The sequence below is a fragment of the Parus major genome, chromosome 1 (genome assembly GCF_001522545.3).
Source record: "Parus major isolate Abel chromosome 1, Parus_major1.1, whole genome shotgun sequence".
Classification (NCBI taxonomy): domain Eukaryota; kingdom Metazoa; phylum Chordata; class Aves; order Passeriformes; family Paridae; genus Parus; species Parus major.
This window is the reverse complement of record NC_031768.1, coordinates 80,824,249-80,895,862: the sequence shown is the minus strand read 5'-3', so window position 1 is coordinate 80,895,862 and position 71,614 is coordinate 80,824,249. Positions and strand designations below refer to the sequence as shown.

Genomic DNA, 71,614 nt, shown 5'->3' with positions numbered 1-71,614 from the left:
TAACTCTTACTTAACACAGCTGTGGTTCCAGCAACATTTAACACCCACAGAACCTTGAGTAGGAGACAAAACAGGCACCCTCCCTCTCTTTTCCAACTCCCATGCTGGATAGCTTGCAATGTTATGCATCTCCCTATTAACCTATCTCTTCCCTTTCAGCCTGGACAAGAAAACCCATGCATGGATCGGAAAACAGATTATTCTTGCAGCGCCCCCGAGTTCATTAAAATACAATTGTTGCTCGCTTAACTGCAGAAACACTTCCTAGAACCTCTTCTCTCCTTTTCCCACCCTGGACAGACCCTGAAAAATATCAAACCACGGTGGGCTGGACTCCACTACGGGGATAACCACATAGAGGGTGGGGGGACTGCAGCATTATCAGCATATTATCTCTTGTTATCCAGAAAAGGCTCTTCCCTGATTCTTCAAACAGGATTTTCCTGTTACTGTGTGTGGGCTGGGAGGTTTAACTACATTCTGACTCTTCCTTTGCTATGCGTGCAATTGTTTCCCAGAAATCTTTATGGAAACCTTTATGCAAGAAGGCATAAACCTGCTCGGGAGAGTAGTCTCAGTGCTCGACAAGCCAAATCCTTCTAGGGGACAGCTGTCATCATCACAACACAGCCAAGCAAGCAACCACCCCCTTCAACCCTTTACATTAAGGAACAGTTTTGACTTAAGCCTATTTTGTATCTTGTAAGAAGATTAAAAGAATTAAAGAGAAACCTGTTCAGTCCATTTAATATTAAGCATATGACACATAGCTTCATCTTGTACAGGGTCAGAATAAACAGAAGGACATAATGACTGTAGACATTTTACGCTGCTCTTAAGGACTTCTATGCTGGGATACCCTGCCTGCATCCATCTCCAGAGGATCCCCAGAGCTTTGTAGTTGCATACAGATGCCACCAGCCATGGTTCTTGGAAAAAACATCCTGAGTGAGCAATCACTTCAGTATACTGAAAAGGAAAGCTTCCTTGGCCTTGCTGCAGAGGTTTTGGGGAGGTGGAAAGTGGCTGGCAGTGGGTGGGATGAGGCTAAAGTCACAGCATCCCTGCAGACCCTGCCCAAGGGGTCCCAAACAAGGTCTAAATGAATTTCTTTCATCAAAGGTGTAGGTAGACCCTGCTCATCAAATCACATCAGTACAATGGTGGCACACTGGTGTGGGGGACGTGGAGAGGACAGAAATTACAGCCTTGAAGGACAGGTCCTGCTGCAGATCTGTGCCTGCCAGCCCATTCCCCAAGACTCTGAGACAAAGCGATATGAGCATGATGACTTCTTGGCATACTGGCCATGCCTAAAGTCCTTGCCTGTCCCTCAGTAAATGCCAAACTAAGTGCAGCCATTTTGAGGACTCCGTAGACTCTATGGCAGAACAATTCACTGGCTGACCTAAATGGAGTGATTACAGAAGTACTCACAATGTACTTCCTCACAACCATCATAAAAGTCCTGGGCTAATTCCCAACTGCTTTTACAATCTGTTTGCCCAACTTGCTAGTAGGAAAAACCTCCAGCTACAGTTTATTTGCATAGTGTAGGAACATACAGCTGCCTAATATCCCTATTTATTTACAGCACTGTGTTCAAAATCTACAAACAGTAAATACTGTCGATCATAAACAATCCATAATGAACTTAGAAAATTTGTACTGGGAGCAGCTGGATGTATATTGGATGTACATTGGGATGTACCATGAGAATCAACATTTGGAGATGTGCCAAGTGAGATAGAATTGGGACAGGTTACTGGCCTCGTCACAGTCAATTATTGCTTTGAGTTATTGCTTTGAGCTGGGTTTATATGTGACAAAACAGTGTTAGGGCACCTTAGCATATTTTTAAACACATGGAGACAAAGGTAAAAGTTATGTGTTTCTGTGTGTAATTAACCACTTCAGTGCTGTGAAAAGAGACACACTCTAGCCCCATAATAAAACCAACCCACAATAATCCTTATATGTATTTACCCCACATTTTATATGATTTAGGTTGCAATTTCAGTGAAGCCAATAAATTTGCAGAATTATCCAGTCACCCAGTAAATACAGTGAATAAGCAGAATATATACATGCTGATGAGCTGGTGATATACAGTAGCAAGCAGACACATTAGTAGGTTGCTCAAATAAAATCTTAGATTTTCTCTATCTCCATTTTCTTCCTGATAGCAGAAATTATGGCTTCTCCTTTTGCCCTTTCCCCTTGCCGCTTCCATCAGGAATAAATTTGTTTCACTCACACCATGTGAAACCCTGAAAAGTGTACACACCAGCTTATAAATAGGTAGAGGAGCTGCAAATATGCCTTGTTCAAGCTCTGCATCTTTTATAAAGGGCCCATGGTGCAAAGTGTGCAAAAGCACAAGCATTTAAAAGGGCAAAACTCAGACTCATTGATACAGGCCAACAGGGTAGCTCTACTGAGGTGCTTTATGAGTCCTTTTCTTTTGCCTTGCCCTTTTATTACTCTTTACCTCTGTACTCACCTGTACTTGAGAATGATCAGAAGAACAACTTGATGCTTCCAGGCCAAAGTTTAGCAGTGGGTTTACATTCAAATCTTCATGTTTGGCATTTTGCTCTCATCATGTAAGCTTTCAAATCTACTAAGTGCAAATCCACTAAGCACAGGGCAGAGGAACAGCATCTCCAGCAATTAACTACATTATAATCCTGCAATATACCTTAAAGCAGGCACCTCCTCATTTCGGAGGTAATAAACATATATATAATTATATTAGCACTCTAGTGGAGTCAGCAGATCTTTGAGGCAGACTTACCTCCAATTTTCCCATGAAGTAGACATCCCAAAACACAAAGCTCTCCAGCAATCAGATTTTTTTAAACATAAAGGAATACTTTTTAAAAACCCCAACAATAACAACAGAGAACTGTTGAAGTTATTCAGAACAGAAAGTTTCTAAATTAACTTGTTGTTAATTTAGGTTCTTTATCCCAAACCCTTCTCGCTGTCCATCCTGTCCTTAAAGTGGTTCACTCAACTGATCATGCTTAACTGCACCAAAGAAAAGCAAAGAACCCATTCCAGGGTTCCCACCACAGCTGGAGCATCCAAGACAGAGGCAGCATCTTCCCTGGTGCCAAAACAACAGCCTGTATGTTTTGTTACACACCATGTTCCAGGGAACACAGTAGATAGTGCACATGAGGAGAGCGGGTACTCCCCCTGCAAGCTGCAGAAGGAGGCCCATGGCTGGGGATGCTTTGCCCTGTGGCAGTCGGTTTAGAGGCTCTCTAAGTGCCTGCTTTGTCCTGTTCCAAAGCAGCTGTGTGTCCACGTAGGTGTTCATTAGAGGTGAAGACATCTGGCAATTTTGTGTCTTGTGTTGACTTATGCGGGTAAATGAAGGCATGTTAATGCATCCAGAGTGCACAAGCATGTTTATACACTATATAAACAACTGCATTGTCAGTATTGCAAGATAGCAATCTCTTGTGGTCACTTTATTGGGGATGTAGAGCCTGTGTAATGCAAGGGATGTAGGTAGTCACTGTGGAGATGGGTGCGAGAGGCTGGTGATTCCACCCCAGAGCTGTTTTCTCTCACATACTGTGACCCAGCTTGTGAGCTGATGAAGTAAGCACATCTCATGCCCCATGTATGCATGAATCTCACAAAGCACATTTACCTAATTTACTTAAAATTTCAACAGACTGATGAAAAACAAAGCTGTGATCTACGTTTTAGATGATTTAGGCTGTGTTTTCAGTTAAGTCAATAAATTAGCAGATCTAAATTATTCAGTTACCGAGTAACCACAGCAGAGAACCAGGTCACATAATGAAAAAAGTAATTTTTTTTAAGCTTATCTTGTAATTTAATGAAGGTCTAGTTTTCTTTTGACCAGAAAAACACCCAGCTATTATTTAGCTAACATTTTAACATAGTTCACATGTCACTGGAGGACCCTGTCATTACTAGGCATAGGTGTCTGTGGAATACTAAGAGTACATTTTGATCTTTGGCCAGTTAAATGATCCAAGCAGATAAGAACTGTACAAGCTCAGTTCAATAAGTGCAGTTATACGAATGCTTGTAACACATCCTTACATCTCCCTGCTTTTACATGTTAGCAGTTTCACACTGTTTTTCCCATCTCTATGCAGTTACAGAGTATTTTGAAGATTTAACATGCATACAGATGATGGTTAAATCATCTCCAACAGCAGTTTTCACACAGCACTGGCTTTTTCACTGAGAAGAACATACCAGTGGCAGTGTTTTCCTTTTTTAGCAACTGTAAGAGAAACAGTTCAGCCTCCTCCTCCCCCTCTCTGGCCATGGCTTAATGACACAATAAATCCAATATTAGGGCCCTTGGCATCGGACCAGTTATACCATAACCTGCTACCCAAGGTGCAGATCCAGCTTTCATTCATGCTGTCAGTTAAAATTTCTCTAATATTTTATTGATTTCTTACTGACACACTTAATGTGATTACAACTACTGTACTCTGTCCCATTGTCACTTCATGTCAGATTAGGTATCAGCTACCAACTGTTAAAAAACGCATATGAACTCCATACCAGACACAATTCAATGGCAAGGTGGTCATATGCCCACAGTGAACTGGAACCAAATCCATATGCTTGGAGATCCATCACTGCACACATCCAGTAATAAAAATGATGGAAAGAGCCTCACACACGCACTGCGCACACTGAAATTAAGACATGCTTTCACTGAGGAAAAGTTAAAACATGAATGGTTCAAGCAACTGTTTAATTTCTTAGGATCTTCCTCCCTAAAGTTACTCTGGGATTTTACCAAATTAGGTGATCCTATATAAGGGTGCAAGGCAGTGTGTAAGGGTCATGGTTGAGAAAACAGCCGTGGTTCCTGGTTCAAATTGCAAATGCAGGACCTCCATCACTATCAGTTTTGTTTTACAAAAATAATTAAAATTTTAAAAAGCACAGTACGTCCTTACATTCCTTATTTTCTTGTCAATCACTGTCATGCTCTCAGCATTTTTAAAGCACTCCAGATCCTTACTGTGGAGGAACAGAAGTAGTAATAGGAGCTCATAGCTCAACTTGTTAGCTTTTGGCCTAAAAAACACAAGGCTATAAGAGGACATTCCACTCATAGCTAAACAGTTTTCTTTGTACCAGTTGTCAAGGGGATTTTAAAAAGCTTCACTTCTTTATGTGTGAGTGAATATTGAGGCTTGGGAAGACATGGTGTGCTGTTGGTTTTGGTTGTAGTGTTTCACAGAAGGGTGAGGAGAAGAATGGGAAGAGAAGTGATATCATCTGTTTTAAGTTAGTTCTTGAACCTCTGGCTACTTGTGTTCAGTTACATTTCTGAAAGATAGAACTTCTCTGGGCACTGTCTCACATCTTCCACTGTTTGATCTTTCAGTATTAAAAAAAATGGCAGTTTTCAACCACCTAAGATTTGCACTGTTGATTTCTCTCAGGAGATTGACATGTCTGCCCCATGTCACCCATGACCAGGCAGCAGGGTGATATTTTTCTGTACTGTTGTACCAATATGTATTTCTTTCCTTTGTCATAGAAGCTGCAGCATGTCAGTAGAAAAACAGACCCTGTAATAATTGCAGAGACTTCTGATCCTTACAGTCTCAACTTGCTTTAATACTTGCCTTAGCTCAACTCAATAGAATGACTGAAGTTGCAATAGCATGTGCAAGGCTGTTCTTCAGTAAATCTCTTTCCCTTGCCTTCTCACAAGATGAAGCATCTCTGTGGCACTGCTGCAAGGCAGAGACAAGATACATGCAGGAAAGAGCAGAGCTTGTTTTGCTATTTGAAAGGGAAGTAGACCCTCCTCTGAGCATGTGTTCTCTTCAAACATGTCACAACTCCCCTGTTTCCAAAGTCCATCCTGTCAATTCCTTCCTTGTTGATTTTGGCAGAAAGTTAAGACAAATCAATTAACTGGTGACAAATCTCTGCTCTATGAAAGTAAGACCTCACTGGGAAAACCAAGAATAGCCATTAAAATGTTCCACAAGAAAATGCCTCATGTTGCATCTGTATTTAACTTGTCAAAGACTGCAAAATTTTGTGCCTTGATGTCGCAACTGTCAGTTGTCAATATTTAAAGACATTGCATTTCAAACCTGGAAAACTGTTGGCTGTTTTATCTGGCTTGTTCCACCTTCTCTCCTCCCTCTTTGTAGGATAACAGCTAAAATGAGCAGCTTCTAGGAAGGCACGGTGGCAGTAAACTGGCATATACATTATGCTTGAGTTCCCACTGGGTCCAGCGATGGGCAGGACCAGTAAGTGATTTATGACGCTGTCTCAGAGATGAACAGGAATGTCTCTCTGGCAGAAGCATATTAACAACAACACCATTCTGCAATCTCCAGCTATTTGGCAGCACACCCAGCAGTCCGCACAGCCACTAGAAATGAAGCTCTTCAGCCAAGACATTATGTAAAAATTAAACTAAAATTAACCACTGTGAGGGCCATCCAACCTGCTCTACCTAAGCCTAGATATATTCTGTAAAGAAAGGATAAAATACCCAATGAAATACCGCACAAAAGATTTCGTGTTATGTTTTCAGGCACCTACTCTATTTCTTCCCTTGAAGGGTCAGATGTCATATTGCTGAGATTTCACTGGCATTAGGGCAGTGAAATATAATCTGGTGGAGCATTACAGTATGTACTTTCCATGTGAATCCAGTACTTTGTGGAATCCTGGACTCATTACTCTGTGGGAGGACAGTTAGCTACACACAGTAAATGCAGTCATCCCCTAAATCAAGAATTCATTAATTTAAACCTAACTATACACAGGTAATCTTTCAGTAAATTATTACAATTCAAATCATCAGTGATGTGGATCAACCTTTTCCCTAGGAAAGAGCAATAATTAATCCAAAACTGGTAAAACTGAGACCAGTTCAAGTGAAAACAGTTGTCCACTAGCATCAATCCATATCCCAGAGGACAGGTCACAAACAACAAAGAGTTTGTACAGGGAAGGCTCAAGGATCAGAGATGACTCAATATTTCATTGCATTATTGCAAACAGGAAGAGGCTATTTCATAAGTCACAGGTCATTTCCATAACTTGAAAGCCCATCTGTATACAAACAGGTCATTACAACAAGGAATACACACAGGATTTTCCATCTTACTAACCTCAAGCAGAGAACAAGTGCTGGGCACACTTAAATCCTGCAGAAAGCTCTGTATAGTCTGGTGTAGACTGGAAACTTCCAGAAGAACCACAGTGTATGCTGGTGTCATGAATACACCCTTATGCTTGTAATAACCTTCTCTTATCCTCCTGACCCTTTTCCTCTAATCCCTTAATCATTGCTGTGGCATGTCTCTGTGTTTACATACATCAAACACACTTCTTGCACTACGGACAGTTTTGGAAACAGGTTCAAAAGGCTTTATACCTGCCAATGACGAGGAAGTGAATCCTGTTCATGTTCATTACTGCCTGCCTTTTATGGAAGAGAAAGCCAGATGTCATCTGCTGTTTGTAGCCTTTGTGAAGATGCCTCTTCAATTTTTTGCTTGAGTTGGCCCCTAAGTTGCTCTATTTAGGCAAACAAAGAGGAATTTTACCTACTCTAGTAAATACTAAGGCTGCCTCTCTGCTATACTTCTGCAATAGTTCAATACTGCTGGTACTCGGGTGTTTGGGTTTTTTAATTAAAGAGCTTGAGATAAAAATTCCATTTTAAAAATAATTTCTGAGTGGTAAACTGAAATCAAGAACAGAAATGTTTAAATTTTAGTTCAAACCTTTCAAAACTACTTAAAGATATGTAGGAAAGTTCTGAACACAACATCTAATTCAGAATATAAATCACTATATATTAGAACATGAAACATTTTTCATCATCATTCATTACTACCTTTAATTTTGTAAAGCTTCTCAAGAGGTCTCCAGTCAACAACAGCCTGAACTACTTATTCATGCACACATGGTCCTATGTAGAATTCCACTGATTTCAGAAAAGCTAATGACTGTCTACTAATTATATGAGTTTAACTGTTACAGTTTATTCCCTTAGATGTGAACTTGGATCCATAAAATCTAAGTGTGTGCAGACCTTCAAAGATGAAGCAGAGGATTACCTGATAGCAGCAGCAGCCTGCAGGCACAGCAGCTAAGCTGTATCTCAGCTAGATGTGGAGGTCAGATATGTTAAGTCTGAACTAGTCTACCCTCTACTTCCTCTGTGGTCAACAGAAAGGAACGAACATCTCAAGAGACAAATTAATTAGTCTTCCTGCAACACAGACACAAGAATTGAGCCCATTCCTACACAAACTGCTCACATAATTAACTATCTAGTCATTACCTGTCACACATAGTGGGACCCCAAGTGAGAATAATTATGCACGCACAAGTGCTGTTTGGGCTCAAGCTCCCGCTAGCTTGTGTTCTCTAAACTGAGATTCTGAATTAGGGTAAGAGGTACTAAAATCAAACCTGGGATGCGTGCAGTGCTCTCCACAGAGTGCAAGGAAAGCCCAAGCACACACTAGGCATCTAGTGTCTGAAGTTCAAGGAAATTGCTTCCATTCACTACTAGTGTCTTATGTTTCAATCTCTAATAAATGACAACTTAGACAATTATTTATTTTAAATACCTTGGTCCTAGGCAGAAGTAGTTCCCAATCAACACCAACATTATTTCAAACCTGTCTTCCTAAATTTAACTATATTTGATTATTACCTGGTAGAATAATGCCAGAGGAGAAAAAAAAAAAATCAGCGAGGGAAAGCTGAAACAAAAATCTCTGCTAGATACTTCTTTCTTGTAATTACTAACTAAAGATGAAGTGTTAGGCACTAAAGGATGCACTGAGGCCGTCATGCTCAATATTCGCGCTGTAGAGTGTTTAAACATTACAGCAATACATAAACGGTCTTAGAGCCACCCTCTGCTAGCCGACACCCACCTGCACGGTGGGCCAGCAGCTAAGGCAGCTACAGCACCTCTCCAGTTTCAGAGCCAGCAGAGATCAACGCCCCCAAGGCGCATTTTGCAGCACCACGTAGTATTCAGCTACCCTAAAGGCTTGAGCAGCGTGACCCAAGGGCAACTGGGAGGGACCGAGTGAGGCCCTCTGTATGCCCGCTTCGGGTTCTGCAAGGGCAAGCTCTGCCGCTCCATCCCTCCCCTTACAGCTGCATCCAGCCCGGGTTTCACCCTACAGCTGTGTCCCTAGGAGTCTGCCAGGAGATGAACGGGATTTATGATTGCTAACACAGCTGTGCTCTTTGCTGCTCTGCAGGCAAAACAGGTGGGCTAGGAAACCACAAACCCTGCCTGAACAAACCCTGTACTGAATTGCACAACCACCTGCATGCATTCATTTTATGTAAAATAAAATACAAATCTAATGTTTTGAAAATTAGGGTTTCTTTTATGACTTTTACTTTTTTTCTAAAGAAACACAAAACTACGTTGCATTTTGGACTCAGAAATGTGAACATACCTGCTGATGTCAAATCTGGGCCATTTGAAAATGGGTGAATAGTTAAAACTGTATCAAGTTATTTACCTACAGATGGCTTCCAATATTATCTTTACTAAAGAGAGAGCAGCAATTGACTATGATTATGAATGCACTAAAATTAGGGGAACCCTACAGAGATACTGTTCAGTCTTTGATTCTCCTTGTTAAAATGTGTCAACAAGTTTTCCAAGGGATAATAGCTTTCACACAGAACACTGTAGACATAACGTGTATGAAGGGCTGGGTTTGCTAAGCCTGCTGATGGGTTTTTGCACTATTGTATTTTAGCTGTGACAGGCTGGTTTTTAGTAATACTGCTGGGACTGCATCTTCGCTGGGCATCTGCAAAACACCACTTCTTGTACTGGAGGTATCTGAAGCAACTGGCTACAGAGATCCATTTTTCCTCAGGTGTCATAAGTTTAGGAAATAGAAAGTACAGCTTAAGAGTTTTAAAATGCAAAGGGTAAATACATGAAACTTGGCACATGAAGAACAATTTTTGTCTACTTTTTAAGTGTTATTACACATCTTTCCCCACCCAGATTCAAGGAGGGTTCTTCCCTCCAAGCTTACTTTTTTCTTTATAATGATGGGATGCTATAGGCAGAACTCTGCAGCCACCAGAATCACCACCTCCCCACAGCTATATTACTATTCCCATTAATATTCCCAGCTATATTAATATTCCCATTATTACTACAGGGAATTATCCTAGGGTTTCTCACACACTAAACACTGAATGCAATGTACTACATATGGGTAAGAAGGAAATAGGAAGAAAAAAAAAAAAAGGAGTCTGGAAAACCTGTGTATTGCGGACACATGAACTAGAAACAAAATGGTGATTAAAACCAAATATCATTTGTGGATGGTGGGCATGAGCAAAATAATGCCTTGTTTTTCCTGCTATGTCACTGACTGTTAAGCAGTAAATTCAAGAAAGACTGGGACAGCTATTCCCTTACACCCATGGAAGCAAACATTACCTGGAGGCTGCACACATAATGCACTGCCAGAGCACAGGGAAAAAAATAAATCATAAGCAGGATCTTGGCTGATGTGATTTGTACCTAAATTTAACTTCAGGTAATAGAGAACTGACTATAGCAAAAGGCTGAGATATCTGAGGTACCATCAAACCCGAGTGAATGAGGCTGCAGTGCCACTCAGAATAAATGGCAGCAATGCCACCCATCCCAGAGGGCTGCATCACTTAAGTGTTGACAGCAACTTGTGAAACTCCTCACATCCTTGCTTTCATGGCCAAGCATGTCACATGCCTCAGTACTCATGACAAGGTTAATCTACCCACTCAAGGGTAAGAGTTTGAAAGACAGATGTAAGCACAGGTTTTAACAAAACAATTCATGCCAACTATATTTGTTGTGGACCAGACATTTGTTTCCATTTGTTCTCAAGAGGGAATAGCTTCTCCATCTCATGAGTTTGTCAACAACACAAAGCTCATCTCCTTTCCATTATTCTCCCAGTTTACTAATATGCATTTTAAAAAATGTTAAATTATATTGTTAATATGTATATAAATGTATTTCAATACATACATTTTATATACATATATGCATAGATTTCCAAATATGTACTTATAAACAATTTACACTGTAAGAATTATTGTATAAATATTTATAATGAATAACTTTAATTTATTCTCATTGGACCTACTAAAATAAACTCCATTTCATCATCTCCTTGTTTCCAGGAGGTAGCACTGGGACAGCAGTTAATCCAGTTACAATCTACTCTGGAGATGAGAACTTTCAGTAGGCAGGAATTTTCAGGAGGGCAAATGGGCCTCACCACTGTGAGTTAGTAAAGTGTGACTGCCTGGTGACACACAGCACCCACTTGGCTGCCAACTCATGTGAGGATTGCACCTGCCTCTACTTCATGTTTGTTTCCCCAGAAAGGTTAACAGCAGCAACAATCTCACTCTTGGGGGATGCAATTACTCTCTTCGCTGATGTCCACTGGGGCACAGCATCTACAGTGAAGGCACTGCAGGTCTCTCTGAAACAGCTGCCACCTCATTGTCCTCATCAGAGGGCAACATTCACCATTATCAGAAACGAGAAAGGAAATCTGAATTGCATAGTAAGAGTTCACAGCAGAGCAGCCTTCACTGGAAGCAGGAGCACTGCCAAAATGACAGTAGTGATTAGCTTTTCACCTACCATATGTGAAACATTTTAGTACCTAGTTCTCTCTTTTGCCAATCTACTCTGCCACTAAATATAAAATTGTATTTGAATATGTGTGCAGGGGTAATATACAACTTCCTATATGTAAGAACTAGCTCCATCAAAGGAAAATATATTGGTAGTCTCAGTAATTAAAAAAACCCCCAAACTTAGGAGAAAACTGTTCCACATCTTACTCCAGCTCTGTTTGCACAAGGATTTGTCTGGAGTACATTGGACAATCTCTAGAGCTCCTTACAGACAGCAGGATCGCTTGAGCTGCTGCTGCCTGGTCAGAAGGTTACACACAGCAAAACCCCAAAAAGCCGTATCATGAGACCTAACACAGAAGAACATGGTTCTTCAGAACACCACCCATGTGCACAAGGGTCACTGCTGCTCCTCCCCCACAAAATTAACAGCATCCTTAGATGCATGATTTAATGAGTCAAGAGACTTCAGCAACAAGGCAACAGCTTTGTTCTGGCATGGGCCTGGCCAGCTGGTTTTTGTGCTATGGTGAAAATGCTCTAAACCAGTTCACAAATCTAACTGAAGTTCTAGAAACCCACAGAACTACAAACCTCCTCCTCCAAACATCTACAATGACCCACAGAAAAGCATACCCAGGGCAGAGAGTGTGTGTCAACACCCTGATGAAGACACCAATACCTCCGTATGCTGCTCCAGATAGTTGCATTGGCATGAAAAGGAATGGTGGGTGTACTGCAGCATGGGAAGGCAAGGGCAGAAGGTAACACCAAACTCCTCAAACTACCAATGCCACTGCTGCCTCTGCTTGATGCAACTGCATTTTTCCAAGAGCTAAAATGCAGGGAATTCAAGTAATTACACCACCTGGGAATGCATGCCCAAAGAGGCTCTACTAGAAACAAAACAATGCTGATATGTATGAAACCAGAACGTGAGAGTTAAGACTACTTTGACCAAGATTGCCTAAGTCATCAACTACATATCTCTATGCTAGTTTTCCTATATTGTGGCACATCAGACCTATTAAGACATGAAGAACATATCCTCACCTTGTGAATCCTATGTGTTGTGCACACAGAACAAAGTTCAGAAATCATTCTGGATCCTGCAACTAAGCAGGTAAAGTGAGCAATGCTAGTGTAACCATCTTTAAATCTTTGCAAGAGCAGTGTAACATTATCTTTTTTCATTAAGTTGTCCATCAGGAAACCAAAGGCTGCAAGAATAGCCACTGCATTAATGAGGTAGCAGGTTTGTGTAACCTATGTGGATTGCAGCCAAGACATGAAGGTCAGCTCCTCACTAGCAATCCATTAAATTGCATCCTTAGGACACCACATGTAAATAATTTGACAGAATGAGCAAGTGAAACCATGTGACTGGAAACTTGGCCAAGAACCTGAGATACTTATTGTCGCTGCCAGTTTTCCAGGAAGAAGCATTTGCAAAGAAACAGCAAAAATAAAACAGTCAACCAGTGGTAACATACAGGAATACTGCAAGTTTGAGTCCAAGAAGAGTCCAGGGTAATGAAGAGAGCAAACCCAGGGAATCGTGGCACAGACAACACAATCACATGATGCTGTCCTAGGAGCTGCATGCTTTTTCACAGTGCAGCATTACTTACCCAAAAGGAAATGGTTTGTGTATGCTGAGGAATGCTCTGACTGCAGTACTGTTGTTTAGGTACTCACACTGCCCAAGCTTGTATTTTAAGCTGAATCATATAGGAAGTAATGTGTAATTTTGCACCACTACACTCAAGTAGCTGAAGAACCCAAAGACACCTTCCACACATGATTAGGGATTCCAGTGTATCAATTTAGGTGTGGGACTTCCTTTGAAAATTAGTAATGGTGCATCACTTCACATAATAATTTTTGCTAAAATTAAGTGTTAACCTCTGGTTGTGGCTTGCACTCTCGCTTCATCCAACACTCTTCCCCTGCAACCTCACAAAGAAAGGGTCAAGAAACAGTATTGGACGCTTGCCACAACCAAAGGCTCATATTGCCCTTGTCAAAGGAAGCAATTTCCCAAAATGCATTCTTTCAGTGAAGATATTCTTAGTGAGCTTTTAATTTCAATAGAATTTACGTGGCCCTTAAAAATCCTCTGTTCCCTCCCTCCCACCTTTACATGTTTTACATTTTTTCTTTTTAAGTAGTAAAAGCTAGTACTATGCTTGAATATTTGTCAGTTCACGGACTGCTCTCCCAGCACAGACAAGCCCATCAGCTGAACAGTATCAGTTATCAACTCAGGTTTACTACACCACAACAAAAATAGACCTTCTTGAGACTAGTGGCAACTGAGTCAGGTGCATACCAAATGTAACCTACGTGATACCTCCACCTGGTTTATGGAATACGGGGTTTTATCAAGCTTTGTGCTGAAGAGGGCAGTGCACACACAAAGGACATCTAATCGTGCACTCCAAGTGTTTCTTGTTCCACATGGAAGTGCTCAGGACATCCATTGTGTATATTAAAGCCAGAACAGTGGCAGCCAAAGGATTTATGTTCAGCCCTGGACTCCATCGGAGCCATGTTTGTGTGTCATTATCCAGCAATCCAGGCATGGGGAAGACTTATCTTCAGTGCACAACTGCAATCAGCCAGCTGCCTCTGCAGGAGTTAGGTGGACCAAGAAAAGCTATTGTTCCAGGAACTAGGAGTATTAGACAAAAGCTTAAGTTGTTTGGGTGATTCTGAACTGGGTAGTGGCATACATCCTTTTCAGAGAAATGCAGTCTGCCTACAGCCTTATGGTCTTCAGTGGTCATGTCAGGCTACCCCACCCTAAGAGATATATCCATGTGTAGCTAACAGCTGCAAAAATTTTGACTGTCTTTGTGTTTAGTAAGTTCTCCCCACTGCTAGTGTGCCTTCCAAAAGGGAGGTTCCCACAACTGGAGTCCCAGAGTCTCCTGTACTTGAGCTATTTGCAGTTTTTCAGTGTCCTGACTAGCACCTTTAAGTTCTGTATATTGTGATTATCCTCCCCAGTATTTTAAAAAAAAAAATCAATTTCCTGTTTCAGTATTAGATGAGCTCCCTTTTCAACTTGTGAGTTTGAAGCTGTGGAAGCAACCACCTTTTTCTCTCTGCTGGGTTCAGATACCAGATCTTAAGAACACAGGGACTTGCAGCTGCCTGCACACCCTTTCCTACTGTGTAACTGCTATTGAACCACTGCCATACTTCAGTTGAAGAACACATCCACCCTAACTTGACTCTTGACTGCTCTTAGAGAACTCTTCTTTTTGCTGAAAGACAAAAAAAAGGATAACCCTTTATAATTAAATATATTATTTAGAATTATTCGAAGATTATTATTATTATTAGAATTATTATTAGAATTATTCTTATTATTAGAATTATTTCCAGTCACTTTACACTCTTTCAGCTACGCACAAATACTAGCCTCTTCCAGATATTGGTTTAATAGCTGCCTCCCCACAATTTCATTTAGAGCACTTTAAAAAGGCATGGAAGCCTTCCACTCTGTCCAGTTTTTCCAAACTCACAATGTATTCTTAGCATTAAGATTCTTGGAAACAGTAACATGATATACAAGTACTTACCTGTTCTTCCCAGCTGAACTCACCTTTCCCCTTGCAGCTCCAGAAACTTTTTGGCAAACAGCTCCATAGGAAACAATTAAAATAAACCAACCTTCATCACAACTTCTTCATCCACTATCATCTGAGAAGTAACTTTAATGTGAAAGAGTTTACACCCTTCCCCATAGGCTCTGGAACAAGCAGTTGATCAGTGACACTTCCACTCTTTCCTCCATAGGGACTGCAGAAAACCAAGTCTTACAGCTGGGGTAATTAAGAAAAGAGGATCTTAAAACAAAATTTACGTGCCAAGACTAGCATAGATAGTATCACTTAGAAACCATATTCCACTTTCTGCTTGAGTGCACACGCAAGTCTTTTCATCCCGTTAATTTGCATAACAGGAATGACATTATGCCTGACCATCACTTCCAAGAACTGAGACACCCCCAAAAGTTCTCTGTGCTGCACTGACATGGATGTTGACAGTGACAGCAGACCTAGACTACCATGACACACCTGATAAATTATGACATGATGTATCTGTACACTTCAGCTTGAAATATGTTTTGCATGCAGCCTGGCTTTGTATACTACCCAGTGAACTCAATTTAAGCACCCAAATGTTTGGTTTCTTTAAGAGCAAACTTGCCAGAATGAATGCTGAGACATGAAGACAGGTTTCTACGTATGAACTTGGCTTAAACTTACACTGAGCATTTTCTTCTTTGAGCAAAGTTATCACACGTTCCTAATTATCTTCCTTCCTTCAGGATCTTCCAACTGATTCTCCAGGTCAGGAAACAGGGTGGTTACTTACTGGAGTCCACAGTGACAAAAATCAGTAAAAAAGACAACCTATAGGTTTTGCAGTGCAGGATGTCAGCATAGTAAAGTACACACAAACCTCTCAGCTTCATAGGCTGAGGACCACACAGACACTGGAGTAAGTTTTCATTAATAGCATTAAAACAGAGCATATCGATGTTTAAGAAATGCCAAAGCCAGGTTTTCAGTTCTATAATCACCTTCGATCTTTTCATATAAGATGCAGCCACACTACTTATTTCTACAATAGGACTGTAAGCTTCTTACATTGCAATTAAGGCCTGTTGGGTCAGGGTAGATTTGGACTTTAGCATGTTCAGGTGAACAAATTATCCAAGTCTGAGACATGCTAACACAAGTTTCATCATTAACATCCCTGACAAGCTGTGACCTGCAAGTCAGATCCAAACACTGGCAGGTATCAAATCCCCCAAAACTGACCAAAGCGAACAACGCACGCAGAGAAAACTTGTTTTACTTCTGTCTTGCATCAGGTGTTCATTTGGGTAGTTTTCCAAAGTCATTTCCTTCTTCCTACCTTAGCTGAGACATCAGTGGCATCTACAGATAAAGAAGACATAAGTAATAAAAAACAATTATCTGTGAAGTGGGGTTCACAGCATCCTCCTCAGAGCAGCAGCACTGACTGCAGGGGGATGGGGAGGGACTGTAGGAAACCACTGCAGGTAAAACCAATTGTTTCTAAACCAGTTTAACAAAACATACTGTCACTCAGTCAGCAGACCATCATGGATGAAAATTTCACATGCACTTTCTCTGATAGTTATATAAGATAACCAAGCTTGACCCAACCATTCCATTGCAATACTTACCAACCCTACCAGGTATCAGCTGCAGAGATAAATGCATAGGCCTAAAGTCTACAGTAGACAACAGCTGTGACAGAAGTCATTGTGCTAGTGCCTTTTATTTCACCCACTGTTCACCTAATCTAAAGGTATCTGCATAGAGAAGAAACAGATTAGGAAATAAATAAAAGGGGCTGCACATGTAATTCAGAATTATCCAGATATATGGAACTATTGATGCTATGAATTTTATTAACAGAACATTATACCCCCCATCACTCATTTTCTTCACCGAGGAATATGATAAACCAGGAGAATCTGGCTGTGAAGAGAAGAGTCCTTGGAACACTGGACTTTTTGCAGGATGGCATGCAACTGGTTCAGCTTCTCTAACTAGAGGAAGCTGCATTTAAAGTGACAAAAAAATAGCATACATTGCTGTAGTACTAGCAAATCTTGAAAGGCTGAAATGTTCAGGTGAAGTATCTGTACCACAGAACATGTCACAACATCCTTCCTCCAGCACTCACGTACCCTGTGGAAAACACACCACCTGTGCAGTTACTGTGCAGCAATACCCTCATCAAATGCCTTGTACTTACCTGCAGGAGGAGCCAAAGTATGAAATAAATGCTTGCAACTCCATTTTACCTGAGCTGTACCACTACTGGATTTTAGCCAAGACTTCAAGCAAGCCTGCAAAACTCTTCACAGTTCCTTCCAATAAAGTATCTTCTTGGCATAATAAAGCACTTTATTTCACAGGAATCAGCTGTAACTAGAAATGGTATTATTTCACAAGCCATGCAACATTTTGACCATCCTTCCTTCTAGTTTCGGCCACAGGCCCTCCACGCATGGTTTCAGGGAACTCCAGTCCCCTTAAGCCTCACAGAGCTTTGATTACTCTCTCATTTGGTGAACACGCATTTCCTATTCCCCAGCACAAAAGACTAGCACAAGCAGGGATAATGTTCATTACAAGAAAGCCTAAAACCACTGCTTAAAATTCCAGCCTACCTCCTGTATGCCAGCCAGAGGGCTGAAACTAAGACAGCACCTAGTCAGCTGGCTAAGCCATGCCAACATGAGACAGCAGGCACAGGCAAAATAGTGAGGAAGCAAGTCAGCTTGGCCACTCCCATAGCATGCTGAGATGTCTTACACCATCTCATCTACTCTCTCTCAGCTTTTTCAAACTTGACTTACATGTCTATGAACATAGAATTATACATTTGGGTTGCAAGTAACCTTAAAGACCATCTTGTTCCAACCCTCCCCTGCCATGGGCAGGGACACCTTCCAGTAGACCAGGCTGCCCAGTGCCCCATTCAGCCTGGCCCTGAACACTTCCAGGGACAGGGTATCAACAGCTTCTCTGAGCAACCTGTGATGGTGCCTCACAACCCTCACAGTAAATTTCTGCCTCGTATCTAATCTGAATCTACCCTACTCCAGACATACTAAGGACTTTAAAAGGAAGCAAAGCTCCTCCTGCTGGTGACACCAAGCCGTATGTCTGTGACAACCAGACACCATTAGTGCAATTATCAGGCATCAAACAGAGCCAGAGCCCTTAAAGAACCCGTCAAACCAGTGAAGCGTAAGCTGTCACCTGGCACGTGACAAGGGCATGTCCCAATCTGCTCCCTGCTGACAGCCACCCCACCAAGCAAGGCCAGCCCTGCTCTTTAACCCACAGTCCGTACTTCATCCAAGGGCCAAGCACCGTGGCTGGTATAGCCCCGCACGGGCCCCTCTGCCCGGAAGGCGCGGGGGACACAGCCCCAAGAGCCACCGGACCCGCCCCGGCTCCTGCGCCACACAGAGCGGCCTCCCCGTTCACGACCAGCACCGCCCAGCGCCCACACGCCCCGGCCGCCGCATCACCGCCACCCCGCCTGCTCCTGTCACACACCCACCGCAGCCGTGCGGGCCCCTCAAGTCCCGGGACAGATTCCCATCCCACGGTCCCACTCCCACCACAGCGAGGCGCTGCCCCACCCAGAGCCACAGAGCGGCAGTCACCGAGTGACGATCGGCCGTGTCCTTCAGGGCCCCCTTCCCCTACCCGCCGCGCCCCTCCGGCTATTCCTCAGTCTCCCCTTTCTTTCTCAACCGCTCGCACAAGCTCTTTCTTGCCCCTAAAACCAAGACAGGACTCCCACCCTTCCCCCTTTTCCGACATCTTAACCCGGCTCCCCGACCGCTCCTCCAGAGCTAAGCGTCCCACGCCATCAACATGGCGGCGGCCACCGCCTCCTTCCCCACCCCGTTCCCCACCGCGGCCGCGCGGCGCGGGATCTGCCGGGAAATGGAGTCCACGCCCCGCATGCTGCCGTGCTGGGGCTGCCGTAAAGAAACTACAAACCTCAGAAGCCCCCGCTGCTAAGGGGCCCCAGCCAATGGCGAGGCGGCGGCGCGGGCAGTGGCCCCGCCCCGGCGGGCGAGAGGGGTGATGTCATTGCCCAGCGGGGGCCGCGGGGGCGCGCCGCGCGCCGCCGCTCATTGTGCTCGGCCGGTGCCGCCTCCGCTGCCGGACACGGCGGGGGGGGCCGCGCTCCCGCTCCTGTGCTGCCTGGGGCGGGCGGCCCTGCACGCATCCCCGCAGACGGCTGCCTTGCGCCGAGCCCTGCAGCCCCTGTCCCGGGCGTCCTGGCCCCAGGGTGGCTCGATACCATTCCGGAGAGCTGCGCCGCGCTGCACGGGCGGTGGGGACTGAACATCCATCCCCGAGCGGGACCGCCTTGCGCCCAGCCCCGCTGCACCCATCCCGGGGAGCTGCCTTGCGCCGGGAGGGTGGCTAGCACCCATCCCGGTGGAAGTGGGCTGCCGCGAGCTCGTCTCCGGGGTCAGCTCCTACCCCGGCGTGCGGGGGCTGGAGCGCCCAGCCCCGCTATCCCCAGCGTGCGGCGGCCCGCGGCCGCCGCTTCTTCCAACGCCGCTGACCGGCTCCTGGCTCCCGCCTCGTTTTATGGTCGTGGAGAGGGAGGAAAAATCCCAAACCAGGTGAGTTCTGCGCTCCTCTTCTCTTTATATGTGCTTTTCCTTGTCCTGTTACCTCCTCCCTCACAGGCGCCCATCTCCTGATGCCCTTCCCCGCGCTGTGTGTTCCTCAGCGGGGAGCAGCGCTGCCGAGCGGGACTGCGCTGTCGTTCCCTGGTCCAGCTGAAAAAGGAGGGGCGGAGGAACGGGGAACGGCGGAAAAAAGCCCTAACCCGCTAAATGGTTTCCTACCGCGGAGATGAGTCCCCCTGACCGGCCTTCGGGCCCGGCGGCAGCTCCGCGGCCGCGCTGCGCGTCCCGCAGCCCCGGGAAACTCCCGCAACTCCGGGATGCTCCGGGCGCCCCGGAGCTGCGCAGTCCCGAGCCGGCGGGGAGCCCTGCCTTGGTTGTCTCCCTGGCGGGATAAGAGTGTAAAATAAGATGGATTTTGAATTGCTGTCGTTAAGCGCTGCAGAGCCTGCGAGAGCCGGGCTCCTGAGGACAAAATAAATACGAGATGTGTTTTAGGGTGGTTTTGGGGGCGTTGGTGTGCTGTCCTGCGGCTTCGTTGTTTTGACACCGCTATTCCTCCCCTCTTTCAGGGAAACAGGGCAGATTTGAATCCAACAGACACTCAGTCCTGGCTGTATGCAGTTGGTCCAGGTTTCTTTTCTAAGTCATAGAATGAGTTAGTATCTTAAAAATTCTCGGGTGGACAGTCTGATGTTTCATGTCAACTTCCAAACTACAGCTCTGATCTTTTTCACTTTTATCCTAAATACAAGAAGTGCCTCTATTTTAAACTTCGTAAAAACTTTGTGGTCCAGCAGAACTTCATTTTAGTGGCTTTTTTTTTCCCCTGTTCCTTGCTGTTTGTGAGATGCAATTTGGATCTTTACTTGAACTAAGATATTAATGCAACATAACAGATATTTTTTCTTTGTTCTATGACATCAGAAGGTTTTATCCCTTTCTATAAAAAGTTATTTCTGTAATTGCTAGTGGACCCCAGACATCTCATTTTATGCTGGTGGCAATGAAATGTGTGAACACAGAGGGGTCTTGCTCGATTCGAGTCTGTCACTATACTTCAGTGCCCTTTAAAGTTAATCCTCACCAAAGCCCGACTTGGAGGCTGTTCTGAGAGCAGCAGGAGAGTGTGCAGCTGAGCTGATATTTATAATTTTTTTCCATCCCCTCTGCTGCATATTTGCTTCTGCGCTTCTCTTGTGTAACTGGCACTGTGTGTCCTCTGGCAGGGCTCTCCCTGGAATTGCAGTGCTGGGGAGAGGGTGTCATGAGTGCAGTGGGGACAATGAAACTCCCTGTTTGGATTGCTCAAAGTGTTTGTAAACACCCAGGCAGTGTTGGGGCGTCCCCATACAAAGGATGGGATTTTACAGCTTCCCCTCTTCAAGTGGGATACATATGCTGCATCCACACCTCCTTGCATTTATTTTCTGTGTCTTTTCCTTCCTTCCTCTTTACTACTGACTCAAAGGGGAAGAACAACAGTGCACGCAGGCGTTGCCTTTGGTTGGTCTTTTTTTAACATTTTTGTTTCCTGGAATGGCGTTTTCCCCTTTATTTTACAAAGGAGGGAACAGATAATCTAATAATGTGTTTCCCATCTTGGTTGTAAAAGGAGAAGTTTTATAGCAGTGATTTTGTTAGCTTGGGATAGAAGGCGCTGGATATGAAGTAATGATTTGAAAGTGTAGCCTGGGAATTGTTCTGGGAAATACTGATACAGAAATAGGTGAGGACAAGCAAAGAATCCATGGCCAGGGATTCTGCATTTTAATAATACAATTTTTGTGATGCCCATCTTTTTATATTTTGTTTTCATCATTCTATATGTATGTATCTTGAAAAAAACAAGCATAAATAGCAATATGTATTTGTATGTTTTTCAAAATTTATTGCATTTGTTGAATTTAGAAAGACTTGTGACAATGCATGCTGGCATATTCAAGCTATATTATACTATATCAGGAGGTAAATTAAAAATGTACCTCAGAAATATACACTATTGTATTAATCAGATTAAATTTTGCCTTTTAGAAACTGAAATACAGACACATAAAAAGGAACAAAAAGCTGAAAATCACTCAATGATTGCTGTGGAAAAACCCAGATGAGCTAGGGGACCCTTCCTCTTGTCCCACAAAGACCTGAATGGACTGTATGTGTTTACTCTGAATTAAGAATTCTCCAAAATGCCAGTTGCTGGAAGCAAAGAAAATATCCCAGGAAGGCAGCACTAAATGTTTCCTCAGGTCTTTTACTTTCTTCCTCCGTTTCTTTCTAGTGTCCAGTTTCTGAAGGGAAATTCAGGATCGGGTGGTGTCACGGTCTTACTCTGCAGAGTTTTCTTGTATTTTAGTCCTGTTCCTCCTGAAATTGAGTATGATGCTAATTATTGGCTTCTTAGTGAAGCCAGAAATCACATCCTTGCAAATTGGTTTTATGAGCATTACCTGTGTGCCCTGAACTGTGTTAAATTGCCTGTTGCTGCCTTGGGATGCTTGGGTGTCACGTACCCTCCTGTGCAGGGGATTCCAAAGACTGGTGAGATGTGGGGAACCGGGAAGAGCTAGAGCTGGGCTAGCCTTGCTGACTTTTCAGCTTAACTTTCCTCTTTGCTTCAGAGATGGGCTGTGAGAGGACAGCGATTTCTGTAGGGTTGGGAATCCGGTGAGACAGCTGGTGTTTCTGAAGCAGGAGGTGGATGGCTGAATGTGGCTCTTCAGGAAGGAACTATGGAGTCACTTCTCAAACAAGCGAGGGGAGAAAGGTGTCTGCAAGCAAACAACCCCCATTTGTCACCCTGCTGTGAAAAAGCTCTTCTCTGTTGGTCCATCATGGTGCTGTGTGCACCCCATCTTCCCATACCCAGCTGCAGGTGGTAGGTGTTGCTCACAGCCTGAGCTGGAGTGTGGGGCATCTCTAAAGCTGTAGAGAGCTCCTGTTTTCAGCTCTGGATCTGCCTTGTTTTGGGGATCCATCAGCTGGACAATTGAGACACTTGCTCTAAGTTTTGTGGTGTGTCCCAGAGAAGTACATTTGCCCTGGGTTTTTTGTGGGTGGCATAGGTTTGTTGGCATTTTCTTATTTTTACATACCATGTAGCAAAACAAGAAATTATAAGAGCTGGGATCTATATTGATTCTATCTCTCATTTTAAGGCTTATCGCCTTTTTATAGGGACAGGACCAGTAGTTTGAGTGTAAGCCTTGCTCTCTCTGAGTAGAGAAGGAGGGGTGGGGAATGTGCTAGGTGCTAGTTTGTGCATGTTGTCAAATAACCACCCAGGCAGTGAGAAAATTAGATTCATTGTAGCCGTGTGGCTGGCATGGCAGGAGTACAGGAAGTAGCACAATATAGGCATACCTTGCAGTGGTGAAACTCTTTAGATGCTGATGCCTGTACAGATGTTTGGAAAACTTTGGAACAGCAGATTTAGGAGACAGGAAAATAGTTTTCTATATTATAGGTGGGTTTCTGACATCGAAAACATTGGGGCAGTTGGGGAGGTCTTGGGGCAGAGATGCTCAGCAACATCTCTTCTTTGGCTGGAGGACAGATGAGATGACCTGAGGCAGTGTTTTGATTGACTTTCTAGTTTCCACAATTTCATTTTGCAGCAAATCATTTAGCTTCCCACTTCCTCCTAGTGCTTTTGTCAATAACTAACTAAATTCTCATTTTATTTTTAATGGCTCTCTTACAGTGGGAAAGAAGTGATCTGTCATATAATCCTGGTTGCCCTGTGCATAAATAATGAATTTAAACTGGGGGGAGGGAAGGGATTGAGTCAAATATTCTTCAGGTGTTAATATGTGGAAATAATTAGGGCAGAACAAGGATAAAACTTGTCCCTTAAAATCATTGTTGGCTTTTAAACAGTTGAGACCACATTGAGGTCTGTTGCAGTAGTTTCATAACTAATCTGTGCTATTAAACATTGGCCCTGCATAAGGTATTAGTGAGATTTATGTTGTAATGTCATTTGATTTCACCTTGCATAGATAAAAATAATTAGAGAGCTTTGTTGCTTTGAGCTGAGGAGAGATATTTAGGTTGTGAACAGCTTGAGATTCACTTGCTATTTGTCATCTCGCCTCTCCTGGAGTTACTGCTCTCAGTACACTGCAGAGGTGCACTCTTCCCTAATACACTAAAGACAAAATTTAAACCTATTCAAAACCTATTTAGCCTAGCTATTAGTTTCCTGAGATAATTAGGGAATACTTGTACAAACAGAGGAGAAAACCTTCAGTAAGGTCTCACAGAAACCTGCTGCTGTCCTTTTAAACATCACAGAATACCCTGTTTATTTTCTTTATTTTAGCAGAAATACTGTTTTTCGAGTACTGCTGGACTAAAAGTTAACTGCAACCTTTAAGTATCTGAATAGTGTTTTCTTTTAGACCTTGGAAAGAGTAATGAGAAAAGGAAAGGGAGAGGAGGAAGGGAGGAAAGGCTGTGCTGGCATGAAAAAAAGATGAGCTTGTGCATGGTTTCTTAAAAGACTGTATCCTGCCGGCTGAATTTAAAAAGGGAGGAAAAAAAAGAGGTGTTAGAGATGCCAAAATACAGAAGTCAAGCAGTGCTTGGGTTACTGTGTCCTGCTAAAGATGCCTTCCATAAAGAGGGAGACTTCATGCAGAGCCCCAGCAGCCCAACCCACTGCTGCACTGTGCTGCTTCTCCTCTGCAGTGAAGGTTCCAAAAACTAAACTCTGCTTTTTTTGATTAAGCAAAAACTCAGTTACTCAAAGGGCAGCATGTGTGCATTTAAAGTAGGAGTATTTCTTGATATAAATCCAGGCTGTTGTTTGTAAAAGAGACTTGTCATGGAACTACCATCCTGTAGGCTGATGCTGAGACTTGATGCCAATTTTTTTGGAACAGTGCAGAAAATGAATCTGACTGCGTATGAGAGTCTCGCATCCCCCACATTAACAATCATTTGCATGTGCTTTCCTGAGTGTTTTGAACCAAAATCCCTGCAGCTAAATAAAATAAAATATATATAAAAGGAGCTTTTACTGCTTTGGCAGGAAGGATTACCCTGTTACCTGGCTCTGGAAGGATGGGACCCGTCTCCTGAGTAATCAAACAGTTAGAATAGAATATTTTCAGTTGGAAAGAATCTATAAGGATCATCTAGTCCTGCTGCCTGAGCAATTCAGGGCTGACCATAAACGTGTTAAGGTTATTGTCCAAACGTCTCTTGAACATTGACAGGCTGGGGTATCAACCCCCTGTCTGGGAAGCCTGTTGCAGTGTTTCACTATGCTCTTGGTAAAGAAATACTTCCTCATGTCCAGTCTGAACCTTCTCTGGTGCACTTTTGAACCATTCCTATGCATCTTATCACTGGATACTGGGGGGAAGAGATAGCACCTTTCTCTCTGCCTCTATTCCTCAGGAAGCTTCAAGGAGCAAGGAAGTCACCCTCTTTCTCCAAACCAGAGAAGCCTAAAGCCTTCACTGCTCTCCACAGTGCTTGTCCAGCCCTGACAAAGATGTGTGGGGTTGTACAGCATGTTTCACTATTCAGTGGGGTGCTGCTGAAGAGACAGTACCAGCTCCAGGGGAGCTGCTAATGTTCTTGTTCCCACCTGCTTTCTTCCTGCTTGTTTTCCATCTGCCTGAGCCTCTTGCTCCAATGCAGCCACCCCAGGTGCACCTTCAGGAGCTTGGATATTCCAAGTATATAAATACCTACTATTATACAAGTATATAGATATCTATATTTATACCTACTCCTCATTTATTTGTATATACAAATGAATCTGAGGAGTAGATATGAGTGGAGACTTTACCTGAAGAAGAGGTGATGCCTCTAGGAAACAGATTTGTAAAGGTGCTGAGTAGAAAAATTTGTCTGGTTAGTAGATCACCCTGCATGAGACATGAAACTTAAGGTACGGGAACTTGTCAGACCCTCTTGACTTTTCAATGGCCATTCTTTTGCTCCAAATAGTAATTTACACATAAATATAAATGTGCCAAGAGATCCAGAAAAATCCCAGATCCATGCTCAGGATGTAGGCCATGAGTTGAGATGTGAACGCCAACATTCAGATTTACAACTAATTAAAGAAAACTTAAAGGATTGCCAGGATTAGAAAAGAGATTTTAGGTTTGCTGTGTTGCAAAGAATGCTTTCAGTAATGAAAAAGTGGACTTGAAAAATAATCATTAGCACTTCTCTGTGATTTAGATTTCATTGCCTGAACTCAGAGAAATGGAAAATAGATCAGTCAAGGCTTTTCATCTAACAAGTTTTTAAAGGAAGCCAGGCTTGTGTCTAATTAGTGAGAAATTCTTCATGGTGCTTCTAGGGCCTAAAAAGTGGTGTTTTCATGACAGTTAGGCTGCATGGAAATGTTTACTGAAAATAACATCCTTCCTTAGAAACACAGTAAGACAACCTTGTATAACCTGAATTGACATCAAGAAATCCACGATGGCATCTCCATACTGTATTGTCTTATTTTTCAGTTGCTTTCTGATGGTAGAGGGGAGTTATAAATTCCTTCTTCTCCGACACTGAAGAGTGAGACTTTATTATAATACCTATTGAACTTGATTAACTGAGTGAGAGGACAACTGCCACTTGGAAAAATAATTATTTTTCTATTGTTCTTTACAGCTATTAATACAAATACCTGAAAAGTAAATGTAGGCTTGAAAAAGCTTTCCTGGCTCATTTGGTATCCCTGCTAGTCCTCTGGAGACATCAGATTATTCTATCCTGAGATGAATAATCTTTAGAGGTGAGAATCAGGTAGCCTGAAATTGCTGTGGGGGTGTCAGTTCATTTTTGCATATTGAGAAGAAGGTTACGAGAAATAACATTAGCCTTTTTATTCTTTCATCCCCCCTGAAGTTCACAGTGCAACATTTCCTGTAGAGAAAAGGTAACAATTCAGATAAACCTGTGGTAATGAGTTTATTTAAACCCCATCAAAGTCTGGAGAAATATCTAGCTGTCACAAAAAGGAAAGGGCAGGTTTGGGATTTCCGTGTATCTATGGACTGCTGAGGACATCAGAATAGTCAGCATCTGGTTCACTGGAGATGTAGCAGCAAGTTCAACCTGTGTGATAATGGCTTTGGGCTCTGCTGTTCTTCTCTGTAATCCCTTTTTCTGTGGCATAATTACAGAAAGTGCTTTTACTCTAAAGGGGATGTTTTGACACAGTTTGCAGCTAATTCCATGCTTCTGTCTAAAATACACTCAACTTCAGTGAGTATCTGCACCATTGCCATTATTCCAGCCTTGTTGGCAGTAGCTGTTTCCTGTCTTTACCCAACAGAAGATTGTGGTACCCTCTAATTTCTCACATGTAAAAATATAAAAACCCCTACTGTAAATATTTGCTCTAGAGAGCATTAGGTACTTATGAGGGGGTTCTTGAACAATGTCGGGTCTGTTGAAAAAACCAAACGTGTAAGGACTGCCAGAGTTACATGTACCAGCAGCTTGAAACTGTAGAAGCAGAGTCAGTGCCTGATTTCTCTATTGCATTTGTCCTTGTTCTGAACAATTTGTTCCTTCTAAAAAGGGATCTGTGCCCATTCCCTTCAAGTCAGCAGTATTCACATTTCTAAAATGTGGTAGTAGCATTTTGCTTGGATTGATGTGTTTGTGCACACATAGAAACCTGTCAGATAAACACAGGTTTCTGTTAACTCTTTAATTTCAGCAGACAAACAGGAATCTAAAGTTGAGCTCTTAGCTCCAAGCTAGTGGATTTCTGCTCGACCTATTTAGGAGAAGGAGGCACGAGCATAGGACTCGGATGGAAACTGCTCTGTGGGATGTGTAGGAGTGAAGTCTCATCTTGTGTTGTGACCTGCGGTTGGCATGCCCTGAACACTTTGTGCAGGGATGCAGTGTATGTTCAATGCTGAAAAAATCAGTGTCTTTTAGCAGTTGTGAACTCCAAATTCTGTCTCCTTTGCCTATCACCTAAAACTGAAAAATAAACTTAAATATATCCATACTGTGATTCGGAGGTACTTCTCAGTATTTCCATTATGTTTGTAAATGACTTTTGCTACCATAGAGTGTTTCCTTCTATTAGGAAATCTTTTTTCCTTTTCTTTTAAGTAGCAGTTCTGTTGTCACAGTTCTGCAGGAAAGCTGTGCCTTGGTGCACTTGCACTTAGCTATGCAGGTCCCCGTGTCACTAGGAAGCACTGACAAAAATGTCTACGAAAGCATGGCTTGTGAGAAGTGTCTGCTGCGTCACACTGGGCATGCCTGCGCTGGAGATGCTTGAGATTGCCCTGTCCTGTTCCATTATACATGGTTAGTATGGACCATTCCTGATTTTTCTACTGCAGATATGAATGTAGTATGGGGAACTTCTAAAGCTCCTTCTCAAGCTGCTGCCTGGCCTTCATGCGTGATTCCATCATGAGTAACTTCACCTTGCTCATTGTTAATTGAGTCTTTTGTCATGGGCCATCACATTTATATCAGTGTTGTCTCTGACCTGTCGTGCCTCTGGATTGGCAAACTGCTTGGATCTTTTTTGCTAGGTTAACTTTTTGGGGTAGCATCCTCAGGCTGATTCATTTTGCAGCCATGTGGGTGGTTAGCTGGTATTTAATAATAATAAATAAAGGCATGTTTAAAACAAATCCCCCCTAGTTAAGAATTCTCAAATGAAGAAATTTGAAATAAATTGAGTATTGATTTGCACAATGAAATAACCAAGGAAAATATTCATTGTGGGCTGTAGCTAATTCTGTTAGAATAAATGAGCCTGATTGTGAAATAAATATTAAATAAAGTATCTCATTAAGTTCCATGGTTTTGCAAAAGCTGTCGCCACAGGGAGGAAGAACCTGGCATGAATGATTGTTTGTTTACTGCAGCTGTCAGTCATTGTGGGGGTGAGCGTGGTGCATCAATTTGTGGAGTAGCCACTAGTAACCAGGTCATCCTGCTTAAATGTCAGGCTTCTTGCTGGAAAATGTGTGAAACTACATAAAAATTCTTTCCATCGTGTTAGCACATCTCTCACAATATTTCTCATTTTGCTTGATGACATCAGTTCTTGGAGATACAGAGGAAGGTTTTAAAAATATCTCCTGGGCAATGCTGGGTGATGCTTAGCTAATGAATTTATTGATGTCTGTCTGATACTCCAGAGAGTTGATCCATTTCTTGTTCTTCCTTTGATGCAGTTTTGGAGTCATTAATCTCTTTATGACTGTTCCTTTATTTTGTGTATAGATTGAGTTTTATTATCCATTGTAAAGTCTTTGGGATAGAACTCCTGTCTGTTAGTCCTCACTTTCTACAGTAAAAAATCTGCAGTTTTCCACAGCCTGTAGGTGTTACTGTAATGTCATTAACCAGTGCTGTAACTTGGGTGGGAATAGCCATTAGTAGTGTTGGGGAAACACAGTCTCATTAATTTCATTGCAAATCAATTTACAGAATTCACACTTTCCTCTAGAAGTTGCATATTTTGTACTTTGAAGGCAAGACAATTGAATTCTGCATCTCTCCCTTGTGTTTATAGGCAAGTTCCTTCTAAACTTTCTGTTTCTTGGTTGCCTCCATGCATAAAATTGAGATAACCTCAGAGGGCTGCCTTGAATATTCATCAGTGATTTATTGTATGCCACTGAAGAAAAGTGTTACCAGCAATACTAATGAAGTTTATTACTCAGCCCCTCTGCTGCACATTGATTGGTATTTCAAAGATCCGCAGTCTCCACAGTGCACTCTAGCAAATTCTTGACTGGACTTAGCCTGTAGATGACACTAATAACTTTGATTTATGTGGGGCTTTCCCTCTGGAAGAGCTCCAAAGAATTTTATAAAGTGCAACGCAAGACATAGTGTAAATATTGCCTTAGCAGCCACCAGCTATCAGGGAGGTGCTGTGTGATGGATATTGCAGTGCAGCTGGATGTGAGAGGATAGCAAGGAAGAAAAGCAGTTCTCCCAATGTTGGAGGTGACATAAGAAGTAAGAAAAGAAGCAGCCACTACCTGAATTCTGATTTTTATCTCTGACATGATTGATTCTTATAGATCAAGTGACTCTGATGTGAAAGGTGGCATTTTTGTCACAGCCTCATGATGCTGTGACACTGGTTCAGTTTAAGTCGAGCAGAACAAGGCCTGCTAGCAACCAGGGCTTTCTTTTCATGCAGAGCCTGTGTGTTTCTGCATGTCTTAATTCAAATACTGGGGTGCAGCAATGTGCTTTCAGTGGTTCCTCAGGCTGGTGTGGCTGGCTCTGTTACTCTCCTTTTGCAGAGGCAAAAGGCACAATTGCTTGGAGTTTGCCCTGTATGTGATCCAAAAGACTTGAAAGCATACCTTCTTTACTCTTAAGCTGATGTTGCATTAACCCTAAATTCTTTAAGAAAGTGAAAATAATTTTGCAAAGGTGTTGGCTTAGAATTTATTGCATTCCATTGGGTTTGTTCACTGAATGATGGAGCCTTGGCTTTTCCTCCTGAATTGTAGGTGCCCAAGTTGCATTGTGTAAATAACATTATTATTATTTTAGGTCCCAGACACAATGATTGGAGAGAAATAGCAGGGTCAGAAGTGGGTCATTCTGGTTAATTCCTCAAAGGTGGGCAAGGTAAAACAGTGCTGCCATGTACAGTATAATCTGCCAGAACAGTTAGTGCTTTAATGGAACTGGGCACGGGGCTCAAGGTGCCAGATCACTAATTAATAAAGGAGTGGTTCAGCTTTTCATGCAGGAGCATCTCTTTTAAAAAGGTTCTGAGCACTTTCAACTCTGGTAGCTGGGTGCTGCATCTTCAAGGCCTCAGAAGCAGTAGATGGAGGTCCAGAGACCAGATAGCACAAATGAGTGGATAGAATTGGAAACTGTGATTGGAACAGTTGGAGAAGAAATGCATGGCCTGCTAAGTGTGCTCCTGATTGACAGGCACCAGTGTCCTGAACAGCTAGCCAGCTGTAGTCAAAAAATGGCAAGAGCAGAGGTTAGCTCAATAGTGACAGTGTGGATGCTGATTTGGGGCTTATCCCAGGCACCTGGGGATCAAAAGAATTGCAGCCATGATATTGTTCTTTATAATTTTGCTGGAACAGTCTTTCCTTCAGTAATTTCTGAGCCTGTTGGCCAGGTATTACAAAAGTTGTTTTTTGTTTAGAAAACAGAGCTAAAGTGTGTATAATGCTTTGGGGAGCAGGGAACTTGTTGAATTCAGGTGCTTGTTTGGCAGTCCTCATCTGTAAGACTGCTTGGCATTGAGTAGGGGTTGCACTGTGTCATCTTTAGGCTTGGTCTGGGCAAATGAATATTTCTGTTGGAGCACCTAATGGAGACCTCAGCAGTCAGTAGGGCGCAGTTTGTGGCTTGGCTTTCTGCCTGGCTATAGGCTTACACCAATCTTTACAACAAAAACAAAACACAAAGTGTAATTATAGCCTGGTGGATGAATTTATATTTTTGTTATATTCTGTTGCTGGGACACTTTAAAGCCTCAGTGTCTAGCATTCTCTTCTTTTTAGATATTTAGTTCTGTATTTTCCTAGGCCATACCATAATATATATATATATATATATATATAACAGTCAGTGAGTGCATTAATGTTTAATTCGGTACGTTTTTCAGTTTTAGGATCCCATTCATCCATATTGCTGTAATCGATTCCTCCTGGAAATGCTGTGGTAATTAGAGGAGAGAATGATTTGCAAGCAGTACTGTGACATGTGTAACCAACCTGTCTTGTTTTGAGCCTTTCATTACCTTAGCTTATGACTATAATTGTGTACCATCTCAAGGAGAAGTGTGAACTTTTCATTTGCATGTTAATGGCACTTTGTCTGGGAAGGTGCTACAGGGATTCAAGCAGTGCTATGCAGAAAAAGTGACGTGCCTGGTAAGCAAACAATTTTGATGGTTAGTGGTTCAGACATTGGTAAGAATAAGGATCTTTTTTCTTCTGATACAGCAAATGAGTCTTTCAAATGGGCAAGACAATTGGTATGGTTTAGGAAGAGAATTGTTACAGGGAACTTCTTCCTGTAATCAGCATCTGTCTCTTCTTAGGAAAGAAGAAAGGCTTATAGCTTGTGTGCCCTTTTGAAAGGGTAAATGTATCAATCCAGTGCTAATATGTTGTGATACATACAGATACATTGGGAAAAGCTGTGTGCTGAAACTCACATGCAAGAAATGTGAAACTTATTTGCCATTTGGGGACTTTGTACAAGGCTCTGACATTTTATTGCCCAACTTCTAGTTTTAAAAAGAAGCATCTGTGATTTTATCCTAAGCCGTAAGTGGGTCCCAGTGTGCCTCAGTGTGTGATTGAGGTTGTTTGTCCTCTTGCAAAGAGCAGGCTCATAACAGCTATTTTGGCTGTTCCTGGGAAAGTAGACTCTCCATCACACTTCTGCTTTTGCGTGGGAAGGGCTCCCTCTGAAGTCACAGAAATCCCTGTAAATATCAAAAATACATCTTGTGTCACATTTCAAATCTTCCATAATTCCCTACTCCTTTCCTGCTGTTTGCAAGAAACCCAAGCCACATACTTTCATCTCGCCATCACCTCTCAGCCTGATGGATCCAAGAGGAATTGTCATTCTTTGTAGGTCAGACCTGGAAGAGAATGACTAACATGGGCATAACAGCCTAACATTTCCGCTTAAGAACAGTTGGATAAACCTCAAGAGGGGAGAGACCTGCTGCTTTAAATTAAGAGTGACCCCTCAAGTGAGATTCCTTCTGCCTCCTGCCACTGCACGTTGCTGCAGCATCCCGTGGTCCGTAACTGTATCCACAGTAGCTGTCAGTGGCAAAATGCAGCTTCTATCTGGCAGAGCTCAGTGCTTTCTGTTGGGTGACTACAGGTTATGATCACTAAGAGGCAGGGAAAGGCCAGGTAAGAGCAGTATTTTTGAGCAAGGGAATGCTCGGTGAGTGTTTTCAAGGAGACTTGACCAGCTATGAGGCAAAGCATGGTTGACAGGGCTGCTTTTGCTTTAAGGATAATTAGTAGGATGTAGGTTAGGCTATAACATGAATGTGAAAAATAATGAGTTGGAGCCATAGAAAGAAGAAAAACTGGGAACCCTGAAGATACAAATTGGGCAAATTGTGCTTCAACAGGAAGTTTTTGGTTTGGTGGTTTGCTTTTTTTTTTGTTGGGTTTGGTTTTTTTTTGTGTGTGTGTGTGGGGATGCCAGTGATCCAAGATGAGATCTATTGAGATACAATTGCAATGACTGATGAAAGAGGATGATGGGTTGGGTTAATCCTGAGGGGACTTCTTTTTTTCTGAAGGCTTCACTAGAGTACTTCTGCAGGAAATAACTCTCTTGACAGCTCAGACTAAACCAGTTCTTCATATGAATGATCTGTGTGAACAGCAAAGGTGCAGATTGGTGAGGCTTTGGTTGGGAAGAGAAGGGCTGTTCTGTGAGCAAAGGGAGGAGAAGGTTTAGGAGAAGCTGGGTGGTGCCTGTTTTAAGCTGGAAATCTAGGATCTTCTTAGGTAAGTATCAGCTACTTGAGAACTATATCAATCAGTTCAGTTGCTGCACATAGAACATTTATTTAGGATAGAAAGCATTTCTGTTTCAGTCTGGGGACAGAGGTGACACTAAGGCACCAGTGGCTAGGAGAGAATTTGAACAGTTGCAGAGCACTGGGATGTGGCCTGTCTGCATGGCGAAATGGTGAAGACCCCAGGACAGGTTGGGCCATCATGGATGGCCTGTCACTCCAGCACTTAGGAGTGAGTAGGAAGAAAAGGTAGAAGAATGTATTATCTTCTCTATTGTGGTACCTATAGCTTTTATACAAAACTTAGTTAAAAGGGAAAATTTCCTGAATATGGTGCAAAAATTACCAGCCCTATTACAACTTCCTTGGTAGACAAAGACAAAAATGCACGTAGAGAGCACGATACCAGGGCAGAGGAAGGTGATATTAAGACTGAAGAGCGAAAAGATACTCATCAATGATGGTAAAGAAAAGCAAAGCAGAGCTGGGAACATCAGTGGGGAAAGAGGCTGGAGAGGTAAAATAGTTCAACAAAGGTAATATGAGGCATAGGTCTGGTTTACATGGGTGCTCCTGAGCTTCTCTCTTTGGACAAATCACCTGATCTGTTACTTTTTCTCCATTTTGCTTCTGTGTACAGAGTGCTCAAAGATGGACAATAATTCTTAATAAGTAATTACGGTGAAATCAGAAAGCACCTTGGACTTGATTAGCATAAGAGATCTGATAGCCAGGATGCCTCAGCAGGAGCAAACACAGCTTTGAAGATTGCAAGAAGATTGAATCAAGCCTGGTGACAAGGAGAAGATGGAATCAGTGTTGAAATACACGTGTATGTCTGTATGCTTGTTTGATGTTTAGCTCAATCATTGTAGTAAAAAATCACTAGCCTTCCTAGAATGGTATATAAGCAGGTATATACTGTAGCCCACAGTAACATCGGATTCTGATCATTAAGGCAGTTGTCCCCGTCTCTCTTCATCGCTGATAACTGGTGCCACATGTGAGGAAAAGGTCTGGCCTACCTGGTGGCAGTCGTGGTGCCCCTGGAACCGATCCTGGCAGTGAGAGAACCGCACCAGGGCCCACAATCACCTTGTCAGCTGCGACACGACAGCTGAGCTGGGGGAATGAAACTACGAGACGGAGTGTGTCCAAAGAGAGAGATGTTAATGAATCCATGCTTGCTTTCTTGAGAAAGCACGGCTCCCCCATCCTAAAGCATGACTTTTTTTTAGAAGTCACTTTTACCATGGGTGTCACGCATGTTTCCCAATGCCACTCCCTCTTCTGCTTTTACCCTCTGCTTCTGGGACAAGGTCGGTGTTGAGCTCTATGACCTGGGCACCCTCCCTGGACATGAGCCAGAGCTGTGAATGCTCCCTGCTTGGAGGGAGGTCATGGATGTGATTAGAAGGGAGGCTGCTCACAAGGCTATCTCTGAGACAGCCCTGGCAGCTGTGCTGGACCAAAAGCTGCCCAGATCCCGCTCCCCATCCCCCATCCACACACCCTCCCCAGTGAGCACCAGGGATAGAGCCCGGTCACCCTTCCAGCCCCACTGCTGTATTGCCAGCAATCCCAGAGCTGCCTGATGGGATGGGACACTTATGTGGTGGACATTGACTCTGGCAGTGAAGAGGAACTGGACCTTTTCGACCCTGGCCCCAGAAAAGACCCGGACTTATTCCCTTTGCATACGCATAACAATTGTCTACCAATAAAAAAGAAAGCCCTTAAGGACAGAGACTTTGATACTGCGGCAGAAATTTTTGTGGCACCCATGCAACTTGGCCCGAAGAGGGGGAACATGCAATGGGAGCCCTTAGACCACTCTGAACTTAAGGAACTGTGCTGTACCATGCCAGAATATGGTCTGTAGTCCCCTTACTTCAGTAATTTACTAGGAGCAACGTTTACTACTTCCCTCATGATTGCTCGTGATGATAAATGTTTGGCAAACCTATTGCTTACACTGATGCAATACACAGTATTTATGGTGCAATGGATAAAAAGACTGGAGAATTTAATTGTGACATATGTGGAGCATGCAAACTAAGCCCTGGCTACCTTAACTGTTGACTCACCTAGTGGAGGAAAGGCAAGCTGCTTTACCGAGAGAAGCCCTACAGGCATTCACAGAGGCAGCTCTTTTAGCATTTCTTAAGGTTCCTGATGCCAGGACTCCACAACACTCCTTCATAAATATCAAATAGCCCCCCCCAGGAGCCCTATATGCAGTTTGTGGACAAATTAAAACAAACATTGGAGAAACAAACAGATAATGAACAGGCAATGGAGGCTGTACTCCTCAAATTTGCCATAGAAAATGCTAATGAGGACTGTAAGCACCTATTGAAATCTCTGCCCCCTGAACCAGAGCCCACTTTACTTCAAATGATAGAAGCCTCAATCGCTTGTGAACATTGCAACATACTGCAGCAGTTACCTATCAAGCTGTGTGGCAAGGTACGGCTGAGCCTTTTGCTGCCCTGAAATTAATTCCTGGAAACCAGTTGGTTTGTTTTGGCTGTGGGGAACCTGGACACACCAAAAGAAACTGCCAAAAGGTGCAAATACAAAGGCCCAAAGCCCCAGGTATAAGCCCTCACTGCCGGAAGGGCTCTCACTTCGCTGATCTCCGTTGCTCCAAGTTCCACCAGAATGGTGAGCTTTTACAGAGAAACTCATCTCGGAGCGTGGGACGGTGATGTGTGCAGACACAAATCCCACAGCCAATGCAGCAGCAGATGCAGCAACCAGGAGCAGCTGCCAGCTTCCAACCAGCCCAGCTCTCCCACACTGGGCCGTGTCTGACCTATGTCCAGCCTCCACAGGGAGCACTGGACTGGACATATCATAACACAGAAACATTAACTGATTGCTCAGTATTGTGTCTCCCTACAGGAGTTTCTGGACCCTTGAAACCTGGTTACCGTACTTTGCTTGTAGGTAGATCATCCACCTCAATAGCAGGGTTATTTGTGCTGCCAGGAGTCATTGGTGCTGACTCAGCTGGGGAAATAAAGATCATGGCTTGTACCCCACAGCTGCCCTCTGTGGTTCTGCCTGGGAGCAATATAGCCCGACTCATACTTTTCCTGGCAGCACCCCTATCTGCACCCCTGATAGCTGAACAGAGGGGAGGTGAATTTGGGTCAACAGAGGTCCCACAGATTTTTTTGGACACAGCGTATTACATCTCAACGCCCCACGTGCAGATGCAAAGTGACTCTAAAAGGCAGGAGCATAGTTCTAACAGGGCTCATCGATACTGGAGCCAATGTAAATCATCTCAAAAAGCCAGTGGCCCAGGGACTGGCCATTAACAACTGAGCCTCAGATGCTCTCAAGCGTGGGTGGGAATAGTCAAAGCCTGCAAAGCCAACACTTGGTACAAATTACAGGACCTGAGGGGCAGGTAACCACAGTCAAACCTTTTGTATTGTCTGTTCCCCTGGTTTTGTGGGGGAGGGATGTGTTGACACAGTAGGGAATTTTCATGCATTCTAATTTTGTGTAGGGGTCATTAGGACGTGCGACATCCCCAGACTGACTTGGAAAACCTCAGACCCTGTGTGGGTGGACCAATGGCCCCTGTCATTAGATAAACTGTGCATGTTAGAAGAACTTGTACAGGAACAGCTGAATAAAAGACATATAGTCCTGTCTAATAGCCCTTGGAACTCCCCTGTGTTTGTAATCAGAAAATGATCCGGGGGGGTGGAGGCTGTTACATGATTTGCACAAGATAAATGGAAGAAATGGAAACCCTCCAACTAGGGCTCCCTTCCCCTTCCTTGATCCCCAGAAATTGGCATATGACAATCATTGATTTAAAAGATTGTTTATTTGATAGCCCACTGCATCCAGATGATGCACCAAAATCCAGTTTTTCTGTGCTGAGCATTAATATGCAGGCACCATTAATTTGATATCATTGGGTAGTATTACCCCAAGGAATGCCCAACAGCCCTTCCATCTGCCAGTAGTATGTTGCAAAAACCCTGAGCCCGATTTGGGAACGTATGCCTGATGTTCTGTTGTACCAATACATGGACAATATTCTTATCTCTGCAGAAAAAGTGGTTTGAATGGATGCAGCAGTGCTGGCTGTTAGCCAGGCTGTTACATCAGCAGGTCTAACCATTGCTTCTGAAAAAGTTCAGAGAACATCCCCACGGAAATATCAGGGCTGGCGCATAGGAATGCACTCTATTGCAGCACAACCTTTGCAGATTTTAACTGAAATCAGAAATCTGCATGATGCTCAAAAATTGCTGAGAGCAATCAACTGGGTTCACCCTTTGCATGGGATTTCAAACACAGAATTAGAGACATTGCTTGCGGTCGCTCTATTGGGAACGGCGAGAAGAATGACACAGACTCTCTCGTGGAGTCTGAACTGGAGAACTTCTCTCAGTTTATTACCTCAGCTCTTTTTTATAGACTGATACATGAAAAGTACAGAAGAGAAAACTCTTATTGGTTAGTGAACTAACACATCACCATCATTGGTCAGTGGGGTTCACCACCCCTCAGCCTTCTCTTGCAAGAAAACAAGGAACAGACAAACAGCACCTGCAAGGCTGTTTTCTATCTCTGAGGATTGTTTTAATTCCTCCTTATGAATTCCCAGGCAAGACTGAGAAAGTTATGTGGCCTGCTATTCTACGGGCACTATGCTGCCTGCTTCACAGTTAGCATCCATAGCTTGCCTTACTAAGGGGAGAGCCCGACCTCTCATCGCCTACACATTTAAACACAAAGGCACAAGCTGCATTGCAAAGAGTAGCTGATGCTGTCTCGCAGAGGCCATCAGCTCACTGGGCTCCAGAGTAACCTCTATTGTTAATAATTTTAAACCTGATAAACAGCCACATGCCTTGATATTTCAGTGGGACTCAGAAAAACCACACCCTGTGTTAATTATTGAATGGATCTTTCTGCCTAACAATATGCACAAGACTATTTCCATGCAAGATGAATTTATGGCTATGTTAATTGTCAAAGCTTGTCAAAGACTGACCTCCTTGGCTGGGAGAGATTTTGACCATGTCTTTCTACCCCTTACAGTGTTCTATTTGGATTGGTTGCTAGAGATATCTGAGAAATTGTAAATTGCCTTAACCAACTTCTCAGGGCAGTTATCTATTCACCCACCTAAACACTGTTGAGCTGCTCTTTTAATTTGCTCCCAAAGCCAAGGAGAAGTGAGATTCCTTTGCAAGATATGACAATATTCACAGATGGCTCTGGGAAAACACGTAAATCAGTGATTGTGTGGAGGGATCCTGAAACCGGTGCCTGGCAATCTGGTATTGCTGTTGTTGAAGGGTCTCCACAGATAGCAGAATTGGCTACTGTGACCAGAGTGTTTCAGAAATTCAGCACACCTTTTAACCTAATAACTGACTCTCCCTGTGTTGCAGGAATAGTGTCTAAAGCTGAAGCCTCTGTCTTAAAGCAGGTTAAAAATTATATCCTTTTTCACTGGCTGAAGTTCCTAATTTTTCTTTTAGATCAAAAGACATCTTACTTTGTCATGCATATAAGGTCCCATTCTAATTTTCCCAGATTCCTCTCAGAAGGCCCAGGCTGATTTGTCAACTGTCCTGGTGCAACATGTGTTACCAAACAAAGTAGAACAGGCAATAATGAGTCGTTGGTTTTTTCACTAGAATGCTGGAGCTTTAATAAGACTTTTTGAGCTCACTCCAGCACAAGCTTCTGGTATTATCGCTGACATGCCCTGATTGTCAGCGTTACTCTCTTCCTAATGTGAACAGAGGGGTCAACCCGAGAGGTTTACAGAGGTTTACAGAGCCTACAAATTTGGCAAACAGATGTGACACACTTTCCTGAATTTAGTTGTTTGAAATATGTGCATGCTTCTATTGACACCTTTCCAGGTGCTCTGCCTCAGCTCACACAGGAGAAACAGCAAAGGATGCTTTGCCATCATTTCACCACTGCCTTTGCCACATTGGGAATGCCACAACAGATTAAAAGTGATAATGGCCCCACATACATTTCCCATAAAATCACCAGGTTTTTTCTCCACGAGATGGGCATACCCCTCTCACCCACCGGGCAGTCCATTATAGAGCGGGCCCATGGCTCTCTCAAGCATCTCCTGATACAACAGAAGGGGGGAGCTGGAGACACGTCTGCTAAAAGACTGCAGAAAGCCCTATATGCTTTTAATTTTTTGACCTGTTCAATGATGGTCTCAAGTTCTCCTATGACCTGGCATTTTGCATCATCCACATTATTTTCCTGCAAGGAGAAACCACCGGTACTGATCCATGACCCAGAATCTGGTAGAATCCTTGGCCCTTACCCTTTGATCCCATGGGAGAGGGGCTTTGCTTGTGTCTCTACAGAGAAAGGACCATGCTGGCTCCCCACCCAAAACATCAAACCCTGCTGGGAACCCCTACCAGCAGCTGATGGAGGCCAGGACTCCACCAAGCCCCTAGAGAAGGAGGAACCACACAGAGACTGCAGCTCATGACCCACATCTTTTGTCCTGCATGCAAAGGAAACTGTGAACCTGGGGTTTTATGTCAGTGTAAAAAGTGTGGAAATTGGTGATATTGCAGAGCCCTTCTGGCAAGAGCATGGTGTAGGTTTTGTTATAATGAGGAGTTACAAATAAGGTATGAGGCCATTGAATTTTTAATTGTAGTAGGCCAGGAGGAAGAGGATAGCCCTCGCCTCCCTTTTCTCAGGAGGGAAGTGTTGAGGGAATCTGAAAATAGTCATTTTTGCAAAGTAGAGTGCAAACAAAACAACCTAGTGCCTTATGTTTGGTCAGTCCTTGAACAAGCTTGGGAAAAGACAAAAAGGGAATGTGCTAAAAGGTATGCTTGGAAACTAAAATCCAAAAAGAAGTCTCTGCCACAACATAGATAAGAAAAGAAAAAAAAAATGCAAAAAAAGCATGGAATTAAATAGAATACTATGCTTGTGCTTATTAGGATTGCTTGCTTTTAATAGCACAGCTTGGCCTGTTGTCCAGCCCAAAATGAATGTTTGGATAACTCTGGCTAATATAACAAAGCAAGATACCCTATGCCTAGTCACTGCATCCCCAGACAATCCATTTTCAACCTGTTTAGTTGGCTTGCCATTAGATTGGTCAATACCGAAAAATACTGAAATACCCTGTTGTGCAGAGCTCAAATCCTGTTGATGCATGGGATCAATGGGTCCCTTACCTTCCTGAAGCACCCTTGGAGCCCCAAGGTTCCTGGGTTCTGTGAAAATGGATTTTTGTGTTAATTTTAAATACACAGGAAGGAATCAGTCTAAAGCTTGGGTTGTTTCTCCCTATTGCTCTGTGCATAAGAATCAAACCTTTTGGTGCAACTACACTTCTGGCAGTCTTTCTAAATCCAGTAATGCCCCCCTGCCACAGGAATATTTTTGGTTTGTGGAGATTGGGCCTGGGCTGCTATCCCTTCACACATAAAAGGGGGTCCCTGCAGTCTGGGACAACTGACTGAGCTGACACCTAATGCATCCATGATTTTACAGCACAAATATCCCCGCAGAATAAGGAGCAATTTACATGCATTTGATGAATACTGCGATGATAAATTGTCTTTGTGGACTGAGACTCAGATGAATTGGGCCTCTTTGCTCTTGCCCGGACTGGCTGCAAAAAAGGCTTTAAGTCAATTAAATAAACTAGCTTGTTGGCTTGCAAAACAGATGAATGCCACCAACTCTGCCTTATCAAACTTATTAATAGATGTTGACAGTGTAAGACATGCTACTCTGCAAAATAGAGCAGCAATAGATTTCTTGCTATAGCACAAGGTCATGGGTGTGAAGACTTTGGAATGTGCTGCATGAATCTGACAGACAATTCTGAATCAATTCATAAAAGCATATAGCAACTGAAAAATGGTGTGTTTAAACTGGGAATAGAATCTGGATCTTGGAAAGATAACCTGTTTATTGGCTGGGGTTTAACATCCTGGCTGAAAGATTTGTTTAAAATAGGTATGCATATATTGATTTTGATAATAATTGCGTTAATTATGATACCTTGTTTACTTCAGTGTGCCCAGAGATTAATTAATAAAACCATCAAGGGAATATTTTTGGTAGAAAAGGAAGGGGGAGACATGGTAAAATCAGAAAGCACCTTGGACTTGATTAGCATAAGAGATCTGATAGCCAGGATGCCTTGGCAGGAGCAAACACAGCTTTGAATATTGCAAGAAGATTGACTCAAGCCTGGCAATCTATGTTGAAATACACATGTATGTCTGTATGTTTGTTTGATGTTTAACTCAATCATTGTAGTAAGAAAATCACTAGCTTTCCTAGGATGGTGTATAGGCAGATGCAACCCACAGTAAAATTGGATTCTGATCACTGAGTCAGTTGTCCCCTTCTCTCTTCACTGCTGATAAGTAATTTTTCTGTAGCACAGAGTATACTCAGGCCATCAGCCTCAAATCCAAGTTTTATCATGATACAGGCTTGAAGTTATTGTCAATGGTGAGGAAAGGGGAGTATGTACATACTGTTTATGAGCAACTTGCTCTCCCCTTAAAATTTAAAGGGTATACAAGGGGGTAGGTGTGAAGTGGAAAGTGTGCTCACAATAGTTAAATGTTGAGTGAAGCTTATGACTTCTTACTCCAACCTTTTAAAAATGCCACATGCTACTTTCAATGTGATAGACCAAAGGAATGTGATATATTCCCTCAAAGCACAGCTCACACGTTGGAGTCCATGCAACCTTCTGTACAACCTGGTGTAAAGAAAACTCTTGTCATGTACACAGAGGTACCAACAAGGAGAAAATAATAAAACAGAAGAGAAGAGTTCAACAAGTGTGTAAAGCACAGACACCACCCATATAAGGTCTGCAGCATTCCTCTGGTGCTCTTACATAACCCAGCTAATGTTTGACTTAGTTTTGTGTTCAGTGTTGGTTGTTGTAATGAATGAAGTAATAATTTACTTTTATTCTAGATTACATATTTAATCATGGCTTCCTAATTCCTATGTGCTTATCACCACCAGACTCTGGATCTGTCCAAGAGCGTATTTGTGTTGAGGGTGAAGGGAATGATGTTTGTAACCATGCTGAGGCTTTATTTTGCTGGCTTTGGGACAGGCATGAGTGGACACAGATCTGCTCCAAAAAACATGCACTGTCTTCACTGACTGCTTAAGTGTAATGAATATACAAAAATAAAGGGAACATGGTGTTTTCTGTGCGACCCCCATTATCTGCAACTCTTCTATTGTACCTGGGAAGTCTCATTTGGTGCTTGCCTAATTTTGTGAGAAGGGAGAGAAGAGGTTATCAGTTGCCAAGAAAAGAGACCCAAATAATTTTCAGGGAGCACTTGGAGCTTCTGGCTGTAACTTTCCGTCTTATGTGAGGCTCCTGCTGAGTGGCATCAATAAAGCTGTGAACTAAAGCATGGGGTTAGCAAGCCCACAGTGAAAACTTGTATTTCTCCACTGGAGGTGAAGTTCTTCGCTCCAAATGCTATGTAGACTTTTTTTGAATGTGGATCACTTGACTTTGCCCCAAGCCCACCTACATTGCTATGCCAAAACCATACTCAACCCTGTCCCCTTGCATTGCACCACAAATGGGCTGGATACTTGACCTTTAATGCCAAATATTCCCCAATTGTCATAGGTTTGGTGCTCTTAACAATGAGACAAAAGCCTATTTGTGACTTGCAAATGCATGTTCTCTTACAGGTGGATGTGTTAGCTGGGGCTGTAGTGACTGTTGTTCAGGCTGGCACTGGAACCTGATTCATGCTCAGGGTTTGAATTCAGATTCCCAGATTCAACACACAGTCTTGCCGGGTTACACACCTCCTTTGCAATTTTAGAAACGGAGGACGTTCCAACTTTTGGCAGAGATAACCCCATGGCTTTTATCTCTGTAGGTAGCTGGCAGGTGTCATGCCAGAGTTAGGGATAGTTTCTTGCTGTTTGATCTTCCCCTCTGGGCAAGCATTTTTCCTGCCCTTTTTTGCTGTGCTGGGCAGGAATGCTCCTCTCCGCAGTGCGGCTGGCTGGGCTCGTGCCTTGGTGCTCCAGCAGCATCTGCCTGGGCATCCTAAGCCCAGATTCAGCCCCTCTTCTTCTGTTCTTCCTGTTCCCTCTGTCTTTTCAACCTATAAATCTTATTTCTTCCTTTTATAATCATAACCTATAATTGCCTCATGGTTTCTTTAAAAACACCTTTTTTCCACCCCCCCTTAAACCTAGATTTTTACAGCTGTAACATGTTTCTGTTCACCATCATCTGTAGCAACTGAGTGTACTGCCAGCTAAGCAAATATCCCAGTCCAGATGAGGCCAGTTTTACAAGCCTTGTTACCCTGCCTGGATTCTTTGCCACCACAGCAGCTTCTCTTCTGCTTTTTATCATTTGTGTATCCAGTAGTTCAAGTTGCCTCAAGTTCAGTTGTTCTGTGCATGACAATTGCAGAGAGCTTAGGCTATAAGGTAGCAGCAGCACATATTAAGAGGGAAGGGTTTTTTTTTTTACTTTGGAGAGAAGCTAAATAGGTTGGAGAAGATAATAGTTTGAAAAGGTGGTTCAAAGCTGGAATTCATGTGTTCTTGCTGGAATTCATGTGTTCTTGCTGGAGTTAGCTGACTGCAATAAAATTGTAAACCCTCTGTTTTCAGAGAGCAAACCAGTGACTTTCTATAAATCTGCTTTTAAAATTAAGACTTAATGCATTTGTTCAAGCTCCTTGCACAGAGCTTTGCAGGATGGGTGGATTTGGGCTTGCAATGCCATTTCAGGGCAGTGCTGATGACTGTTATCTCGGAAAGAATAAAATCTAAAGTGCCATGTAGGACCTGTCCTGCAAACAGTCATCAGCAGATACAAAAATCTTCTTGTATTCTGACTTGTAGTTTTGGTCTTCACTTCTTTTACCTGCTACGACGGTAAATATGCTCCAAAAAAGGGAAAAAACCATAAAATCTGTTCTGTTCTCTGGGTATCTGATTTCAGTCACATGTAGTATAGCAATAGATACAGAAGGAACTGAAAATAAATATAGAGCTTCTACAGAAGTCTTGTCTTTGCTTTACACAGGCTCTGTTAGACTTGAAATCTCTTTAGAACTCTGACAATTTGCAGTGGAGTAGGAGCTGTTGTTTGTACAGTGCTTTATACTTGGTGGGAGCGTGCTGTGCTGGAGGGCAGCAAGGCTGTGCTTGTGTTTGAGGGGATAAATGGCAAACTGAAACATGATGTGGGGGAATTCTTTATTTCACTGAATAAAAATGCCTTATGTTGAGTTTTGAATTACAAGCAGTATTTTTGGGTAGACTGCCCATTTTGTTAAAGAACAAATGGTGCTAGTCCAAATAGTTTTCTGCAAATTGGGAAAATGCAAGGGATGAACAAATGTGAAATGTGCCTTACCCCCATAAGCACAGTCTGTCTGCCTCATATCATCTGAATTGTCAAGCTCTATCCCAAAGGAAAATGTTTAAGTATATATGTATTTGAGAAGCTGAAAATGCAGTCTTTTTTGTGAGTGAAACACTTTTCTTCCTAGGTTGTATGTCAAGATCTTGAACACCCGAGTGTAACTAGCTGTAGCCTTGGGACTACTACTAAGTCTCCTAGTCAGGATGGAAAATATTTGCTCTGTCACATCCTTTCAACTTAAAGCTGTAAAACTCTGCGGTGTCCAACAGTGCCAGCCTGTTCTTCTGTAATACCCAAGGAGAGCTAGTCTTGCTTGATTTTGGTTTTCTCTGTTTCCCTTTTTATTTTGCAGCATGCCTTCAAATTCCCCTTTGGCCCATCTCTCTCCCTTGCCCATTCCTTCCCAGAACCACCCACATGCACAGCAATCCAGAAACACTCCGGACCCTGAACCACTGGGGCACTGAGTGTGCCAGACAGCAGCCCTTGCAGGGAGGGCATGCTGCAGGACCAGCGTGGTAAGGGGTAGTCTGGCTGGAATCCTCCATGGAAAAAATCATATTTTCTGTGTATTTGGTTTATTGGATGGGTGAAAGAGCCCAGTTCTTCTGTCCCTTGGCTCGAGATTGCATTCCTAGTAACTTCAGTAACCTGAATGTCTCCTTGGTGTGGGTAAGGGTTAAGGCATGAGGCTTGCGATATAATTCAGTGCTGCAGCTGAAGTTATTGTGGGAATCTATTTATCTTGTACTTGATACAAAGTGACCTCGTTTTGGTACTTGCAGCCTGTAAATGAAGGTGGGTGTCTCACCTGCAGTCCTGCAGGCACTGCCTGGCCATGGAGGAAGGACAGTGATGACTTGCCTTCCTTCTGCCTAATATCCAAAAGATAATGGATCCAAATTAGTTATCCATGTATTATCTCATTACCATTAGCTGATCTGTATGGGCATCCCTGATTATGGATGAGGTTTGTGCAGGAGCATGGTTTTGCTGTTGCAATGAAGGTTCTGCAGTGCAAACCCGCTGAGGCTGGGGACTTTGGGACTTTGGAATGTGGCCCTGGGTGTACATACACAGCCAGTGTTGGAGTGCAGTGGTGCAGTTTGGTATGCAGCTGCTTTTCAGAAAAATAAGGGAAAGAGCTTGTGGCTTTCCTTAGAGAAGGGGCTGCTTTCCAGCCAGCTGCCCATCTGTGGTGATGCAACTTCTGCTCCTCCCAAGCAATCACAGTGGATGGGGGCGTTGGGAAAAAACCTAACCCACGGAGGAGCACTGCTTACCACACTGTACAATAAACATTATTCCTTAGGGTCCTGCTGTTCCTTCTAGACCAGAGTATTGCACTGAAGCCCAGGAGTGGAGAGTGATTTGCAGGAGGGGAAGGGCTGGAGAAAAACTGATGAACTAAAACCTGGTAGTGAAGTGAGTGCTGTAAATTTGCTGTGGAGATACCTTCACCTACCTTAGCATGCAGCCAGAACCAAAAGGCAGTGTGACTGGAAGGAGCAGGCTCTCTTGGGACCTGCTTTTGAAGTTACAGCCAAATTATCTCCCTATATTTACAAAATCTACTGTAATGAAAGGTGTGTGATGCTGGTCATGCAGGCAGGGTGCATGCAAGGTGCTTTGGATTTCCTGGGTGGGAGCACTGAGGTGTCTTTACAGCTGTTACCTGTCTGGCAGATTAAAACTCGCACAAACATCCATGGTTCTGGCTTGCTTTGAGAACACAGGAAAACACACCTGTTGCTGGGCATGTGGCAAGAAATAGCAGTGATGCTAGGTGTGGGAGCAGAGGAGGGGGCTCACGCTGCTGGCAGGTTCTCCTGGCCATGCTTCTCCTGGCAGCCTCCCCTGGGAGCTGGTGACAGAGCCCTCATGGAGATGAGACCCCCCTTGCAGCTAGTTCAGGCTCCCTTTGGCAGGCAAGAAGTCACCACATCCAAGAGCACATGATTTTCATTACCCGCGCCTGAATGTCTGCTGGGGCTGAATTGCCTGGATTCCCGAGAGCTGCTCAGTAAGAAACAGCAAACATTTTCCCTGGGAAGGAGCAGCTGTTTACATATAGCGTGCAGTGGGTTCATGAGCAATTATTAGGAAAATATTCTTTTCTAGTCATAAAGAAGGGCATTTTTGTTGTTTCATTTCCTCTAAAACAGGCAAGTTGGAGAGTCAGGGATTTTCATTTGCCATGACAACCGATGAAACTGCCAAGCCATGTGATATCTTTATCCATCCTATGATTAAATTTTATTCTTTTTTTTTTTCATTTTTAAGGCCATGTCGCTAACAGTTGGGAAACATCAGGTGTTGTTTGCTTTTCTCATGTAGATTAGTCAGGATTTAATTTGCATGTTTTTATTTAAGAGCTGTAGAGAGCTAGGGGGTTTTGATATTTCCATGATTTATGGTAAGGACAGTATCTTAGTTCAGAATTGCTGTATTGTACTGAAGTCTTCCTCCCTTGAGACAGGACCACTCAGCAATAGCACTGTCTCCCATAGGACAAAAATTACCATGGGACCCATCAGTGCTGCTGAGCAGTGATGAGCTTCAGAACCTTGGAGATGTTGGTTTACACAGGATACAAATGGCTTAGAGACTTCATGAGCCAATAAATCTTTCCCTGTTCTTATGCCAGGGCAAGGTTTTGCAAAGGCAGAAAGTGTGAGGGATGTGACTCTTGATGCTTGGTCCACGTGATAGCTTCCCTTGGCTCTAGGTCTGAGCACTTCACACTAACCAAGAGCCTGGTGGTGGTGTTGCTGTCAGCAAAGTTGAGTGCCAGCATTTATCCTCTCTTTTAAAAATTGCTATCTTCTATTTAGGAATTTCCTCAGGGTGCCAAATATACATTCAACACAAGAAAAAAAACAACCTCACAAACTCAAGGCTCAACCCCAAAAGCTGCTCTGTTGCTAAGGAGTAAAAAGAGGTGGTCACAAACATGGTGCTGAAGTGCCAAGTTGTGTCCCCATGACCAGGGAGCTGTGAGTGTGAAGGTCCCTGTGGCAGCACCAGCATCAGTGTCTATGAAGGACTCTGGCTGCTGCTTGCTTTAAGTAAGCAAGAGGAAGAAACTTTCTGTTTCCTAATCTTAGTCCCAAAGGGGGACAAAAACTTCAGAGGGCTGCTGCCAGGACATAGTAATGGTACAGGAAAAAAAAAAAAATCTTTTTTTGTGCTATTATCTATAATACGGCAATGTCTGTACTAGAAGAGCCCTGAGAGACGGGAACATATTTTTGAACAAAAACACCATTCTTTGGGACATCTTGGGCTATGTCTTGCTGGTCATTGATGGCATCAAAGGGGTGAATCAATATTTGTTGCAGCAGAAGCTGAGGCTGTGCCTTCACCTTCTCTCCAAATGCAAATCTTTCTCTGCAGGTCTCTGCAATAATTTGTTAACCCGTGTGTCTCGAGATGGGGAGTAGCTTAGCTGGGTATAGAGGTGTGCAGAGGTGGAGACATGATTTATCTGGGCTGGAGAGCTGCTGTGGCCAATGCTATCTTTCACTGTGTGTGTGCATGCACATGTGATGCTTGGTTTTGTGGGGCCCTGCCTGCTTAGTCCTCAAGGTACCACTTGCTGCATCAGCTCGAAGCGATAAATCTCAGCGACCCTGGAACACAATTTTTGAAAATAATGTTTTCAGATTTTGTACTTCTAGGTGAGCTGTTTGACTAATGTCCCTGCAGTGGCAGGAGGCCTGGAGCAGAAAGCTTCTGCTAAAGAGCTGCCTTTTTGTATTTAAGGATTTGTTTTAGTACCAAATTTACCCCCTGCAGTTTCTTGAATTGCAGCTGGTCCAAAGCTGAGATGAGCTTTTAACAGCAGATATCTGCCACAGAAGATTAACTGTACATTTGCAGTGGTATACAGTAAATAAAAAGTCCTGTAACCACCTTAAACTATAAAGGGAACTGAAAATAGGCTATGTGTTAGCATGTGAGCTAAAATGTAAACAAAACATGAATATTGTTCCTTACCTTCTGAAGAGACTTGTGATATCTTTATAAAAATCTTACTCGGGAGCCATGATAAGAAGTTACTGTTATTGAGATACTCAAGATAGTAAACATACTTTACAAAATTAAATTCTGTAACCCAGGCTGTAAAATATAATTCTGCTGCCCCACCCTCAGGCTTTTTTTTCCCATCTGGATTGGATCCCTCCTGCAGCTGTCTGGATGAGGCCGGGCTGGAAGCCTTCCCTTTGGAAACATCTTCTTAAGCCAGTCCTGAAGCTACACCCAAGTCTCTATTGTTTCCACTTTCTTCCCTCTCTGAACAATTTGTTTTTGTGAAACATCTGCTGCTCTGGCAGATACCCACAGTTAAAGCTGTACTGCAGTGTTGCTTTGCAGAAATGCAAGGAATATTCCTTGCCAGATCAGTCACTTGCCACCGTCACTGAGATGGGTTATCCCAGCTGAGGGGTTTCCATCAGATTAAACCATTTTTAGAGGGGAGGAATTCTTAGAGGGCACATACAGTGCTTGAGCTGACAGTGTAGTTCCATTAGGAAGCTGAAGCATTGTGTGCATGAGCGTGCACAGGTACAGGTAAAAAGTGCTTTCCATCTGGAAATAGGAGGTGGTGAATTGAGGACCACTGGGGCAATAATCAGCCTAGGAATGGGTCAGAACTTATCACCACAAACTTGACTTTAGTGGCAGAGAGGACCTGCTCTCTGGTTTGGGATTCCAAGCTCATCTTTGGAGGCAAAAGCCTGTAACACTCAACTGTATTTTATTCCTTCTATCACTTCATTTTCAGAAATGCTATCACTTCTAGATAAGAAACCTTCCCTTAAAAGGCATAACAGAGGCAGAAATCCTTCTGAAGTGCAAACACGCTGTGGCAAAGTGCTTTCTTTTGTATTGTGGTGGCCCAGGTGTGATACACAGCTGACATGTGGCTCACATATGATGTTGCATGTGTGCTTGTGAAGAGGAAGCCTGCAGCTGAAATACAGGGTCTCTTCTTTATTTCTTCATGTAAGTTGAAAAATAACCACAACAAAGAATTCTTTTCTCTTAACACTCCATCTCTGGAGTAGCAGGTTGCCCTTGAATTAGGGGGCATGCCTGAAAGTTTTGCCTGGGAGTGACAGCCACCTTCTTGAGTCACCAGGAAGAAGCTGCCCCTGTAACCCAACTGCAAATGACTGACTGAAGATGAGTTGCTTGAACCATGCAAATTATTGCCCTGATAATTTTGTGCTTGTTCCTGGGTAAAGTTCCTTTAAGCAATTGTCTTGGGAAGGCTGCTTCACTGTACTTCACGCAGTAACAAAATGTATGAGAGGAGCTGGGTTAGGGGTTGAGCTCCTCTAAATGAATTGTTATTTTAGAATCCTACAACGGTTTGGATTGGAAGGGACCTTAAAAATCATCTGGTTCCATCTCCCCTGTCACCTGAACCTTCCTCTGGATCAGATTACTCAGAGTCTTATGCAACCTGGCCTCAAACACTTCCAGGGATGATTTTCACAGATCCCTTCCAACCCAAGCTATTGTAGGGATCTGTGATTTTTATCTTTCTTATATTTCTCTTCCTCTGCTGCTGGTATTGCTAATTTATTACTATTACAATGTTTAAATTACATATTTATAATATATAATATATATTTTATATATTTAAATGTGTATTGCTTCATATATAAAAATGTATTTTGGAATATATTTATATATTCTATATTTAGACATCAGGTATGATATATCTGTACTGAGCCAAAAGTATGTTTTTTTGTTTTAGCTTTTTGATTGCTACTTCAGGACACTGTTGATTTGGCACAGCCTGGCCTTCACCGGTGGCATGGCATTGACATGACATGGCAGAGGAGCATTGTGCACAGGGCTGCATGGAGCCCACAGCCCAAGCTGTGAGGTACCAAGCACAGCTCAGACCTCAGACACCTGAAATTGCAATTAGCTGAGGTTTAATTACTTATTACTTCTAATAGGTTTAATGGAGAGGTGATATAAATCCCAGTAAATCACAAGCTTACTTAAGCAGAAGTGAAGAGATGGAAATAATGGCTTTTTTTTACAATTAGAAACCATTCTTGCTAAATAAAACCTTATTAGATTTTTCCTTTATTTTGGTCATACCACAGACTCTGACACGATGAAAGCAATACGGTCAACAGCAGTAAGATACGTCACTGCAGTTAAAACTCAAGAAAATTTTCTTGGATAGTCTGGGTTAGGAAAGTGTGTCTAAGGCACATATTCATATTTCACAATACATTGATGATTATGTCACTGCTAAATGGCATAGTTACACTTGTGCTAATTCTGCACTTGGAACCTCATTTGAGTCACGATGTTCCTGTAAATACTTTACTGAAATTCTTTAGTTATGATAGCTTTTCTTGTATATTTGCAAAAATGATGGTGTCAAGCTGTCTAATCTTCCAAGTTTTTAGCAGAACCTTGTCACCCAGTTTCAAAACTTTTCCACTTATGATCATGATGCCACTCAAACCCCTGCCAGCCCAGCAAACTAATGTATTAATCAGGAGACTCCTTTGCTTTTTACATATTTGACATGTACAAGCCTTTATTCTAAATGAAAGATTTGTTTTCTCCACTGGCTTTGCCTCCTTGTGAGGTGGGCAGCCTGCACCTCACTGTTTGGAGCTGCACTGTCCCCAGAAACCTCGTGGGAGACACCTGGGCTTCAGCCTGCACCTGGTTTCTAAAGACACAAAATCTCACGTAAGTTGCTGATGGGTTTCCCCGTTTTAGTGGGTCAGTTCTTGGTGTGGAGCTTTATTTCAGCTAGAGAGCTGGACTATTTAGTAAGCTTTCCTGGCTTTTCCATGCAGGATATGTTTCAGTTACCGCTTGGCTGTAGTTTAAAAAATAATTTCATTGTTTTTTGGTTGGTTTTTTTTCCCATTTGGGGAGGGGCTGTTGTTTTTGATTGGATGAAACAGCATTTTTTTGGCTGGATTTATGGCAATGCAGTTTTTTCTTGGAAGTCAGGCTGTCTGCTGTGCTGGCTGTAACTGCTTCAGCACACAAAAACATGTTGCTGCAGAGTGTACAGCTTGGGGGTCGCAGGATGTGCTAAAATGTAGCCAAGACCAACCAAGTGTTGTTTTGAGCATGCAGTATCATCCCCATCTCCAGGCGTGTCTCAAAAGATGTTTATAACAGCATGTGTTAATATTGCATCAACTTTTTTTGCAATGAAAACCCAGATTCTGCCAGTAAATGGAGTGTCAGGCTGTTGTCATGCTTCCGAAGATGGTGTGTATCCTGGGGGTTCTAGTGTGTGGTTTGGTCAGACACCATTAAGGCATCGTGGCTGTGCATGTCAGCAGGTTTTTTTTTAATCCTAAATAAATTAATTTTCTATTTACCATTTTGTAGCTACTACGTGTACCTCATTATTCCTACATAAAACAGAAATCTGATCAGTTTATCTGTGCAAGGAGAATTATTACTGTTTGACAGTTCAATCCTCAGAGGTGTGTGATGGAATATAACTTGCTGTCTGCATGGGACATTCAGCACTTCCGTGACCGTTCCCAGTGCTGACGTGCACAAATGTCTCTGAGTCTCCTCTCCCTCCAGGAGGTGAGAAAGTCAGATGAGGACACTGCACCAGGCAAGCTGCGAGTTGCCTGATCTCTCCCAAAGGGTCTTTGGTGGCACTGAGGTCCACAAGGATGTGTCCAACGCAAACACATCTTTCCACCATCCAACCAAAAAGGATTAATGATGTGTGTTAATGCTGCTCTTGACACCAGTGGTAGCAAAGCTCTCCCAGAAGACTTCACTCAGAAGTGGAGAGCCTGGGCACAAAGCCTTTTGACCATCAGGGGATGCCTGGAATATGTGGAAATCCAAAGATTGTTCCTGAGTGTGAGATCTGCAAGCTTTAGTGTTAAGCCAAGCAGGCAGATGGAGAGGGAAGTGTGCAGGCAGTTTCTTCTGACATCCAGCCGTGTCTTGTGTTAGGTGGGAGCACAAAGCACAGCATCCTGTTCTCTGAAGCTCTGGCTCCAGGCTCTTCTTTGGGATGGTTTTGGTGCTGGATTTACCTGCTTGTTCTGTGGCAAAGCAGCTGTAATTGCTGGTCAGTGGGTTCCTCTGTAGGACCTGCACATGCTCCTGGAGGCCAACTCATGTGTGAGCCATGACCTGAGCAGTGTAGTTCAGTGAGCTGTAAATTTTCCATGGTGGCAAAAGAGGTAAGGGGAAGGCCTGTGTGCTCTCTATGGTTCATTGATCCAAAACCCCTTCAGCTTTCCTTTTATTTATAGAAATATTTCCGTAGGACAAAGCATACATCTGATACATGTCAGCTTGCTTGGTTGCTGTAGGAGAAATATCCCGAGTGAAGCGTTGAGGAGTGTGAAACTCTCCTTATAGGGTAGGGCTGAGGTTTTCATAACCTGGGCTTTTTTTCAGGTGCACTTTTTAAAATGTGTCTAGACTTTTGAGTGATCAGCAGCTCATCAGCCAATGTTGCTGGGCCTGCCAAGCATGGGGAAGGCCATGCCTCCCTGCACTGTGTGCATAGTTGCTTGATACCTCCTGGAAGCATTGGATGGATTTGAACGCTGTTGGGAGCTTCTCCCTTCCTTGAAGAATGTTTAGGGTTCCCAGTCCACAGGTAACTGGATTTAGCTCACCTGCAATGGCAAGTGTGGTGGGAGTTGAGAGATGTCAAGCTCTGCAACCCCAAGTGCCTACAATAAATCTTTCTCCCTTGATTTTGGAAAAGACACTGCTGGAGTTTAAGTGTTGCACCATGCCAAGAGCATGCATCCCATGTACTTGTGGTTTTGCCACCATCAGCACAGAGCATGATCAGCACCATCAGCATGATCCAGACTTTCTTGGGAATTAAGTTCCTCTTAATTTTTCTATGGAAGAAATGTGTGAGTGGAAGTAAAATTAAATCCTGTGGAGATGAGGAGTGAGGAAAGTGGGCAAGGAAGCAGAGGGAAGTCCAGCCTGCTCATTTGCAGAGGGACATGAGCTGGGCTCATGCTTGCTGAGTGCAGGAGCCTGCTTGGGTTGGCAGGTGCTTTGGAAATGAAATTATTTTATCCTGAGTTACGTAATGCAGCAGCATGTCCAAACCTGAACTCCCTGCAATTTTCTGGCCTGCAAAGAATAATTTTCTGCTTGAAATATTAGCCTTAGCTTTGAATTTCGTGGCTCATATGGCGTATGCAATCATTGTAATATCTGTATATGTAACTACTGCTGTTTGAACTTGTGATGTTTGGGTAAATTTATTTTTGTTTATAGCTGTTGGATGATGAAAACCAGAAAACAGTTGTTTATTAAGAGCTGCATAAATACATCAAAACCTGCCCTGGCCTACTGTTTAGATCCAGCAGGTGAAAAAGCTGCAGATCCTTCTCTGTGTCTAATTGTTGCACTAGGTTGTGAAGGGGTTTTTTGGGATAGAGCTGAGGTGCAAATTATCAGCATTCCTGTCTTGATATGGTTTTGGTCTTAATTCTTAAATGGAGAGAAACCTTTGCAGCTGTGGATAGTTTGTTTTTTGTTGTGTTTTGGTTTTCATCCAGCTCTTTACTAGGGTAGGAAACTGTCTGGATGGCTGAGCCCAGAGAGAGGTGGTGAGTGCAGTTACATCCAGCTGGTCCCTGGTGGTGTTCCCAAGGGCTCGGCTTTGGGGACACTCCTGCTTAATGTCTTTATCAATGACCTGGAGAGGGGATCAAGGGCACCCGCAGTCAGGTGGCTGGTGGCAGTCAGGTGGATCACACCAAGTGGAGTGGGAATGTTGATCTGCTGCATGGCAGGAAGGCTCTCCAGAGGGATCTGGGCAGGCTGGATCTGAGGCCAAGCTGGATCTGAACCTCTGACAACAAGGCAAAGTGCTGGGTCCTGCACTTGGATCACAGCAATCCCAGGCAGCATCACAGAGAGGGGGCAGAGTGTCTGGGAAGCTGCCTGGTGGAAAAGGACCTGGGGGTGCTGGTCAACAGCAGCTGAACATGAGCATGGGAAAAGCAGCCCACAGCTTCTGCATTCCCTTTTCAGGTGTCTCCATGGGAGCAGGAACTTGTTTGTACAAGCCTGGGTGAGAGAAGGAGCGGTGAAAGTCCCTGGTCCCTCTGCTTTTGGTTTGGGTGGCTCCTGCCAGTCTTTTGGTTGAATTGGAATTAATAACTGAAGACTATTGAGTTCTTTTATTACACTGTCTTGCCCAAACAGAGAAACACTGAGGTTCTGGAGTGTGTCCTGAGAAGGGCAATGGAACTGATGAGGGGTCTGGAGCACAAGTCTGATGAGGAGTGGCTGAGGGTGTTGAGCCTGGAGGAAAGGAGGCTCAGGGGGACCTTCTCATTCTACAACTGCCTGAAAGGAGGCTGTAGTGAAGCAGGGGTCAGTCTCCTCTTTCCTGTGAAAAGCAGTAGGATGAGAGGAAGCATCAAGTTGCATCAGGATAGAATTAGATTGGGTATTAGGAAAAAGTTCTTCTCTAAAAGGGCGATGAAGCACTGGAACAGGCTGCCTAGGGAAGTGGTGGAGTCACCATCCCTGAAAGCATTTGGAAAATGTGTAGATGTGTCAGGGAAATGCTTTAGTGGTGGACTTGGCAGTGCTGAACTTGATGATCTTGGAGATCTTTTCCAACCTTAATGATTCTATGAATCCATGGAAACTAGCTAAGTCTAAAACATGTCCTGCTGTCCTTCAGCTGCATTCCCACGGATGGACCACCTCTCCACGTGGTCACTCTGCTTCAATTCATCCCTCCTGGCCTCTTGTTCTGTCCAGAGTGACCGTGTGTGGGGTCGTGTGATGGAGTGAAGCAGAGCAGTGACACAAATGAAATAAAACCCCACAAAACTGATCCTGTGTGAGGCTGGCAGGAGCAGCCCACAGAGGCTGGTTGGGATGCCAGCTGCATAAACTGCCTGGGGGAAAAACAGCTGTGAAACCAAATTTTCTGCCCTGCTGCCAGACTTGGACTCCACTCCTGCTTCATCTCATGACAGGGCATGTCTCTGTGCTGTAGTGTTTGTGATGTAAATGAATGTGGGGAGGGGTGCCTGAGGCATGGGCTGGCATCCCATCTCCTGCCCTCACTGCTGGGTCTTGTCTCTTCCAGAAGGTGGGACAGGCAGCTGCCTCCTGAACATTTTAAACAACTGCAGGGATGCGAGGCAGAGCCTTGCACCTGCAAACACAAGAAAAGAGAGGGGAAGAAAAAACCCACACCAAAACACCCAAGAAAACAAAAAACAAGTAGAGAAGTTGTGCTCTGCTTTTGTTTTGGCTTTTTTTTAAGCATATAATTCAACGTGCTGTACTGCTGAGATGCACATTCCCCAGCTGTGATAAGTGGGGTAGAGGTTGAGACACATCTCTGGGGAGAGGGGAGGGTAGTGTGAGCCTGAGTCAGCAGCAAAGGTCACTTGGCTGCAAGGCTTGGCGTGCAGGAGAAGAGGATTTCATAACGTGGCCAGTGCACTGTTTGTGTGTCCAGGTGAGGGAGGAACCCCAGCTGGGGTGATTGGGCAGCAAGGGTCAGCTTCTCCTGCCCACTCTGCCTCACAAAGCACTGCTCACTCTTCCTTGCTGCTTCCTTTGCCTTCTCCCTTCCCATGCCCTGACTTCTCGTATCGCTTCAGTTCTGGCATTCAATCTCATCACTGCAGGGTTTGTTTTATGGTCTTGGCTCATCTTTCAGTTCCCGTTTGGGGTCATTATCACATATGATTAGTCCTAGAGCCTAATGAAGGAGATCAGACATAACTCTAGGGTATGTCTGAGCCATTTAGCATTTCTGACCTCAAAGATCTGCAGAGAAAGTTTATTTTTAAGCTTCCTAAGAAGATAAATTTGAATTTTGGATTGTTTAGGGTGCAAGTAATGGAACTGAAATCTCTCTGGGTGGAGCATACCCTCTGGGGTATGAAGAATCCCAGGAATAATTATGCAGTGCTGCGTGAGTATCGTTAGTCTTGAAATAGCTTTTGGTGGATGGTCACGTTTTTCTACATGGCAGAAGATAGTGTGAAACCTTGAAACCTTAGGTTAACATTTAATCTTCATTTAGGGGCACTGTCAACGTGTGTTTAATACTGCTTTTCCACCCTGGGAAAGCCAGTCACGGAGATATGGAACAATGACACAAAGAAAAAACCCCAGAAAATAAAAAAGGGCTCTTTTTTGGGGCTGTTTTTTAAGGTCCCACTCTTTCATTCTACTAAGAGAGGAAGGATCTGCAAGGACTTGTATGTTGGAGCAGAGTGAAGTCAGAGCATCCTCAGAACACCTCCAGCTGCTACTGTTTGGTGGCACTGTGCTGCACTGTGTCCCTGACCCGGGTGAAGTGACACGTCTATGCAGTGACTCAGCTGTGTTCCTAACTAACCATCTGCTGATGTGATGTAGCTCATTAGTCACTAATTGGTGTGGTTACCCTTTTTTTAGGCTGTTGGAAAGGCCAAGGACCACATAGATGGGAAGCAGCTGAGTCAGTCTTCTACCTCTTTTGCCCTCAGGTCCGCCAGACTCTTGGTGGTGCTTGGAGAGCTGTTTCAAGGTTCCGTACCAGGCAGAAACAGACTGTCTCAGCTTTATCTTGTATCCTCTGATTGTTTGACTATAAGCCTATCAGAGCTGTTTGGTGGGACTGGAGTCTGTAGCTGGAGGCTGCTGGTGGGTGTTGCAGTGAACCCTCCAAAGGAAGAACCTTTGGAGGCAGTGGGAGACAGCACTGACTTTGGACTGAGCAAAAGAAGCTGGTTTCACCCAGGCTGCATTTGCTCCCTTCATCAGCTCTGTAAAAATCCTCTAAGCAATCTGGGGGATTTACTGAGGATAGCACTTTCATAATACCTTTTTCCCTCTATTCCCCGCCCATCTGCCCCATACTTCTGATACACTTACCGTCTTTGTTTCTATCACCTCATTCTTTACCTAATCTGTAGGTACTGGTGGGCTAGGCACTGATGTTTTGGTTTTGCCTTACGTGGTATCTGAATTGATGGTGTGTAAATCTGTCTCTTTTTTGATATCTTTAGGATGGGTCTTTGATGCTGTGTGTATTACCTAGGTCCTCCTGGACATAGCTGGATTTGCACACTGTTCTTTGCTTCCTTGTCTTTGGGTTTTTATTTCTGTCTAAAATCTCCAGCTGAATCTCTTCTGGCTGTTGTTGCTTTTCTTGGAGGTTACAGACCCCCTTTTCTGGGCCTAGTGTTGGCAGCACCCTTGGGAGTACTGGAGATGCAGGTGTAGATGCTTATCCCTCATGACTTGATCAGCTGCAGCAAATGCATTTGTCAGCAGCTCAGCTCTGAGTTGTGTGTGTGGTCCTTACTGTGCCGTGAGTGGTGTAGGAAGCCGTGTGGATCTTCCCCCATGTAGGCAACCCTGCCCATCTCCTGTGACATTGCTGAAATATGTCTCTTCTTCCTGCCAAGGAGCTTGGGTTTGGGGCATAGAGTGTGCTGGATAATTCCTAAGCTCCTCTCTGTTCACTGCCTATTTGAGCAATCTAAAGATTCCTCACAAAACTAAAAAAAAATTATCAGTGTAGTAATATTTCTAATACCATCTATTATTTTTTCTCTTCTAAACACCTCTCGTACTTCAGCGAAACTATTACCCCACTTTTCACTTTTAGCATGTGAGCTCTTTCTGTTTGTAAGGCAAGCAGTGCTGCTCTTGTTTTAAAATGAAGTCCCCTACCTGTTCTGCCCTGATGTGTACCCAAGCCCTGCTCTGTGTGCACCCAGTCCGCTCCTGGAGGAGCTCATGGTGGGGTTTGGGATACTTCCCTGACAGGGGTCAGTTACATGATCCCCTCAGACAATGTGGCAATGTCCATGCTTTGGAGCTGATGTAAGTTAAAAGCAAAGCAAACATTTGGGTACATCTAGGAATCAGTGTCTCAGGTTTGTGGGGCGCTGCTTGGAAAGCTGATAACCAGCATCTCTAACTTGTGGGCAGCCAGGTGAGACCGCATGAGAACCAAAATGGGGCCAAGGTTTCACAGAGCTGACTTTGACAACGTGGATGCCCCAGCTCAGAGGGAGAGGTACTCTTCTCCCTTATCTGAGGAGCCATGTGTGTGCCAAGAGACCTTTGTTCTGAATATTTGGAGTAATAAAGTTCAGCAGGGATAAAAGGGCATGTCCCCACTGACTTGGTTCACACGGTGTTGTGCTCTCTGTCTCTCCTGCAGCTGCGTAAATGAGTATGGAAGATTATGATTTCCTCTTCAAAATTGTTTTAATCGGCAACGCCGGGGTGGGGAAGACCTGCTTAGTCCGTCGCTTCACTCAGGTAAGGCTGGCCACCTCCAGGATTGTGGAACGTTGGGATGGGGACAGCCCTGGTATGGGAGCATGGAGCCTGTGGCCCTGCACTGAGGGCTGTGCCAGTGTCCCAGCTCCAAAACATTTTACTGTTCACACCTTTGGGCACATACAGGGATGTCCCACATGCAGGCATATACTGGCACAAGCAGCACATCTGTATCTAATGCTGCACCTGGCCCTGTTCTGGAGTTTGTGTTGGGGAAACCTCATTCCTCTCTGAAGGTGGAATGTCCCCTTTGAAAGCCACCAGGACAATTCCTCCTGTTTTGGTGGTGTTCTGGATCAGTTATAAGACTAACACATCTCCTGGTCTCCTCCCCAACCTTTGCTGCACAAAGCACTCCCTGTTATTTGTCATCAGTAAATGAATAATCTGGGTTCTGAGTTGTCAGTCCAATGTCTGTTTTTGTGACAGAATAGCCTCTGTGATCCAGGGCAGGGGAAGACTTTTCATGAAGCATCATAAAGCACAAGCTGGGGGGTTTTGGTTGCACTCTCCACTAGGAATTGTCAGCAATTTTACTTTCACTGTGAATTTTAGTTTTGACGCTATAGTGGTTTTAGATGCTCTCCAAAAACACGTGGCAGACAGTGGCAGTAAAGCTAGTCATACCCAAAAAAAAAGTTTAGCAGCAAAAATCTTTGGCAACTTCTGCTGCTTGTTCTTTGGCAGCACAGCTGCGGTAGGGGATGGACATGCCCAAAATCAGCGTGACTTGGTAGACCAGAAATCAAAAAGCTTTCATTTTGTTTGCTGCTGCTCCTTTCTGATGATTCTGCAATCAAATACCGCCAGCATTGTGCTGTCCGTTGCCATTGCTGTGGCCCTGGTGATGGCTGGCTCTGTGCTTTGCTCCTGGAATGCTGTGCAGAGGTGCAAGCCCATTGTTGAGAGCTGCCAGAAATGCCTGTCGGTGCCATGGGGTGCTGTGGAGGCAAAAGGGAAAATGTGAGGTTGTAAAAGGTTGCAAATGCATCTCATCCCGCACAGATGTTCATACATCTTTCACTGCATTGGGAAGTAGGACGGAAGGTCCTCACCCTTCCCCTGCTTCTCCCAACTGTACAGAAGGGCTTTCCCCCTCTCTTTTTTCCTCCTTTTCTTTTCCTGTGTTCCTATCTCTGAAGTCAATAACTTGTGTGTAACTAGGGATGTTTAAGGCCAGGAAAACGTAACAGGGTTGAATTTATGGTAACCTTCATGCTGGGGAAATGTGACACTCTAAATATGATGGAAGTAAGTGCCACGGGAAGGGGACAACGGATGAATAGTTTTGAAGATGGGAAACGGTGAAGACTGGCGCCCAGTGAGACTATTGTCTTGTAGAAATAAGTTTAATCAAACTTTGTTTTCTTCCAGGGGCTTTTCCCACCAGGGCAAGGAGCCACGATTGGGGTTGACTTTATGATTAAAACTGTGGAGATAAACGGTGAAAAAGTAAAGGTAGGAGCCTGATGATTTAAAGTGTAAATTCATGTGGCAGTACCATAGATGAGGTTTCTTGCTGAAGCCCTTCCACTGCTGGAAGACATTTAAGGAAGGTCAGGGCTGTCTGGCATGGCTTGGGCTATGCAGGTTCTAATGATCTGTGTGCCCCTCTCCATCATTGCTATCAGGATTGTAAAAGTCACCCTACTGGAGGGGAGAAAATGGAAAAGGGAGACCTTGCAAAACTGTTGTCCTTGCTTAGGAGACAGGCTTGGATTGAGGAAGTCCAAAGAAGAGATTCAGTGCAGCCTCTGCTCACTGTTTCTGGTATGCAGAAATTTGTTGCATTCCCATTTGGATGTGCTTGAGGAAAATTTCCTGTGAGCTCCAAGATGGCCATTGGGGAGAGTAGATGTCTGAACTTGTGTGGTTCTGCACAATGAAGGCTCATCTTCCACTTCTGCCAAGTTATGGATTTGGGAGAAGCAGAGCTGATCACAGAACTTGTGTTTCAGCCAACAGGTTGAACTGCAAAGGGCAAAGTTCTCCATATTTTTAACTCTTTCACCCTCTAAAACAGGGTGGAAGACACTTTTGGGAAACTGTCCTTGTCCTGAGCTGACTCCCAAACTGATCCTGAGCATCACTTGGCAAAGAACTACTTTGTCTGGGCCAAAACACACAAAGCATGAAGTTGGTGTCCAATTGGAGACCAATCTCATGCTTTAATGGGGTCCACGGTTGGGTTCCAGAGCCCAGAAATGCTGGCTGCTACCACTTTGTTCATTAGTAGGGGTTTCACTTCAGCTGCTGTAGTATCTGAGATGAGAAAACAGTAGTTATTTGAGCCTCTAATATCAAGGTGTCTATGGTCCCTGAGCTGCTCCTGGGTTTACTCTGCCTGCATAAAATTCAGGGGCACCAAAGTGAAACCCCACAGTTTCCCCTTGCAGTCTTTATCAAACCAAATAGTGAGCAAATGCAAGAGTGGCACCAGTGTGTGGCAGTGGCTGGGTGTGACACTGAAACCTGTTATTAAGCTTAAGTGATGGGATGGAAACAGTGGACTTGGGCAGATTTTCAGCCCTGAGGTTTTTTTTTTACCTGGACCACAGCACCACAGAGGGGTTTTAAGAAGAAAATGGGGTGTTGTATTGCTAAGTTTAGGATGCATTTTAAGAACCAATGTCATGTCAGCAAGCTGTGACTCTGCTGTGTGAAGAGCTTACAAACCTATGAGAAGTGGTGGTGCTTCACCAGGAGACCTTCCCACCTGAGCAGCTGAAGGCCAAGAGGTAGAAAATCCCTCACTTAATAAAGCCCAAGTTTATACCATGGCTGTGCATGTGGGCCAGAGCAGCAGGCAGGGATGCAGTGAGGATCACGTGTGCTGATCAGGATCAGGTGGTGCTGGTGCTCAGCTTTCTGGTTGTGATGCTCATTAGCAGGGCTGGCCGGGACATGAATGCTGCTTGTCCCAAGCTCCTCAGACAGGAGAGATGTTTCTCTCAGCCAAAAGCAGCTCCAGTGCAGCAACTCGGAGGATCTGAGCTGGTAAATGGTGTAATCAGTGTATTGGAGGTAGAATTTGTTCTTTCTTGTATATGTAGTTTAAATCAGCAGCCTCAAGACTGTCCTGGTCATTAGAGGGAGAAAAGCAGTCCCGAGGGACATGAATCCCATCCACTTCAGATACCTCTCCTTTTCAAGAATTTGGTTCTCTGTCAAATTCTGCTGGAGCCTTTAGAACATCACTTGTGTATGAGGTCTGGGGTTTGTACTGGTGAACTTACCCTTAGGATTTGTCTGTGTTTGAAGTGTTGCTCCTGTGATATAATTCTATTTGGGCTGAGGGTGCAAAGTTCTTAAGAGAATATTGGAAGCAGTTGTGCCAGTATGAGCTGCCTCAGGGGTAAGGATGGTTCAGGGAAGCTCTACAAGCTAAATGAAGTCTCTGCTGCCCTGCAAATGTCTGATGAATGCACAAGTGTCCTCTCTGAATCACCTTGGGGCAGGATTGTGTGTCACAGAGCCTTAGCAGGTGCTAGCTGGTGTATCTGCTATACTTCACATGGCCAGTACTGGGTTTTGAAGTCCTCTCCACACCCACCAGTGCAGTAAACTGGAGTTGCTGGAGCTCAGTTTCAGAGACTTTGATGAGCCTTGATGGGAGCTTAGTATGATACATTTGGGCATTGGAATGAGCCTTCTGGAGTCTGGAGGGCAAACAGATTTCTTTCAGTGGTCTTGTAGCTGAAACTTTTTGAGTATAACTTGTGAGAATAAACATTAAATGAGAGGGGAAATCAGGAATGAGTCAGAGAACAGAGCTGCTCTGGCTGTTAGCTCATTTAGCAGTGTCTAAGCCATGACTCTCTTGCCTCTGTGCTGGACAGCCTCCCCTGAATGTCTGCTGGGATCCAGAATGAGGAAGCAGAGCTGTTTACCAAAAGAGTTTTCAGACTTGAAAATAAATTATGGATTTCTGGGGAAAAATACCTTGCAGCTTTCAAAATAGCATTATAAAGTCAGTGGAGAGGGACTCAGTAGTATGAAAGCTGCGTGCAGCTTTTCCAGATATGAGCAGCTACCAAAGCTCACTGCCCAATGAGCTGAGAGAGCACTGTGCAGTTGTGAGGGGATTTTGATCTGCCTGGCTTCTTCCAATAAACTCCAAAAACATGTGCAGCACTTGTACCAAGAGGGCCCACAAATTGAAGCAAAGCAGATAGCAGTTACCTTGCTGGTCGAAGCTAAGCATCCTCAGTGCTGTGAGTAGAGGGCTGTGCTATATGGGCTTGGTGGGAAGCTAAATGTGTGTGCAGATGTTGGGAGGGTGGGAAGCATCAGCTGACACCAAGAAAATAAGCATCTATGTTTTCTGCAGGCTGAGTCACACACCATCCTTTGGTTATTCTGGGGGGGGAAAGAAAACTGTAAAAATAAAATACTTGCTGTGAAATACTTTATTTGACAGAAATTACCGGTGAGGGAAAATGTGAGATGTGCATTTTGGGTGCAGGAAGAGTTTCAGTGGCTGTAAGACTGGGGGCACTTCCCTGCCTTCTGTACCCAGCTCACAGGTAGACTCATGTCTGCTCTTCCCAGCACATTCTCTTCTGCTTTCAGTGTTTGTTAGATTAAAGCAGTGGAAGAACATATTCACATCAAGCTTTTATCAATTCAGACATCTTCTCAATAAAGGCAGAAAATATATAAGCTGGAGTATATAGCCAGTAGACAGTGATTAAATGTTTTTCCTGAGAAACAACTGAGTAACAACAGAATTATCTGTATCTTTCCATCTGCCAGAGTTTGGAGGCTGGTTTATTTTAACAAGGACTCATTCGTTATCTGGTTTTCATGTGCAAGTAATTTCACTTATGGTTTTGTGTGTCACTTTACAGATACCAGGTTCAGCCATTTAAGTACAACTATGCCAAGAGATTTAAGCACAAATGTGCCCAGGAGCTGTAAGCCAGCCACAATTACTTTCTCTGAAAAAAAAAAAAAAAATTGCTTTTTTTTTTTTCCCCCCCAAAATTATACCTCACATCTAAAAGCTGCTACATTTCAAACTAATATATTTGTGATGAGTGGCTGTAGCACACTTTGGGTGTAGCACAACTTTGGAACTGGGAAAAAGTAAGATTTTCTCTATACAGACTGCTGAATATACGGAAAAAATCTCAAATACTTTACCTTCTTCCCAAAGTACACAGGATTTTGGCTGGAAAACATTATTCCACATATTTAATTCCAGGGAGAGGTGCTTTAAAAAAATAAAAGCTGAAGCAGAGAAATACTCTTTTATCTTGAAATTATGTTAATGGTGGATGTTTTTCTTTGACTTCTTTTTTGAAGAATTGAGGTTTTGATGATCCACTAAAAATTATCATATGGTCAAAATATAAAGCCAGCTTAAGTGTAGTTTGTATTGGGAAATGTATGTTGTTTTCATGGATCCAGAGGGTTTGGCAAACATTCATGAGTTCTTTCATGGTGGTGAGACAGGAGCAGATGTCCAGGGAGGTTGTGGATGCCCCATCCCTGGAAGTGTTCAAGGCCAGGCTGGGTAGGGCTTTGAGCAGCCTGGTCTGGTGGAAGGTGTCCCTGCCCATGGCAGGAGATTGGAACTAGGTGGGCCCTTCCAACTCAAACCATTTTAGGATTCTGTGATGTAGCCAGTTCTACGTGTTGGGAAGGTGAACAGTGAGCAGCTGGATGAGATGGCTGAAGCTGTAGAGAGGAAATGTATTCCAAACCTTAGATAAGCCTTCAGCTGAGCTCCTTGTTCAATCCTGTGCTGTCCACCCATCACTGCATTGTCTCTGGATAACTGCAACCAGCTCCATGATCTAGAGGAGAGGCATTCTTATTCCTTCTTGGGAATGGAAGCTGTTAGACTTCGGGGGTGGGAGATGTGACTCTTTCCCTGTAGCCCTTCCAGGCTGGGAGTTCTGCCTGCTGCAGAGAGAGTTGCAGGGAAGCTGACAGACCTGCAGCTTCCAGGGCTGTCGGCCACAGTGCCAGCTGACTTTGTGTCTTGCATTTCAATCCACAAGTGCAGGAACAGAAACAAATAATGCTGGGGGAGGGGAAGCCAAAGGGAGAAGAGCAAAATGCTTTCCCAGCATTGGTTTTACCCTGAAGGGGATGCTTTTAGGTCAAAATGGTGCTGCTATCAAATGAAAAAAAAATAAATGAACTTTTTTTTTCTTCTTTTTTGCCTTTCCCCACCCTTCCTTGCTATGGCAAAAGCTGCAGATCTGGGACACGGCAGGCCAGGAGCGGTTCCGATCCATCACGCAGAGCTACTATCGCAGCGCCAACGCGCTGATCCTCACCTATGACATCACCTGCGAGGAGTCCTTCCGGTGCCTGCCCGAGTGGCTGCGGGAGATCGAGCAGTACGCCAGCAACAAGGTCATCACCGTGCTCGTGGGTAAGTGACCGTAGCCCCTGGCCACCTGGGCCGCCTCAGAAGGCGAGCTGTGCGTGCCTTGAACTCGGTGCTCGGACCATCCCTTGTGCAAAATAGCCCCAGGATGCTCAAAGTGGTGCTCAGGATGCCACGGACACCTCTTGAAGTGTGGTCCAGTCTTGGGTCCTGTGTGCAGAAGGGGATGCTTCCCACCACTTGGTGCATGAGGGACCGAAGTGCTGATGGTGCAGCTACCACCGAGCTAGGAACAGAGCAGTTCCCCTTGTGACTCCAGGCTCAGGTCTCCACAAATGAGTGAGGGCCTGCTCGAGCTGGTGATGTCTGCAGCTTGCTATACTCCATAGGTGTGGGACAGCCAGTCCTGTCTTAAGTGCTCAGGATCTGGGAGCCACACCAGGATCTGATGGTTGTGTGGATCATAGTGTTCATAGGTGGGGCAGAGCTGGGAAACTGGATGTTCTTGCATGGATTTTAGGGAGGCTAAAAATAAACAACTGAATGTTATATTAATCTGTAGAGCTTCAACTCAAGGCAAAACAGACCTCAGGCCATCTGTCTGCTAGAAGCAAGGGGAAGGTTATTTTGCCTACCAGTGCTTTTCCATGCTGTGCTTTCAGCATCTGATAGTTGGGACTTGGCTTTTAAAGGTCCAAGAATATATAAAGAACAGTGGAAAAATAACTTGAGAAAACTAAGAAGTTTCATGCTACAGTGTCACCTTTAATAGTTTGCTATTTAAATGAAAAAATCTAGGTCATTGTAAGAGGTGTCTAAAAGTGTATTTTAAAGGAAAAAAAAATCTTTTTAGTTTGCCCAAGTGAGCTATGAGGTTTATAGAGCTTCCATACAAGAAACTCCATGATTATTGCCTGGGTACAAATGGTGCAGAAATAATTAATAAATGACTAAAAAACGTACATTAATTCTTCCAGTAAACATTAAGTTAATTGCTAGCATCTACAGCACAACATATAAATTGTATTTTAGTCGTGACACATCCTTTGAAGATGGTGACACCCAAAAAAATCACTTGTGTTGAGTGATAATCTGTTTAGAGGGGAAACTTCAGTGCATTCAGTGGGTCTAAGACACTGCTTTATTGGGAAAGGAGCTCTCAGATGAGGGGAAGGCAATGAGAGAAGGCTTGCTGGTGGAAACACTGCCTTTTCTTCCCACGAGCTCTCACAAAATTGCTGATAGGAGTGGGGCCAGGAGAAGTTTCCTCCTGAACCTGCTGAGTCTGTGGACAGAGTGACCTTGTATTGCCAGTCCTGTTACCTTCGTTGTAAGATTAATTTATGGCAGAAACCTCATGTTTGAAGTTAAAGGGCCAGCAATAGTGTATAATTATATCAGATGCTTGCTTGAGGCTTTAATCAACTCTCTGCTAGACAGATCTCTGAACCAAAAGGTTGCTTTCTCACCCCACCTCACTCTGCAAGTGCCCCCCAAGCCCATCCCTCTTGCAGCCTCCAAAGCCAAATCCTATACTGGAATATTGAAATAGGGAACCTTCTTTCCATGCCAGGCTTTTAAAAAAGCTTGTAACAACATGATGAATATCACATTTAGTGTCTCATATTCTATAATTGACATTTTAAGTGCTCCTCAGAGCAAGCAAAGGAGAACTTTCAATAGATGTTAACATGGAAATCCTTTAATGTTGGTTGATAGCAGCAAACAGATGCCCTGGTGCTAAATTAAAGCAAACTGGCTTGGATGTTCACAGGGCATATTTCATTACAAGAGCTGATATTAAATGGACTCTGATGTTTCAGGGAATCCATTATTTGGAGGGGAGAGCAAACATTAGGAATTACATATCCAAACTACTGTCTGTACATATATCAAACCAAACCCTTATTTATCCTTTATAGACCTCAGTTTCTCTTGGTTTTGAAATCAAATTAACACATTTTCTAAAATATTTTATCAATGCAGGTAATAAGATTGATTTAGCTGATAAGAGGGAAGTCTCCCAGCAAAGAGCTGCAGAGTTTTCTGAAGCACAGGACATGTACTATCTGGAAACATCAGCAAAAGAATCGGATAACGTGGAAAAACTCTTCCTGGACTTGGCCTGCCGTTTGATCAGTGAGGCACGACAGAATACCCTTGTGAACAATGTCTCATCCCCCTTACCAGGAGAGGGGAAAAGTATCAGCTACTTGACTTGCTGTAATTTTAATTAAAGAGCTGGCATGTGATTGTCCCTTCTGCCATGGGCCAAGCGGATTTTTCTTTTGTATGCTGGGATTTATCTACTTGAAGGAATTCCTGCCAATCTGACCCATCTGGCTTACTCAGAGTCAGGTTACAGTCCTGGAAACATGGCAGGCTGATGGCTCCAGCTGCATGGCAATGTAGCAAAATACAACAGGGTTTAAATTTCATTTTTTCTTGCAGTCTGTGGAGCAGGTCAGGAAAGGAAGAGTTGCACAAGTGCTTCATGTAATGCAGAACATGAGCTGTTTTGTTTCCTTCTGTGGGAGAGTAGACCAGCCTTTCTTGAAGATACTGAAGAGATCGAAATCTCTCTTACAGAACAATGTGTCTGATCCTTTTTAAAGTAAAACAAAGAAAGAAGTGCAACAATGAATGCTGACTTTGGACTACTCTGGCAATCTGGGCTGTCAGTGAGTGAGCTCAGAGGACGTGTACATAACGTCTGACCCTGCGTCTTCATGGAGGACTCTGGTGTTTGAAATAGTGTTATGTCTCTCATCTACAGGCACTTTCATGAACGTGGAATAAATGAAAAAGTTACATATAGCAACATTTTCAAGATTGAAGAAGACATGGATATGACCCAGTTGCTCCCTTTGGTGCTAGCAGTTCAACAAATATTCCATAGGCCAAATGTAGTCTTACCACATTACTGTCTTCTTTCTGAATGTGTAACTTAGACTGGCTAGGAAAAAACACTAATAAGCACTGTTCATAAAAATAAAAAAGTCTCATTACCTCTTTTTCTAGGCCTGAACATAGTGGGAAAGGACTATCTGCTTCTTTGATATCCAACAAAGGATGAAAAGACTTTACAGAAATAAAAATAAATAAATAAATTAACCATTCCTCCTCTAATTAGTCATGTCCTGATGTAAAATGTTAGCCTTGGGAAAGATTATTGGTGGACTTGGCAAAAGTGCACCAGACATGACCAAAGTCTTGTGCGTGCATGGATGGCGTATAAGGGTTCACAGGAAGCGCAGTCTGGGCTGGCAGGCTGCACTGTGTCCAGCTGAAAAACAAAGCTCTTGTTGGAAGGCAGGGGTACAAATCTGTTGTAGGGGGTTTGTTTGAGGCTAAGTGGGAATAGCAATGGGTTGCAAGTGGCATCCTTCCATGTCTGCCCCATCCAGCTCTCACCTTGTGGAACTGCTTTCAGAGATGCTCTTGACGCTCTCTTCTTGGCATCCGGTCCCTCTGCTAGGGTAGCTTTTAGGTTCAGGGCTGTAATTTTATTTACCTGATGCTTTGTACCCTTAATCCCAAACTCTGGTACGTGTAACTGTTTACAGAACCACCAAAGTGGAAGCACCCCAGAGTTTGTGATGTTACTCCACCTCTAGTGCCATACAATGCATTGCAAATTGACACGTTGGCATGGGAGCAAAAGCAGAAGATAGTGAATGCACACATAAATGATTATATTTAGGAGTTTGAGTTCAATTTAGCTAATCTGGATAAATATCTCCTGGCGATTCCATGGCTGTGATATGCTGCAGTTTAGAGTTAATCAATTTAATATTATTGAGCTTGTACTGAAGATTATAACAGAGCTTTTGTATTGACATAAAAAGCTGCCAGTAAGTACTTCTTTGAAAAAAAAATAGCAATTAAAAAAAAAGAGGCATTTTGAATTTTTTATTTTTTTGCTTCCTGAAAAGATTTTCTTTGGGCTGTATAATGTTGTGCCTTTGATATGTAACGGGGAGTAGACTCTGTGTCAGAGAGAGGGGGGATTGGTTTGTCATATGGCCATTTTTAATATTTTCTTGCTATTTTTAGTCATTTTTATGACTAGTGGTAAAAGGAAGATGTAGAAGTTGTGGTATGAAGCTGCTTTGTCATTTAGGTAACATTTAGCAAAGAGCTTCTGTAAGTGTGAGATGCTGGGGAACACGTCATCTGCTGCTCTGCTGTGGTCCATTTCAGTCTCTGCTCATGTTGTAATCCGAAGGATTTGGAAATGTGTGGGACTTGGTGGCTTCTGCTGTATCTTTCTTCTTGAGCATGCCCCAAATACAGCTTCATTTGAGCTTGTGAAGAGCACCCAACTCCAAGACAGCTGGTTCTGCACAGCTCTTAGGTGGTTCTTTAGAGCTGAGCTCAGGGTGTTCTGTGGCAGGTAACACTCAAGTTAAAAATCAGTACCATGTGTATTTAATCTGTAGTAGCTCTTACTCTCTGAAGCTGGACCTGACAGCATATAATTGGTAACAAATAGGGCAGAGCTCTTTGATCAGCTTAAACAAGGAAGAAGGAGACTGCCCAGTAAAACACCCATGGGTTACTGAGCCTGGTTTCCAAAAAGATCAAAGCTGGGCAGGTACTCTTCATCCCTGCCAAGCTGCTCTATAAATGCATTTTAAAGTGCTCTTTGCATCACTTCTGGAACTGGAACATGACTGAACAAACTGAGATGGTCAAATAGCAGAAACAGCTAACTTTATTTTCTTGGATATTTACTTTGAGATTTCTAGAAGCCTAAATCTTTTCCCAGTGCTTTCCTAATCTCTAGGTGACTATTTTGGAGACTAGCTGCCTACTGGCAGCCTCAAAGCACTGGTTCTTCTTATTGCTAGTGAATCTCTGTGTAAGAATTCCATATCCAGACAGTGATGTGCTTTTGTGGCAGGGTGGAGTACTGCGGTTGGGCTGATGTTCAAGTGAACGACCTGACTTCTCCAGTCAAATTTGAACTGATTCCTGTTAGTGTTTATTCTGTGTGGACTTAAAAAGTTGAAAGGAAACAATGGTGGTATGTGCAACACTTTTTACAAGGTCATAAACCAAAGCTGTAGTTTGAGACTTGCGTCTCTTTCTGCTGTTTGCAAACACACCTCTTGTTGAAGAAGCGGTGTTTTATTGGAGTAACTCCTTTACTGGAGTTATTTTTGCACACCTCTGAATATCTCTGTAGTGCATACAGCCAAACTTTCCTTGTAGCACTGAGGGCTTCTCCTCTACAGTCTGATCCACTGCTAAAGGCTGCACAACTGGAAGAGGAACTTTATCAACTGCAGAGTCTTGAAAAATAAAAAAATCCTAATTATGTGATAATCAGCTCCAACTAAACACCTTGGAAGATTTTTTGTGAGAACTGTCAGTAAAAGCCTTGTGACACTTGCTGGGTGAAATATCCAAAACCCATGCAGAATTGATATAATGGGGCCAAATTTGACTTGGAAAGTTCTCTACTATCACAAGAGCCAAGCTTTTAGTGTGGTTGCTGTGCTTTGAGGGTGATATATTCACAGCTATGGAGTAACCTTATTTCTGGCTGAATGTTATTTTTTTAGTAGTCCTGTAATGAGACCCTTTTATGACATTTAGCACTATAGTTATGTCCAAGCAGAAGCCAATACTGGATGATCAACAAGTATTTGCATAATCCAGTTAGCCTGTTTGCAGAGATTAAGAGAAGCATCTCTGAAAACCGGATGGTCTAAGCTCTGATTTCCAGTGGGAGCCACTGATTCAGTCAGCCTGATCTTGTGTAAACCACCAAACATTCAGTGCTTCAGATCACTGGGTGTGAAGTACTTGCTGTGAAGTTTCACACTGGGTGTTGACACAGTTTGCTGGGACAAGCCATGACTCCCTTCAGTCCATATTTGTGTTCCCCCATGAAAGTGCTAGGGGACAAAAAACCCAAATAAAAAAACCAAACCAACCCTTCCGGTCAAAGAAATAAGATGGAAAAAGTGAAATTATGAGCTCTGTAAAGAAAGGGAATGTGCTGAGTGCCTCTTCCTGCCTCAACCCCTGAAGTCTTGATTTGACCTCCAGGTA

At 43.6% G+C, this 71,614-nt stretch overlaps 1 protein-coding gene and 2 long non-coding RNA genes across 5 annotated transcripts in view; 2 read left to right on the top strand and 1 right to left on the bottom strand.

Moving 5' to 3' along the window:
* LOC117244769 overlaps window positions 1-166 on the bottom strand; it is a 6,015-nt gene extending 5,849 nt beyond the window's left edge. Inside the window, exon 1 of the long non-coding RNA XR_004498474.1 lies at window positions 1-166. This exon is cut by the window's left edge and continues 4,523 nt beyond it. This is a non-coding gene — a long non-coding RNA (uncharacterized LOC117244769).
* Window positions 1-731, top strand: part of LOC107208552 — a 7,731-nt gene extending 7,000 nt beyond the window's left edge. For both annotated transcript variants that reach the window (XR_001523252.3, XR_004498478.1), the window contains exon 2: window positions 160-731. This is a non-coding gene — a long non-coding RNA (uncharacterized LOC107208552). The remainder of the gene's footprint in view (window positions 1-159) is intronic.
* Window positions 732-19,444: 18,713 nt separating this feature from the next.
* Window positions 19,445-68,680, top strand: RAB30 (RAB30, member RAS oncogene family). Of its 2 annotated transcripts, XM_015634485.3 has the most exons (5): window positions 19,445-19,912; window positions 59,087-59,187; window positions 60,583-60,666; window positions 65,413-65,596; window positions 67,538-68,680. In XM_015634485.3, the coding sequence occupies exons 2-5, from the start codon at window positions 59,095-59,097 to the stop codon at window positions 67,786-67,788; spliced, it is 612 nt and encodes a 203-aa protein (XP_015489971.1). In that variant the 5' UTR covers window positions 19,445-19,912; window positions 59,087-59,094; the 3' UTR covers window positions 67,789-68,680. The 2 variants fall into 2 exon arrangements, with proteins under 2 accessions (XP_015489971.1, XP_018862922.1); XM_019007377.2 differs by lacking the exon at window positions 19,445-19,912 and having other exon boundaries at window positions 59,050-59,187.
* Window positions 68,681-71,614: the final 2,934 nt, after the last annotated feature.

Bases quoted from the DNA above. Each gene is read 5' to 3' on its own strand.
- RAB30 (XM_015634485.3), top strand. From the start codon at position 59,095: ATGAGTATGGAAGATTATGATTTCCTCTTCAAAATTGTTTTAATCGGC. The intron at 59,188-60,582 runs GTAAGGCTGGCC...GTTTTCTTCCAG, and splicing joins TAGTCCGTCGCTTCACTCAG to GGGCTTTTCCCACCAGGGCA. The intron at 65,597-67,537 runs GTAAGTGACCGT...TTATCAATGCAG, and splicing joins GGTCATCACCGTGCTCGTGG to GTAATAAGATTGATTTAGCT.